Genomic DNA, 72,089 nt, shown 5'->3' on the forward strand with positions numbered 1-72,089 from the left:
TCGTCTTATAAGGTTCCAACACTTGGAGCGGTGTCTTGAGAGGTATGGGCATGACCAACATATCCATGACCACCGATGACTCGGAGTGGTGGCTTATGGCGTGGTGACTTTGACTCGAGAAGAGGTGTTAACTGTGACCAACAGGTACATTGGTCCTTCAAGTGTGGGGTGTTGCTACGATCTCACATTGATCAAATATAAGTTTGGTTGGTGGATTGTAAGTCCAATGTCTCCTCCCCTACAAGTCGTTTTTTTGGGGTAAGTTCTACACTTGTTCTTATGACATACTACCATATGATGGATTCATATCAATTGCTATCACAACTATCTGATTCACCATGAGAAGTCGATCAATTAATAATCGCATGGAAGAAATTGAAGGCACCATTTCCATTTAAATAAATTAAAATCAATTTGATTCAAAACTAGAATCAATCAAAGGAAGTCTCAAAACAAATACATAAAAGTTTGAATCAAATTTTGAAGAAATTGGACGTAATTTGAAGATGATCATGCAACAATTGGCTTAGATGTCCAAGAATAAAGAAGAACATACCATACCTTAATCAAGCTGATCTACATGTGGAAGTGATAATCTTACAAGATCAACACATGACAACCATAATCGCACAAGAACGATAATTATAATAGCATTTGAAAGAGTTGCTTTAAGTTGGTTTCAATAGGAGAATAAAAGAAGATAAATTAGGAGGTGGGAAGAACCGAACGATATGTTACTACTGCAATTTCGTTCTTCACTAGATGTGACATTGTGTAAACAAATTTTAGCTATTAAACAATAATCTTATGTCTTGGATTATAAACGGAATTCCATATCCTTAGCTACACTTTTGAATAATATTCCAAAAAAGATATTTTTAAGCTAATTCTTGAATGGTTTGAAACCTGAAATTATGATAGAAGTTTGTTTATTAGATCCTAATAACTTACAAAAAGCAATGGATATAGCATAAAAAGTGGAAAAAGGAACAAAATAAATTATGGAGGCACAATCTCGTAATCTTTCAACAATCTCAAAAGAAATGCAGATAATTCTAGTGAAGAATGGAAAAGACAATTTCAGAAACTAAGTTCAAAAGAGAATTCAAAAAGCTTACTGACAAGGAATTACAACATAAAGAAAATTGGAGATGTTCTATAAATGTGATGAGAAATACATTTCATGGCATCGTTGTAAGAAAAAAGTGTTTAATATCATACTTGTACAAGAAAACTCACAAACAAAGGCTTATTAAATTGCATAACATGGGATGAAGAAACTGAATTGTCAAATGCTATCAAGAAATATGAAATCACAAGCACATTTGTTGCAATATCATTCGACGATGGCTGAAAACAAAATCCTTTTAATAAAATTTACCATAAGGAAAAGGTTAAAGTTTAGGGGCGGGTATTGTTGCACTTAGTACTTAGTAGTATAAGGATTGGAAATAGATAGAAGTACAATAGCTATAATAAAGGAGTTCATGATGGGTATTTTGGTCAATTTCTTGATTAGGTCAGTTTAACATAGTATTAATAGGAGGTGCGTATGAAGGAGTGGGGGATCGGGGAGCGTACTTTGTGAGTATTCACTGTGGGAGAGATCTTGACCTCTCGAATGTTAAGAATATATTGTAATTGTTTATGCCATTCAACTAGTTCATAATTCAATTTTGCAATTAAACCTTAGAGCACAACAATTGCTCATTGAGATCTTGACCTCTCAAATGTCAAGAAAATTTTGTAATTTTCTTTTGATACAATTATACAATAATTAAACAATCTAGTTCTTATCATAGGTATAGTATAATTTTACCATTTTGTTCGTTCATAATTGCTACATAATATTGGTAATATTTATATTGGTATGTAGAAAGTAATATAATTTTAAGATTACATATACTTATATTGCTACATATATTTAATTTATAATTACGCTTTAGATGTTGTTAGTGTCTCACACATCAATGTCACACGGTCATATATGTCTCTCTTTATATTGGAGTTTCCTCACTTTCCAAAAGGACTCTCGTGTAGGGGTGGCAAATCGAGCCATCATGTCGTTTTTTTGTCTGACACGACACGACACAACAAGGTTTTATGTAACACGAACACGAAACGACACGATGTCATGTTTTTTTAACTAACACGAAAACGAACTGATTAAAAAACGACAAACACGACACGACACGACAAATATAACATAATAAAAAATTAGTTTATTTAATTAATATTTAATCATACATAACACGAAAAACACGACAAACACGAAAAACACGACACATAAATGCTAAATCGTGTCAATTTCGTGTCAAATTTTAAACACGAACACGACACGACACGACATCGTGTTTTTTACACTTAACACGAACACGAATTCAAATTTCAGTTTCGTCCCAATTTCGTTTCGTGTCGTGTATTTTTTTCGTTTCGTGTCAACAATTGTCACCCCTACTCTCGTGGAGAGTAACTAAGGACTCCATATATAGAGAACCATATATGACCATGTCACACTGATGTGAGATACATTAACACTCTCCTCAAAGGGAGGGGTTCAATGAGGATAGACAAAAACATGTTAAGGAATCAGGGTACAAATGACAAAACATGATGAGAATAACACATGTCAGCAAAGCAAAGCCCGACTGGTCGTTGAGGAAGGCGTTCTTGAATCTTGATATTAAGTTGGTGAACCGCCTAATGTCGGGAGAGATCAAAGATTGAGAACAATACATATGGTGGTCGGTTTGACACAAGGCTAAACTTCTCATCATAGTTATCCTCTCTCCATAAGGGGTCTTTTGAAGAGTAAACTAAGGACTCTACATACATCTTTACAAATGCATCATATACCAAATCAAACAACCCATAAGGGTTGGCTCATGTGACATTCATACTGTAGGTATTGTTTTATGAAAATATTTCACAATGTTATATATTATATTATGAAATGAGAATCTTTGTCTCTTGTAATACGAATTTTCAATAGATGAAAGTTTATTTTACTTGTGTTTATTTATTTTTTCTTTTCTATTAAGCTTAGTGTAACATATTCTCAAACCAGACATATTAAATTTATCAATTATGTTCAAAGTAAGGAATAAGTTTATTTTACTTTCATGTCTATACAGGAGGAGCGTCCACAAATATATACTGACGAAAAGAAACTGATATGAAATAAGAAACTTAATTAGTATGAACATCACTAACAAAATTTTAGACAAACAACAATTACTATCTTATTCTTCTGGAGAACCTCTTTGGGAGTAAAAGAGTTTCACTACCAACATCATTAGCAATATTTTAGACAAATTAACAATTACCTTTCAAATATATGTTAGCAACTTTTATTTTCTATCTATTTACCAAGAAAAAAAATGTAAAATAGTACACATTCTCCGTTTTAGAAGGGGGTCAAATGCAATTTTCATACATATAAAGGAGCATTTATAAAACCAGTTACAAGCAGTAGCGAGACCGTTTTAGCTCTCAGACCAGTTCTCGCCTCCATCGGCGACAACAATTCAACGGAAAATCCTCCGATTTCTCTCTCCTCCGTTGAGCCACCGTGCCACTGCCGGAGGGAGAGTTAATCTGTGATATTCTCGGGATATTAGGTATTTATGCGATAATCGAATTATTTTAAATTCGATTAGAGGACCCACCATGATCTTGAACTTTGTTCGCTGGAGTCCCAACATCACAATTCGAGGGAATTTATGAGCACGAGATCTCTTCACTCGATGCATAGGTAACCTCCAAACTCTTAAACCCTGATTTTCTTCCCCAATTATCACTTTCCAATACACTCCGACAAACCCTCGTTTCATGGTCCCTCCATGTCTCCTTCCTTATTAGGGTTCGTTGATTAGTTAAGATACTGTTTTCAGATATCATATTACTGCAAAAATATAATGGGGAGAATTGAAGTTTGAGGTTTTAGCCTTTTAGGTCGAATAAAGTAAATGTTAATTGCAGTTTTTTGTTTTCTTACTCTTTTAGTACTTTTCAATTGTTAAAGCGTTTTTTTATGGAAAAGGATATAATTTGTTTCAGCTTTTAGTTAGTGCTCTTGTTGATTGGTTGAAATTGTCGATCTGGAGTTCTGTGAATGGAGAATGGGCCATGCTCTGAAACTTGCTCTGATGCTGATTCTTCTGTCCATAGGTATGCTTTTATACTTAATCTCCTCATACTTTTATGGATTCTTCTCTGAAGAAGGATACTCATTAAACATACATAGTCTTCCTCTTCCATGAATGAAGCCATCTTCATTTTGATTCATAATTGTTCCAATGATTATCTGATTCTCCCACAGTTCATCCATCTTCCAGCTCATATGACTTCGAGCATTGCAAAAATTCAGTGAAGCAATGGGCATCTTCTTCCCTTCATTCAGACACCAAAGATGGTCATATTCTCAAGGACTTGCTCTTTTTCCTTCATGTCCCAAGAACAGGAGGCCGAACTTATTTCCATTGGTAACTTCTTTCCCTTTCTTCAAGCATTCCATTTTTCTCAAGACTATGAAGTATGAACATTACAGAATCTTTTCTGCCATTACTTTATCTCAACAGCTTCTTAAAGAAACTCTATTCTAGTGCTCTAGAATGCCCTCGATCTTACGACAAATTGCGTTTTAATCCCCAGTAAGTTTCACAATTGCTACACTTATATTTCCTTATTATAATATAATTTTTATTTGTAAATCACTAAATTGTAAACCTTTTTGTATTCTTGTGAAGCAAACCAGGTTGCAGACTATTAGTAACTCATGATGATTATAGCATGATGTCCAAACTTCCAACAGAGAAAACTTCGGTAGTAACAATTTTAAGGAACCCTATTGAGCGTGTTTTCAGTGCTTATGAATTTTCAATAGAAGTAGCTGCTAGGTTTTTAGTGCATCCAAATTTGACCTCAGTATTGAAAATGTCTTCAAGAATACGTTCCAAAAATGGTGGCATAAGCACTCTTGAGATTTGGCCATGGAAGTATCTTGTTCCTTGGATGAGAGAAGATCTATTCACACGGGTATTTATGTCTTTTTAAATAATAAAGCAGATACAGACAATAAGATATTGACTTAATTTGTTATGTAATGAACAGAGAGATGAAAGAAAGAGAAAGGGCCCACATTCTGCTTATGGGAATGATTCATATGATATGGAGGAAATTGTTATGCCATTACATGAATACATACATCACCCTGTAGCTATGGACATTGTTCACAATGGTGCTACATTCCAGGTATAAAATTTTATAAACAATTTGACATTTTTGTCCTTTTTGTTGTTGTGGACTTGTGGTTAACTCTTTTTTTTTTTTGTAAAAAGGTTGCAGGTTTGACAAATAATTCTAATATTCTTGAGGCACATGAACTTCGCCAATGTGTAATAACACATGAGATTCTTGGGAAATATGTGCTTGAAGTTGCAAAGGTAAAATGACAAAAATACCCTTCTAATCTAAAACTAGAAGTTTATCTTTTTAATGTTGTGATTTGTTGCAGAAAAGGTTGGATGATATGCTGTATGTTGGAATCACAGAGGATCATAGAGAATCTGCTACAATGTTTGCAAATGTTGTTGGTGCTCAAGTTATTTCTCAGTTAATGGCATCAACTGTAAATAATAATAATACATCAGGTAAATCTTTCTATTCTTATTTTTTTATGATAACTTTCTACCAATATGTTTATTTTTTAATAAACATTTCTAAAGTTTTTACTTGTTGTGATTCAGAACAGGGTCCTTCAGTTTCTGATTCCAGCAATGATACAACTGATGATCAGGTAATAATAAATAATTGGTAATTGTATACTATGCCTTTTTTTTTTTAATCACTTTTTTTATAAAAAATTTAAAAATAGGCTCAAAAGGTTTGTATATTTTTATAGATGACAGTGGGGAAACTTATGAAAACCTATGAAACCTGCATTTCTTCATTAAGATCATCTCAATCACAAAGGCGTATTGCTTCTTTGAAAAGAATTTCTCCAGCTAATTTCACAAAGGAGGTATGTTTAATGTTGTACATTATTACCCTTAAAGGTTAAAATGGTCTTTTTGTATTATGATTATTTTAATTTCTCACATCTACAGGCACGTAGAAATGTACCTAATACGCTTCTCAAAGAAATTATTTCTTTAAATAGTCTTGATATGGAACTCTACAAGTATGCAAAAGAGATTTTTCAAAAACAGCATCAGATTATGAAATTGCAGGATTCTGTTTCTTCTGTTACACCTGTAAGTTTCACAAATTTTATAAAATTTGAATTTGTTTTAAAAGATCTCATTTGAGATTTTGTTTTTCATGGATAAATTTCAGGAGAAGTGGCATTACATGATGTTTAGCAACATTGATTCTACATGGACAGTTGCTTATTTTCTTGGTTTCATGTTTTTGATTTTCTTGATTTGCTTTTATAAAAGTGCAAAAAGAAGGATATCGAAAGTTAAGGTGTGATTAATATTTTTAACCAAATATCGATGGGATTTTTTTTATGGGTTGATGATTTTTGTGGGATGTGTTATTATTTATTGAGATGAAGTTTGTAATTATGCACACAACTTGTTTATGATTTGAAAACAAAGGTAAGATGTTAAGTTTACACACACTACCAAGTAGAATTTAACGTCATGCATCAAGCCATCAACAATTTAACGTCAATGGGTCAACTTGATCAACTTAAAATAGTTGTCTAATCTAGACTCTACAACACCATAATTATTTCTACTTCTTTGTATATGAAATAAGTTAAATGAAAAAAAGATTTGGATTATCTACCGGATGAGTATGTATACATTCATGCTTACAATTTGATTAGGTGTATTGATGCAATTGTTATTCAAACGGCTTTTTTAATTATTTGGGTTATGTTTGTTATTACAAATCATAATTTTATTAATCCTATGTCAACTCGTTGTCTCATTTTCCTTGGTATATGTTGGCGTATGATGTTTCTTCAAAGTTATTTTGAAGAGAAAGTCTAGGATTATACATTGTTAGTGTATTCTATATTGATGCGATATAGTCCAATAATCTAATAAGTGTCTATATATGTTGGACTCCACATATATCTTACATGGTATCAGAGCCGACGCCTACTGCAACCCTAGTTTGACACATCCATTGTCTATCATCATAGGGTGAATGTTAGTGTATCTCAGAACTGTGACACTCAATGTTGGATTCTTATCTTTTTCCACAAAGGCTCCTGTGAAACATTAGTGGGAATGTTTTGTAATATGTATATAATGTTAGTAACTTATGACTTACGAGGAAGAAATGTATATTATAACTTAGATTTTTTTTTTTTTTTTTTTCTAAAACCCACTGGGTTTTACGTTACAATATAAATGGATAATTAAACTAATTTATGATCATATACTAACACAAACACCAAATCTTGTATATACGAACACCATTATTGCCTTCATGTACATGCATGTAATGCTGATAGTATATTGATTAACTTAGGAAATGAGACAGTGTTAATGGGTAGGACAACTTGAAAGATGGCCTAGGAACTCTAAATTTTTAGGGCCCATTTTTCTATATCTTCTTATTCTTATGTTAATTAGCTTTTGACTAATACATTTTAGTTATAATTCAAATCTCAAAAAAAAAAAAAAAAAACACACACACGCAATACATATTATGAATGGATAAATAAATTCAGGGCCGGTCCAAACGTATATGGGGCCCGGGGTGAAAAGAAAAAAAGGGCCCCTTAAATACAAATATAATAAAGATTCAAAAAAATATCATTTATTCTTCACAATAAACGTATTCAATTAGCAATAACAAGCAAAACAAATTATTTATTTTTTGAGCTAGTTTGAGTTTGAACCAACTTTAGGCCCTAAAAATCATTTAGGTAATATTTTTTTTATATATACACCACATAACCCGAAAATTTTGGCCCCTCTGGAGATGTGGTCCCTGGGCGGTCGCCCGGGTTGCCCACCGTATGGACCGGTCCTGAATAAATTGTAACATTCCGATGATGAGGTATTTCCAATTTTAACTATATATATGATGATTAATTTCATTTTAGCCATTGTGTATGAGAAAGGTTGCAAAATGGTCCATAATGACATTTTTGCAATTTTGGCCCGAGGTCACGTACGCTGGGCGTACATAGCGTACACGGGGCGTACGTGCGTGATCATCAAACCCTAATTTTTAGGGTTTGGACCCTTTAAATACAACATTATCTCCCCAAGGCTTATTCTTTCATCAACCTCCAACCCACTTTTACCTTCCAAAGCAAACCCTAAACCATTTAGAGCCTTTTTGAGCTTTGTGTGTGAGTTTTGGTAGCCTTGAAGGAGAAAGGAAGAAGAGAACACCTTGGAGGAGGGTGGACTCTTTAGATCCAGAATATCATCATCTTTTGGCATCATTTTGAGGTATAAAGTCTTGAACTTGGCTTACATTTCCTTAGATTTTGTTAGTCTTGATTCATAGAACATTTTGGTCCCAAGTCTTGACCTTTATGAGTATGGCATGCTCTAGCCCATATAAGTTATCCTTTCAGACATTTTGAGATGTCTAGAAGCATAAAAATGTGATCTTGGCTCTTAGTTCTTCCCCATGCAATGGATTAAAAAGTTAGGGTTTGTTGGTATTAAGCACTTCTAGCCATGCAAATGCATAAAGTTGGAAAATTTATGACTTATAATGTTATTCTGGGCATAGATTTGGTTTTGGACGAAAGTTTTGATGCATTAAGCTCTTATTGAAAAGGGTTGCGGACCAGGAGCGTACGCTGGGCGTACCAAATGGTACGCTGCGCGTACGCGGTCTGTGTCCCGACTCCTCGGTCAAACGGAGTACGCCCCATATACATCTGAGTGCCCCTCGTGTACGAGGCTGGGTCGAATCGGCTGGGTTGACTCAACTGGTTTGTTAAGTTGACCAAATTTGACCAAATGGTATTTTGGGTAACTTGATATTAATTTTAAGTTGGGCAATATTTTGAATAATAGGTGTCGGGCAGAGCCGATTTTCGGAGCAGAGATTTATTCAGCTTTTGTTTGGACTGCGAGATGAGTTTTCCTCACTGTACTCGTGGGTCGAAGACACTAATGCCGACCCACTAGATTATGTATCCTGGTTATAGGATAGTGTTATGGTTATCTGTATTTCCTGGTTCCGTGTTCATGTTTGTTTGTTACATATGTTGACATATTATGGTTGGGTTGAGACGGTCTTGCTTTGTGCTGAAGGCCAAGAGACCTGGGGCGGTCCGTATAGGTTGTAGGCCCTGCGAGGCGGTCCAGTCAGGCCGAATGCCCGTAGAGCGGTCCAAATAGGTTGTAGGCCCTGCGAGGCGGTTCGGTCAGGCTGAAGGCTCATATTTGCATGCTTTGTTTGTTATGTTATGTGATTGTACTTTGGGGGAACTCACTAAGATTTGACTTACAGTTTTAGTTTATTGTTTCAGGTACTTTAGAGGATCGTGGGAAAGCGAAGACCTGATCGTGCACATCTTCCTATTTCCATGATATTGACTTTTAGGACACTCTAATATGATTTACTTTTGAAACAATGGATTTTCTTATAAACAATTATGGATAATGGTTGTTTTTGAAAATTTTAAATTTTTATGAATTTTGGGATGTTACATAAATGTAGAGATTTTCAAGTTTGGTAAAACATTTGTTTGAGAAGGAATTCTCCCACATCATTGCTCAAACAAAAAAGAAAAGGACGAGAAGTCCGTATAAATAAAAAGTGGGAGTTGAGTACAATCCATTTGACTAGTCAATTAATTTAATTGAAATGCTTTTAAATTAAATAGTTTTTTCTTTATTTTTGTCGTTGCAAATACAAAAAAAAAAAAAACAAAAAACAAAAAAAACAAATTAGTTCAAAATTTTATAACCAGTGAGCTAAGTCTTGGTTTTTTATGCTTGCTTGACAAAAAGTCAATTTCGAGCCGGTGAGTTTTGGTTTGTTTAGGTTTGTTTCGTAAAACGAGTCGAACTTGATCCAAGCTTGGGCCTATTGGATTATTCACAAGCTGAGCACGAGTCTCATTTGAAAGGATCGAATCGAGCTTGAGCTTTTATAATTTTAAACGAGCTGAGCTCAAGCTTAGTTAGGCTCGGGATCGACAAGATTCGTTTACACCTCTAGCGGGGAGTCTGCAACATGCTATTGTAATATTTTTTTAATTAATAAAATTTACCGAAGGTTTTGCCCTCCTTCACTAATTTTTTTCATTGTTATGGGCCTTTTCAGGGTCTTGGGGAATGCCCAATTAATCCATATATACATTACAACTTAGAATACAAATCAATGGACTAAGATATAATCACAATTTTACAAGAAATTGGAGGTTAATAGATAAAATGTATGCATTGAATTTGAACCGTGTTAACCAAAATGGGTCTGGAACCGGTTAAACGGGCTTATTTAAAGGCTCGCAGCCCCTTTTCCTCCGTCTCAGCTCTGGAAGTCGACAACTTCTCCCACCTCCGACATTTCTCTTGGCGTCGGCTCCTCCCACCTCTGACCTCCGTATCGTTGCCTCGATCCAGCGCCACTGTCGTCCTACTCACTTCTGCCACTAGTTCTCTGCAGCGCTGTCGGCTTCCTCCAACATTCCTACTGTTTCCTCCACCGACGCTTTCACTGCACCATCGTCTTCCTCATGTAAGGTCGATTTTCTTCAAGCTCTGCTTTTTATGTCCTTCTTGGTTTTAAGTTGTTCATTTCGAGAACTTTGTCGATTATTCCAATTCGTTATAAACAAAATTCTTTGTTTGGTTCACGAGAAATGTTTTTTAGGGGGTTTGATCTGTTGATTTCAACGTCTATGTAGCTTCACTGTAATTGGTAATTTATGAAAAGAAAAAGTGAGCCTGATGTATTAAGGTGAGTTTTTTTTAATAAAGATTGGTTATGAATGATTCATGAAATTAGTACTGTGTGTGTATGTTTGCACAGGAACATTATTTCCATCTTTAGTTTCTTGGTTCTCTCTAGACATTGTACCTAAGAGGGCTTTTTTAACCAATTTATTAACTTGATTTTAAGTTAAGATGATCAACTTTATGAAATTAAACTATTAAACAGTATTGTGAGGTGATTGAATGAATCTGGTCCATATGTCTTCCATAAGCAATCAACAAATCATGATGTTTTGAACGATCTCTGACCAAAAAATGTTAAATATGGTCCATCTGTTTGGCATATTTTGTGCCGGGGAAAATCGAAGCCTATGGAGCAATTGTTAGTCAGTAAATCATGAGATTATTACTTTATTTGACTTTTTGTACAATATACCATCTTAGATGACATGCAGTGTTGTAAACAAAGAAAAAAAAGGTTCGACGTTTTAATAGAAAAAACAATGAAAGTTCAATGTTGTATATTGTTATATTTTGTGTATATAAAGAAAAAAAAAATATCAAAAGTTCGATGTTGTAATAGAATTCCAGTAACATTTCCCATATGAATTTTTTGTTGTGCCAAACATTGAAATTGACTCTCAATAAAAGAGACAATATAAGGGTAATATTGTCATTTTTCATCATTCACCACAATCAGTCAGAGATATAATCAAACACCATGGTTTCAATCAGATGTGGACTCAGTCAGAAATTTTAACTCAGTCAGCACCAACTCAGTCAGTACTAACTCAGTCAATAACTATCAAACTGGTTTCGGTCTCCGTAGTTTTGTGGTCTTTTATCATAATAGTCTTTAAGGAGCATAAACATTTGCACCAATTCATACATCAACAGAGACATTACTATGTTTAATATCTTGCCACTAAGAAAAGAACATCATTTTTAAGTTATGGTACCAACTTCGACCTTTAATACATCCCTAGAAATTATGGCTAAGACTTTATTGACCAATATTTCTCTTTCTTTCCACCATTTAAAATATCAAAGTTTGCAAATTATTCGACCATTACATAACAAGCGTAATCGATTGCTTATAAATTAAAAGTATGATTGAATTATTAAACGTTTTGATTGAGAAAATCATTAAACCATGAGATTATGATACTCCTAAAATTCTCGAGTGATCCCAAAGAAAAAACTAGTTTGATTACTTTGTGGCATCAGAAAAAAATGTCGCAATTTACAGCTTTGTTTACGACTCGTGTATTCGGTATCACACACACACACACAAACACACAAACACACACACACACATATATATATATATATATATATATATATATATATATATATATATATATATATATATATATATATATATATATCTTTACTATTATATAAAGCATATTAGATGTTTCTTGAAAATTAAGAGGTACAACTATTATAACATCATATACAATCTTATTAAGCTTGCAATACAAATAGATACATGCACATTTCCTTACATGGAAAACCCTAAAATCCTCTATGCATATTCAGCCTTCGTTTCTCTCATATATCCTATGTCTCCCTCCTTACTCTCTTCAATCTCCGGTGACGTCGTCGCTACCTCCACCCTCTTGATGTCGTCGTTACCTTCACCGGCGCTCCACTGCCGCCCCACTTCTACCTTAAGTCGAAAAGAGAAACCCTAAGTCTATCTCGCCGCCACCATCAATGCCACCATCACACACCGTTTATTCGAAACCCTAACCCTAAATTAGCTCCACCATTGCCACCATGCATCACATACGAACCGATTTCCCACCCCCCCCTGTCGCACACCACTATTACACCGGGAACGCACCACCACCCATTACTGTCTCTATCGCCGTCTTTAACCTCGTACTGTCTCCAACCTCGCACTACTTCTCCGGCGACGAAACCCCACACAGTCTCTACAATTCTTTTGATATGGTAACTTGGTTATCCATGTATGGGACCAAAACGAGAGCTGAAATTTGCGTTTGAATCGTTTTGGGATGGAAAGAACAATGTCGATGATTTGCAGAAAGTGGCTTCCGATCTTCGATCAGACATTTGGAAACAGATGAAGGATGTTGGCATCAAATACATCCCTAGCAACACTTTCTCTTACAACGATCAAGTTCTTGACACCACAACCATGCTTGGTGATGTTCCTTCAAGATACAACTGGAAAGGCGGTGAGATTGCATTGTTCAAGTTCTTATTTCTCTTTTCCTTCACATAATTCCATTTTGATACCATGAACTGTTGTTTATACACATCCATTATATTTTTTCCATAGCTAGAGGAAACGAATTTGTCTCTGCTATATATGAAAATGACCAAGTGGTTAGACATAAATTAGTAAGTTGCATTGTTCAAGTTCTCATTTCTTTTTTCCTTCACATAATTCCATTTTGATGCCATGAACTGTTGTTTATACACATATATTACATTATTCCTCAGTTGGGCCCTGATGTAGTGTTGTCAAATTCTTTTCACAAAGTCGTGACTGAATTCAAGGAAGCTAAATTTGTATGTGTTCTTCAGCTATTTGATTCATTGCTACCTGTGTATGTTTTATTTGAAATTGATTATTGTTTTATGCAACTTGGAGTTGATATTGATTCATTCATCATACTGTTTAAAGATGTGCAATGGAAGAAAGGCATGTCATGTTTGATTAGATGAATTTGTTGTGCTATTCTAAAGAAAGAATTTTATTTTTTATACATTTCGCTATCCAAGAGAACCATAACATGATTTCATTGTTGAATTGATGGCCCAGAAGCACATTAAGTACTGGTATGGTTATATTTTCCGGATGCTTTTAGGTTTTTACCTTAGTTAAAAACTATACATTTTTCACTATTGATCCTTATTATATTGACTTTTGTCACTTGGACTTCCTGATTTTGGTCCTCATTTCAGGGGTTGTATAAAAATATGAAACTATGAATGAAAATAACAAAGCTATCTCAGTTAACTAAACAAACACAAACACATATACTAGGTTATATATGCTCCATTACACATGAACTTCTTCTATTAACTTTTTTGTTATGTTTGATGGCAGAGACCAAAAGTTCTTACAATTGAAGACAGGCTCATTATCTTAGGATGCTTGTAATTCTTTAGACTTTGTAGTTTCTCTTTCCCATTCCCTCTCTTTTTGTATGTGTACTTATATTTATAATATCTAGAGTTACCTCTTACATTATATTTCTCTTCCTGTTATAGCTATTTGCTCCCAGGGATTTAGAAAGAAGAATTGTGGAAATTCATATGGAAATAGCAGTAACAAAAAATCAAGGTTTCCTCATAAACACCTTGGTTCTCTTCCATACATTTGAAGAGCTTCAAGTAAGGCATTTGTTAAATTTCCAACGAATACCCTTAATGAAAGTATATACAAAACTTACAAATCTATTTCTTTTTTCTTGACTTTTTTGAACAGAAAATTGCATTGCTTAAAACAAGTAATGATGACTTACAGAAGCAGATTCAAGAACATCAAGTCAACTTTTAACATTTGACTAAACAAAGTAAATAGTTTCTCATATTCTTCTTTGAAAAAATTTAGTTGGAGTACCATAGAATGTCCTAATGAGAAAAAAGTGAAAATACAATTCTTAATTGGTTACTTCTTTTCCTGATCGTATGATGTTTTTGGTTCTTTTTGACACCTAAATATTACATTTGTTTCCTGAATATAACATTTTTTTAATCACTGATGCAAATTCATTGTGTTTCACTTTAATTATGTTGTTGATTTAATCAGGGCTTTCAAGAATCAAGTTTTCAAGGTAATAACAACAAGATGTTGACTATGCACTAAATGTGCCATTTTTTATGAAGACTCAAAAGATAATAAAATATACCTTATTTTGGGATGTTACATTTATCTATCAAGACCTTGAGAAGGTTCAGATCTGAGCTTTGGAGCTCTTGTGATTAAGGGTTAAGAGCTTAACCCATTAAGTTGTCGAGTCAATTTCCCACGACGTGGTAGTCTGCTTGCCATGATGTGGTGGTTGGTGTCACCACGACTGTCTTGCCGTGAAGTTGTCACGATGTGTCCTATGGGTGGCCACAGAATGGAGGTCAGTTGGGGCTGACTTTGACCGTTAACCATTGAATTTTTGAACAGTTTGACTTTTGGTCAAACTTGGAGAGGTGTTGAGCTATAGTATGATGTTTAGCTTATGATTGGTTTTGAAGGTTCGTGTAGCTGATACTGTGGGACTTTAGGTAGTAGATTTCAGCACTTCGTTATGATGAGTCTTCTCACTGTATTACTTATGTCATAGTGGTGTACATGTTAGACTAGTTGAGTCTTATTTTATGATTGTTGTTATGTGTATTTATTGAGTTGTTGATAACTCCAGGGCTGCTCATAGTCTGTTGGGTTACTGATAACTCGTAGGGTTGCTAATAACCCATAGGGCTGCTGTGAGCCCAAAAGATTGCTGATAGTCCCAGGGTTGCTGATAACCTATAATTGTTTATATTGTGGTGTTATATGTGATATTTAGGACTACTGATAGTCCCAGGGTTGCTGATAACCCATAGTTGATTATTATTGATGGTTTTGAGCATAACAAACAATCTTATGTGTGCATGCAATCCTAAATAAATTGATTTATGTTTTCTCTAATTGAACATACAAATTGAACAACAAAGTAGAAACCCTAGTACACTAGTATATAATCAAAATACACAACTAGGGTTAAGAAAACTAATACCTCAATTGTTATGTAGTAATAATAATGAAAACCTTGTGTTGTTGAATCCTTGAGAGAAAGTGCCATAAATGTCGTGCCTCTAATGGTTCACACCCAACATGTGACAACCCGAAACTTATACCTGGTACATCTAGTCAGTTAAACTCGTTTCTGTTAACTCCTAGCACTGATTAAGGGTTCATTTAAGCGTTCTAAGCTTGAGTACAACCAAGGTCGAGATTAGGAATGAGTCAACAAGTCGTATAGTAACGAAATCATGCCATACACCCCTTTTGGAGGAGTGTGCGGCCGTACACACCCCTCATGGCCACACACCCACCCGTATATAAAGGGTAGACCTTTTTTCTTTCATTCCTTTAACACCTTGGCAACACACAACACCATTTCTCTCAAGCTTCTTCAACCGTGAACCCTCCAAAGCTTCAAAACGTGAGTAATCCATCCTTTAGCTTGTTGTGCTTGAAGAACCTCTTGATCTAAGTCTTGATTCATCATGTCCCATCATGTTCTTCATCTCTTTGAAGGAGTGCGGCCGCACATCCACATAAGGTGGCCTCACACTCCTAAAAGACCCTCTGAAGTGAGAGTTTGACTTCCATATTCGAGTTGGACATGACCCTAGCCTTGCTGCACCTTAAAGTCGGCATTTTGGACACAAACATGAAGGGTGTACGACCGCACACCCCTGTGTACGGCCGCACACACCTTTGTGTGGCAGCACACACCTTTGTGAGACCACACACACACACACACCCTAGGACCACAAATCCATTTCTAAGACCCTTAACTTGCACTACAACCAAGTATGGACCTAGAACACTTCATGGATGCAAGTATGGACCTTGGAAACACCTCAAAGACACCTTCCATCATGAGTGTACGACCACACACCCCTTGGGCCGCACACCCATGGCCGCACACACTTTTAAGGTAGCCATACACCTCCCTCATTCAATCCTTTAAGGTCCTAACACTTAGTGCAAGTAGTCCTAAGTTCTTAGAGTGGTTCTCCATCACATCTAGTAGGGAAATACCTTCATTTGACTCCTTTATGTGTCATTACATGTTAATTAGGATCAAATCGTGTTCAAGGCTTCACTTGAACATCCCGCATTCCGTATCGATCCTTCATTCAAATCGCCCGAGGTGAGTTCATACCCCTACGTTTTTCCAAGTTTTTTTTTCGTGTTTCTGGGGGGGGGGGGGGGAATTCAAGCAAAAGCATAAGGAATCTTGTGCCCAAAATATATTATTTTGTTTAAGATAATTATATTTTCAATATACTTTGAACCTGGAAAACAGTTTTACCAAATGGGTTAAGTAATCAACTCGCAGAAACAGTTTTCAAAACTAAGGCAATGAATTTATGAATCATGAAGTAAAATATATCATTTTATAAAGGATTCATGTTAATTACAAAAATGGTTTTCAACATTATTATGTGTAAATTTGTTAGTCTAGTTGGAGACACATCCTTGGTAACACTCACCACCGAAACAGAGTGTAGGACTAGCACTTATGACCAGAATCTCTTGTAGGGAGAGCGTGACTGTTGTGTATAGATCTATATGGGACTGACTATCCCGCACCTTGCTGCTATCTACAGTAGGACCGGCAGGTCTACGGGTGACAAAGTCATAAAAGCTATTGGTGCCCGATTCGCGCCATATCAAGTCAAAGTATGGCCATAAAACTCACAATGTAGATAACAGTGATTTACTTTTGTAATAATGGATCAAGTGAACTAACCTCAAAGTAATAACCGATTGATTACTGGAGGGTATTAACAATGCCTTCAGGATTTAGTTCACCACATTTTCTTTTATTTAGTTTTATTTATGTAATAAGGCTAATATACCTCACTGGGAGTAACCAGGGTTTTTAAAAAGAAAACTACGTTTACCGATATAAGTATGGTAGATACTTGTACACCTCAGTTTAGAACGGATAATCAACAATCAACTTTTAGGGAAAATATAGGATTTTCCCGGGATAACTCTGCTTTTCATAAACGGATTGTTTAACAGGTAACTAACGGATATTCATATTCATTCCACGGCTCCTTGGATTGTACATATCTTGTATGAATCTGGAAGTTATGGAAGGAATGGGTTTTCAAACACGCTTTTCATAAGAAAATATAGGATTTTCTTGAGGAACACTTTTCAAAAGGATCTAAGAACATTTTCCACCAAAACTAAATGCTTATGAACTCACCAGCTTTATGCTGATATTCTTTCAAAACTGCTTGTATTCTCAGGGAATTAGTAGACAGGTACTTCCAGGAATTTGGAGAAGTCGGAGTGTTAGAGTCACGTCTTTCCATTTTACTTTTGATATGAACAAAACTATGTATTAAGACAATGTAAACCTTTTTCATATATGTATTCAATGTTTGGTTGTGCTTACTATGCTTGCTATGATACAACTGTTGTGATACTACACATGACGTCAACCACCCCCGAACGTTTCTGCCGTTCCGGTTTGGGGGCGTGACAGATTGGTATCAGAGCTATTATTTATAGTGAACTAAGTATACCGAACCTTACATGGTATACACTATAAACACTAAGGGGCCTAAGTGCTCTAAACTAAAAGTATACTTTCAAGAATATTGGTATGTTTATAAAAAGTATACAAGTATACCTAAGTACCCGAATCAGTGTCATAAGTAGAACAAAACAAAAGTATTTGGATGTTGGACGTCGCGGTTAAACCTGGGCAGTTATGTAATCATGTCTAGGGTCAATATAGCCTGATCAACTATTTTTTCATTCGATACATGACCAACATGTGCTTGGGAGTGACTGTGGTGTTACAGCAAGCCTACCAGAAGAGTTCTAGAACCAAACATAAGGGTTAAAATACTATAGGAGTATTTTAAGGTGCTATAACGACCGAAACGGAAACTTACCCAAAAATCCATTCTTCAAGAATCAATCATGTAACTATAATACATTGGAAGTATTATTAGATTTGATGCCTATTAACTATCCCTTTACCATCACCTCGCGTAGATAGCATGGTTGGATTCCATCTTCCTGGCGACCCGTACTTTCCCAACCAAGGAGATGATGGATGGATCGAGCCAGATCCAGAAGGAAACCATGAAATTCCTTCAGACGATGACTTTGCCGAACCATTTCCTAAAGAGACTGACTCGGAACCCGAAGCCGAGAACCTACCTCAAGTGGCCCCAATACCAAATCCCAACCCCCAACTTGTACTCGAAGGCCCAACGCCTATGTGGGTCGGAAGCCTGGATAGGTGGAGTCACGAACAAGGCCAAACCCGCCCGTACGATCGGGATCGCCGCTTCTACAATGTGGACGAAGGAGGCTCCGCAGATAGAGCCCTTCCAATCATAATCCGCCGAGTGGCCTGCAATGTTGAACTAAACGTGGCGGCCATTTAGCGAACTGTGGAACTTGAGGCAGACTCGGATGCCAACACAAACCGCATTCGTAATCTCGAAGTTGCTCATGGGAGAACTACGAGAGACAATGAAGCCCAGCAGCGAGAGCTAGCTGCAACTCGAGCTGAGGTCATAGAGCTCCAAGCACGTCAGTCAGTATACGAGAGCCGCCTGCTTGACATGGAGCACCAGCTGGCTAACTTAAGGATCCGTCCAAGGAGTGCCCGTCGCCAGTAGGAAATATTCTACTCATCCTTCCTTTTGGTTTAAAGAATAGCTTTCATATTTATGTTCTAAGTAGCTCTTTTCCCTGTAGACATTCTTGTCTTGCAAGTACCGATTCACTGGTTCTTTATGTTGTCAAATTGTTCCTCTATTGGTATGTTGTAGACCTACTCCTAGGTCAAATTTTCCGAACTCTGTGTAATCTCAATACCAACAACAGTGACAACAATCATATTTCAGTTAAAGATTATCATTGTCAAAAGTATACCTTAGATCGGTAGCATGCAAACTAAGCAACTTTATCAAAGTCCTATCACTGTTTTGTCTTCAAAACATGTATCATAGGATGTACTTAGACGATCATTCCTTTTCCCCATCGATTTCATATCAGTCTCCATGAAAAGCTTCGATGTCCTAATCGGCATGGGATGGTTGAGCCCCAAATCGTGCTGATGTCCTTTGCTTCGAGAAAGCGATTCGTCTCAATCTTCCCTCTGACGAAGTCCTCACTGGTTACAGTGGTAATATATATATATATATATATATATATATATATATATGTATATATGTATATATATATATATATATATATATATATATATATATATATATATATATATATATATATTGTTCGAACCTTCATATCATCTCCTGCGCCAAAGCCCAGAAGTATTTGCGAAAGGGATGCCATGCATTCCTGGCTCATGTTGTCGATGAGACGCAAAAAGTCAAGGACCTCGAGAGTATCTCCGAAGTCTGCAACTTTCCTAATGTCTTCCCCAAAGACATTCCAGGGATTCCTCCCGAGCGTCAAGATTGAATCTCGTGTCGACTTAATCCCCGGAGCTACCCTTATAGCTAACCCTTCATATCATCGAGAGCCGGTGAAAGTGTGAGAGTTACCCAGCCCGCTCAATGAACTGAGCAACATGGAGTTCGTAAGTTATTGTATGTGAACTTTATTATGTTCAAATCTTTTCTATCCTTTCCAGGACCACATCATGGGGATGTGGGTCGAATCAATGAGAGCCAGATAGCAAAATGGGAAATCTTAATGCATAGATAAACATTTAGGATACATCCAGAGGCAACCGTTGTTGCACACAAGCTTCTTTTCTTGACATGTAGCAGATCATGCCTCCGAAGAAACGTAACCAACCCACCGGTAAGACACCAATCCTCCAGATGGACTCAGTTATGTTCCAAGCTACTATCACAGCAGCTGTAGCAGCCGCCCTAGCTGTTCTTAACACTAACAAGACAAATGTGGGTGGAAGTGTTAATGGCAATCCAAATCTTGGTGTTAACCAATCTCAACAACAAGTGCCTACTAGAAAGGACACACCTGATCTCCAACCTAACATCCTGAAACGAAAGTTTAAAAGGAAGTTGTTCAACCCAAAGACCTACTGAGAGGAAACAAATTGGGACAACTAGTACCCCAGTCAGCCGTGCTGTTCAAACACCGACCACACCCTATTTGGGAAATCTCCCGCACTGCAGCAAATGCAACTACCATCATCATGGAGTATGTCGAGTGCTGCATTGCACTAGATGCAACAGGAAGGGGCACACCTCCTGCAGTTGTAGGGCCCTAGTCAAGTTCATCACTCTAACTACCAATGTTGGGTTAAGTCCAACATGTCATCTCTGTGGTAGTGTAGGACATTTCAAAAGAGACTGTCCAACAGAGAAGAACAATGAGGAAACAGGAGGAGTCTGACCTCAGGGAATGAGGAAGCATCGAAGGACCCTGCCATGTTTTAGTACGTTTTCGAAAACCCCAGTAATTGTTCATAATTGTGATTACTTTTTCTTCTAAACTGAATCACGGCATTCCTATAAGATTTGAAGCCCTAATGAGTAAATTATGATAGCTTAGTGAATACGCTAGAGTCAGTTGTAGTTATACATGACTTGTATACACTAAGAGATTAAAGAGAGATCTAGTAAGAACCATTTCATAAAAAGTTCATAATCTCAAAGTATCAGAACCCTCGTATTAGTAGTACCCGCCAATTTCGAAGCAAAAACAGAAAAGCACCGGAAGCATCCATCCAAAGTCACCTAGACCTTAACAAAACGATTTTTCCAAACTAACTTAATGCGCGATTCTACAACGTCATCCTGCTTAGTCCGACCGAGTCTACGTTATACCGAACCCGCTTGTCCTTACAGAGATCCTTTTGTCTAAAATCCCTCGATCGCGAAACTCTCGTCACTCGTTGCGACAAACGGAATGCTAACTTCAGAAATTGTTTCTCGTCGGAACCCGAAGGTATTCATGCGAAGAGTATGAATCATAACAGCAGATGCAGCAGTGAAGATCCGTAGAAATATCTAGCGAGAGTCCGAATGCAAAATGGAGAGACTCACCTGAGTATACCTTCGAGAAGCAATCCGTTTTCACGGGGTACCTATATCCATTAACTCCGATCGGGTTAGCAAGTCTACCTCGAGAACTTAGCAACGTCCATCCCATTCTCCACGTGTTAAACCTAAAATAAGTGTCCGTCCGATAAGGCACTTGTGGTTCCCATCGACGATATCGAGCTAGACAAGAGTCTACGCTTCATTTAAACACACAAATCGAGAAGTCAAGCGAACGAAATAACATCACATCCCGATAGTGAAGGTCCGTTGGAATGCCAAGCGGGAACTTGAATTCACTTGGGAGCACGAGAATACAAGGAAACAGAAGTACCCCCATCATTTCCAAGTCCACGAGTTACATCTTTATTCTTGAATTTCAGGACGAAATTCCCTCTAACGGGGGGATGATGTCACAACCCGAAACTTCTACCTGGTACATCTAGTCAGTTAATCTATGTTAAACTCGTTTCTGTTAACTCCTAGCACTGATTAAGGGTTCAGTTAAGCGTTCTAAGCTTGAGTACAACCAAGGTCGAGATTAGGAATGAGTCAACAAGTCGTATAGTAACGAAATCAGGCCATACACCCCTTTTGGAGGAGTGTGCGGCCGCACACATGGGTGTACGGCCATACACACCCCTCATGGCCACACACCCACCCCTATATAAAGGGTAGACCCTTTTCCTTTCATTCCTTTAACACCTTGGCAGCACACAACACCATTTCTCTCAAGCTTCTTCAACCGTAAACCCTCCAAAGCTTCAAAACGTGAGTAATCCATCCTTTAGCTTGTTGTGCTTGAAGAACCTCTTGATCTAAGTCTTGATTCATCATGTCCCGTCATGTTCCTCATCTCTTTGAAGGAGTGCGGCCGCACATCCACATAAGTGTTGGGTTTTGAGCATTCTAACACTCCTATGGTGTACATGCAACCCTATAAACCTTGGATCTATGTTTTCTCTATTGTACATGCAAATATTAACTATTCCAAGGTTTCATCCTAACTAGCATATTATGAAGCACCTATACTACAAAGTTCTAGTTAGATGACATACCTTTTGATGTAGCTTGATGTCTTCAAGCTTTAAGAGCTTAGCCCCAATAGTGTGGAAGCCTCAAATGGAATCACAAATCACCAAAACACCTTGGAAGAACTTGAGAGAATATGTATGGACACTAAAATCGGCCCACTCTTATTTTCACACACTTGTGCCAATTTTGTGAGCCAAGGACCCCTTTATATATTATGGAGGATTAGGGTTACATCCATGTAAACCCTAATACCCATGACCTTTCATTTACATAGGATCCATGGGTTAAAAGCTCCATGGACCATCCATGAAAGCTTAGCCCAACCTAAATGAACTTGGCCCATTCCATATATATAAGAGTCCATATTTAATTAGTTCTTTTTGATCACTTAATTAATTCTAAATTAATTCTTGATCAATACTAATTAAATAATATGATTCCATATTAATATATTAGAACTTATAATATATTAATATAAATCATAAATATACTATTCTCAAAAGACTATCCATATAAATTGTGCCGGTGAAGTGCAACCCAAATGGACCATATCGGGTCGGGTCAAGTACATACCAAATATAGTTATGGACTTAGACATTAATCCAACAGTCTCCCACTTGGATAAGTCTAAAACTATTATTGAGTATGACTTCAAAACCTAACTGGCAATCGTAGCTCTTAAAGCCGCTTTCGAACTCTGACCTTGTCAATGACTTGTCCATTAGATAAGGGATCATATATTCCTCCATTCTAGATATCATATGGACTGAAACATGGATTATAATCATTCTCTCTATCCATTTGTTGTTTCCCGATTTTCGATTTATGATGACTGACTGATTGAACAAATCAAATCAGTTCTGGCTTGGCCAAGTACTCACATGTGTCATCGCTAAATCATCGAGGGGCCCACATATATCGCTTTTATCCCGAAGGTAAAAGGAATGGATAAACTTCGACTCATATGGCTTGTTCTACTACTTGTTGAATCATACACAAAGGCACGTTTTATAACATCGAGTTACCAATGCGTTTTCGTGCAATCAATGTATAACCAACTCATAGTAACAACTCATATCTCTAGGTTTTAAGAATATATGATATTATCGTCTCATGATCACTCGTGATAAAATCCATGAAGTGATTCAAATGAGCGTGGGTTGAATCCAATACTCAGAACTTATGAGCACTCATGAGTGTTGTAGCACCACTTTGTCCACCAACTTGGACCTCTACAAACCAACCCATGACAGTCTTGATTCATATCTACTTCCAACATATGACCTACTGTGGATGGTTTGAATAACTTAATCATTCAGGAAGAGCGACTTAGTTATTCTGGAAGTCAAAACATGCAAAGTGAAACACAAGAATAAATGAATCAAATATGGTATCAAACCCTATGAATATAAATAAACACTTTTATTTATCACCATACTGATTACTCATTATTCATTGTTTCGGTTTTATCAACTTTATACTTGAATTAAAAACACTAGTTGTCTCATGCTCCAAGCATGTACACTATGTTTTTCTTAAACAATAGCTTTGCCATACACCAAGTATGCACTCTATGTTTGTCTATGATCCTTACTTTGTGAAATAAACCAATTGAACATAATTTCAATGATTCTAATTTCACACTCCCAAATCCTTATCGAAAAATGTGAGAATTTTAAATTCCTATCATTTATCGAAATCTGTTTAGATTTTAAACTTATATGCACTGACCCTCCTGTAATGAATATGTACAAAGTCACAAAGACTTGTCAACAGTCATTATAAGGTATTCCAATGGAGATCAACTCCATGGAAACTAAGTCTCATATTCAAAGTACATTGCTTTGGACATGCTTCTTGCATTAAGTTTTCTAATCTTACACAGATAACTTCCACCTATGGAGACAACTCCATATTCTCATTTTGACTATCACTTCTGAATAAGAGATGCCTCTTTTCAGAATATGTCAATATGGTCCTTCCAAAATTAGCACTATACTTCCAACTGTCCCTGAGCAACCAATCTTTGGTAAACCTCAGATTGTCCTCGACAATTGCTTAATCATTTTAGTCATATCCAATTCTAGACCTTTTCCCTTCTTAATGCCTCTGGGCATTTGGAAAAATTTAGAAATGACAAATATTATAGCATATGCAATCGATCCTGTACCCAAAGCAAATGGTACACGATTCATGATGTCTCACATAAAGACATGATTCTAGACCAGTCTTTTGCTACAATATTTTTATTTGCCATGTTTTCAAAATTTGACTATGAAGAGGGATGCCGTAATCATAATCGAATTTTGAGAACGCAATATATAGAATTTCCTTAAGTTGAACCAATCCAACATGAAATTCATATATATATTCTTGACTAAAGATGATTAAGGTCTCAATCTAAGCCTTTAGAACTGAAATGAAGTATATCCTCTCCCTTAATTATAGCAAAACAACTTTTTCAATCCCTGCAGCCTCACAAATTGAAACTTTTGTTTTCTATAATTAACATTGCTAACTTGCAACACTAACAATAATTATCATGCTCCCACTAACATGATGATTATTAGCATAACACTTATGCTCCCACTAGCTTTGACATGTACTCAGAAATCAGATGGACTTCTAGAAATCAATACTTTATTGACTTTCTTACCAAAGTTCAGATTTCTGATACGAGATGCTTTGATAAAACTTTATCAAAATCATACACCTTTCCTTAGATAGCATGCATGTGTGTCTAAACAATTTCAGAACTATGAAAAGGGATGCCGTAATCATAGTCTCAATTGTTTAGACCTTTTGGCATCTGCTTCAAATCTACTTGGTGGAAGTGTTTCCTCACCATCATTTTCATGAATCGGAGAGAAACCTTATGACCCTTAGATTTTATGGTGTATGTGTTCTTATCCATGTGAATCGTCAAAACCATAGTCACAAGACAAGGATAATGACAAATCCAAACTCATATGGACTGAACTTATGCAATCTTAACTTCTTGCCACCTGGCAGTACAGGGCCTGCCATTGCTTCCAAGTTGTTATGCAACCAATTGAGAACTTTCAGAACTCCTATGCAAAGCCAACTTTAACTGGAATAGGCACAGATATGTCAACACGATAGGTTATAAACCTCAAGTCGTGTGCTAGTGAAGAACCTCAGGTTTTATTCTTGATTAGTTCTTGAAATTCTTTTTAGGATCTTTAAGACTCCTACTATCCTCTTGACATATAAGACTATCTTGCCAAATATTCAAGAGATAGTGCGGATTCTTTATCAAGACAAACACTTCACACAATTGGCCTTAGTTGGTCTTTGTTTTATCCAAAACATCACAACTTACCAATTTCAAATTTACAAGAGTAGGACACTTTTACTCTTACATTTGACAAGTGTTTTAAACCTTTCTTTAAGATATGTCACTCAAGTTACAATCTTGGAGTATGACTCTAAGAATTGTTTTGGAACGAAGTATGACTCATCTTCCTGATCTAACCATTTCAACAATTCATGACTCCTCTTCTTAGTCATAAGAATGCACTAAGATGACCTTTAGAGGACTAATTGTGATATGATTTCTAAATCATTAAGATGATCACCAACATGATACTAAAGTACTCTCCCATCTTTTCAGATTTGAGAAACTTTTATCTTTCTGCCTATTTTGATTCTTCCCATTCGTTCTGCCATACATTGAGACTTTTCCAATGTTTCAGAATTATACTTAAACTTGTAAGTATAACCATATTTACTAAACTTTAGTAAATCAAATAGTCTTAACGAGCTTTGTGGTGGACATGACCAGTGCGCAAGAATGTGTACTCGATCCCTTTAGTCCTTCACTTGACTCACACATCCATGTGAACAAGTAATTAGTCTTGATTTTCCAATGCTTGAAAGTTCTCATTCATCATACTATTCAACTTGCATGATTCCAAGTTTCGGTCCAATTGAAACTTGGGCGATGAGGAACTTTCCTGATTTGGTAAATTTAGACACTACCACAAATGAAAGAATCAAATCCATTTTCCAATGTTGCTGTCAGTGGAATCATATAAGCAACAATTTTCCACAAATGCCATTGTAAGGATACTTCAAATAAATAAAATTAAACAATTTTCTTTTATTTTAAAACTTTGCGGAAGAACTTATCCTTACAATCCACATGGAAAATTGTTGTTATCTATTCCTTAGCAATATATCATAACTTCTTAAGCAACTGCTCAAAATTCTGATGCGATCGAAATCCACCTTCGCGATCAGAATCAGCATATACTTCCTTTAAGATTTCTCTCTATTCTTTGATTCTTAAAACATCAACATGTGACCCAGTCACATCATGTAATGAGGATCTCAGAATAGAACTTAACAGAGTTAGATAATGGGCTCTACCTGATGTAGAGTCAAACTTATTGACTTTAACATCCTTAGGGAAATTTGGCAGCTTTGCAATCAACGCCCCTTCCTTTGGCAAAATAAACATATGGACCCTTTGGTAATGGGACTATCTCAGACTTAGCCTTTCTCTTTACCATTTGGTCAACCGGGTTGACTATGGCCAATCCCTTTCCATTGGGAAGAGAATGCTTTTTCTGGATTTCCAGTGTCACCATTGTCACTGTCCATAAAGTTTTTGGGAAGTTGATCTTTTAATCAAATTTGCTTTACTATCGTTCCAAATCATTGCTGATTCAGCAGCACCAAGCAAATAGATATGATCATTAAGGTTCATGTCATAGTCTGTTTCATAGTAGTCCCAAAGGAACTCACTATGTGACTTAGAAAGTGATTGAACATCCAACTTTCTCAAGACTTTGACACCCAACTCTCCAGGCTTGTCAATATGTGACTTCATCTCTAAGATGTGATCACACATAGACCTTGCTTGCCATTAGGGCTTGAGTGACCTTGAACTTGTGGGTTAGGGAGAATAATTGGAGGAGGTGGAGGAAGAGAAGTATGACTTACATGAGCCAAACTCGGGAAGTCATATTTATTAGGAAAGCTTGGTTTGGGAAGATCATTGTTGTCTAAACCAGACATCAAAAATGGGAGAAATTCACGTAAAGTTGATTTAAGTCCTTAATATAACACCCAATATGATATATTAAGGCTAGGACCCAACAAACTATTTTATAACTTGGAAGAGGGATGCCGTAATCCAAGCTATAAAATATTTGAAGGTAGGTGAATGACGATTCACCAATTTCCACCAAGATAAACGAAATGTATTATTAGTTTTTAATTGGTTTTGAAACTCCTAGATTCTTTTGAGATTCATTGAACTTTTCAATGGCATGTTTCAATATCGAGTGTGCCTTTCAGGTTTTGTGACTGGGATGCCGAGGATCACAAAACAAGGTGTGAAGTAACCATGCAAATATGATAAAATTAAGTTACCCTTTGCCTACCTTGTTAAGTCCATGTTAGTGTGCCGGTTAACCACACACGCTCCACTAACAGCTTAAACAAAGTGCAAAGTGTAATTTCATGGATTAGCACCTTATTCACATTTTCCTAAGTAACTAAGATTGGGAATTTATAAGTGTTTAGTTACTTAGTATTTATCATTATACTTAAAATGAAGGGAGAATTATAGTCCTTGTCCTACCTGTTCGGCTAACGACCCTCCACCGGTCAAGGAAGCGGTGAGTGAGAGTGGACACCCATTAAACTGCCATTTTATAGGCAGTAACCTTATACCCCTTTATAGACCGGCTTCGTGAATGATGCCTACTAATGGTAAGACGACTTGCTCTTATATATATAATATATTAAACTTTTAATATTATAATAATATAAGGGTGTATTTTAGACATTTAAAATACTTGGTGGTTTAATCTATTAATTAAACTAGACTTTTAATTTAATTAAACTCAAGCCATATATTTATGGATTTAATAATACTCTTTTAATTAAACGCTTTAATTAACTATTAATAAAGTCCATAAGAGTTAATTTGAACTATTCAACAAAACATCATAATTCCAATTATTAAACTCAAAATTAAAACCATTTAATTAATTGTTTAAGTTATGAACCCAAGAGTTTTAGAATTCAATTCTTTTTTTTCATAAAAAACTTTTCTCAAATTCCAAAACTTGAGGGCAAGTTTTGTAACTCTTGAAAACTTTTGGATTCCATAACTTATGGAGTTAAATACTTGTTTTATGATGAAACTTTTCATGTTCCATAACTTAAGAACAAGTTATGGAATTCTTTAAAACATTAAGACCAAGTTTTGTAACTCCATAAAAAACTTTGAATCAATTTTTTTTAAAACCCTTTTCATATCCATAACTTATGGAGGTTTCAAAAAACTCTTTAGATCAAAGTTTTAAAACTAATAAAATAATCATATCATTTTATCTTTTACTAAATTTGACCTAATTCAACTCATATAGAAAATGATTCAAATTTTACAAATAATTAGTTTTTCACAAAAACAAGTAATTATCTTAAAATTTGACAAACGTCATGTTTTTTTTTCTTTTTTTTTTCCAACTTTGAAAATAAAACATTTGCATCAATATAACATAAAACAACCAGGCTCTGATACCACTGTTGGGTTTTGAGCATTCTAACACTCCTATGGTGTACATGCAACCCTATAAACCTTGGATCTATGTTTTCTCTATTATACATGCAAATATTAACTATTCCAAGGTTTCATCCTAACTAGCATATTATGAAGTACCTATACTACAAAGTTCTAGTTAGATGACATACCTTTTGATGTAGCTTGATGTCTTTAAGCTTTAAGAGCTTAGCCCCAATAGTATGGAAGCCTCAAATGGAATCACAAATCACCAAAACACCTTGGAAGAACTTGAGAGAATATGTATGCACACTAAAATCGGTCCACTCTTATTCATGTTAATTACAAAAAGGGTTTTCAACATTATTACCTTTAAATTTGTTAGTCTAGTTGGAGACACGTCCTTGGTAAGACTCACCACCGAAACAGAGTGTAGGACTAGCACTTACGACCAGAATCTCTTGTAGGGAGAGCGTGACTGTTGTGTATAGATCTATATGGGACTGACTATCCCTCACCTTGCTGCTAGCTACAGTAGGACGGGCAGGTCTACGGGTGACAAAGTCATAAAAGATACTGGTGCCCGATTCGCGCCATATCAAGTCAAAGTATGGCCATAAAACTCACAATGTAGATAACAGTGATTTACTTTTGTAATAATGGATCAAGTGAACTAACCTCAAAGTAATAACTGATTGATTACTAGAGGGTATTAACAATGCCTTCAGGATTTAGTTCACCACGTTTTCTTTTATTTCGTTTTATTTATGTAATAAGGCTAATATACCTCACTGGGAGTAACCAGGGTTTTTAAAAGAAAACTACGTTTACCGATATAAGTATGGTAGATACTTGTACACCTCAGTTTAGAACGGATAATCAACAATCAACTTTTAGGGAAAATATAGGATTTTCCCGGGATAACTCTGCTTTTCATAAACGGATTGTTTAACAGGTAACTAACGGATATTCATATTCATTCCACGGCTCCTTGGATTGTACATATCTTGTATGAATCTGGAAGTTATGGAAGGAATAGGTTTTCAAACAAGCTTTTCATAAGAAAATATAGGATTTTATTGAGGAACACTTTTCAAAAGGATCAAAGAACATTTTCCACCAAAACTAAATGCTTATGATCTCATCAGCTTTATGCTGATATTCTTTCAAAACTGCTTGTATTCTCAGGGAATTAGTAGACAGGTACTTCCAGGAATTTGGAGAAGTCGGAGCGTTAGAGTTACGTCTTTCAATTTTACTTTTGATATGAACAAAACTATGTATTAAGACAATGTAAACCTTTTTCATATATGTATTAAATGTTTGGTTGTGTTTACTATGCTTGCTATGATACAACTGTTGTGATACTACGCATGACGTCAACCACCCCCGAACGTTTCCTCCGTTCCGGTTTGGGGGTGTGACACAACACTAGCAAAGGAAGTTGATGAAGAAGGAGGAAAGAGGATGATTTTTTCGGCCTAACCCTCTAGGGAATCAGTTGGCCGAAAATCATAGGGTTATGCCCTATTTATAGTGCAGTCTGGAAACCCTAGATAAGCCCACATCCAAGATTATCTTAAATCGGGTTTCTATCCACTTTCCTGATTATCCATTTAGGGATTATTCTAGAACCCTTAATCCCTAAGAAACCATCCATGGCTCTATGGAGGGTTCTATATTTCCTCTTGCTCAACTATTGAACAATTACAATTCAGTCTCTGTACTATTAATTAATTCTTTTAATCCCAAAATTAATTCCAATTAATTTCTGATTAAATATTAATTAAATATTACTGTTTATAATTAATATATTATTCTCATAATATATTAAAAAATCATTTATTTCAATTTACTAATCAAATAATAAATTCAACCTCTCTCTCCAAAAGTCATCCTATCCAGTTGCTAGTTTTGAGGGCAACCCAAAAGAACCGTGCTACTATCAATTCAAATATATATCAATTATATTTATAGGCTTAGACACCTAATCCAACAGTCTCCCACTTGGATAAGTCTAATAACTATAGTTGCCAGTATAACTTCTAAATTGATCAGCAATTTGCAGCTCTCAAAAGTTGATGTCGAACTCTGACCTAGTCAGTTACGTGTCCTAAGATAAGTGATCAAATATTCCTCTGTTATCCAATATATCGTATAGACATGAGACATGGATTATAATAAATCTCTCTGTCCAAAATTTGTTTCCCGATTTTTGATTTATGACGACCGAAATCAGACTTCCAATTGAACACATTACTTCATTCTAGGCTTTGCCAAACACTTTAGATGTCATCATCAAATCATCGAGGGGCCCACAGATATCACTTTTCCCGTTAGGGAAAAAGGAACGGATAGACTTCGACGTATATTCTTGCACTATTCACTCATCAAATCACGCACAACAATATGTTTTATAACTTCAAGTTACTGACGCGTTTACGTATTATTAATGAACAACCGACTTGTAAACAAAAACTCATATATCTCTGTTTCAAGAATATAATATATTATTGTCTCAGAATCACTCGTGATAAAATCCATGAAGTAATTCTCTGAGTGTAGGTTAATCCAATACTCAAAATCCTCATTTCTAAGTACTCATGAATGTTGCAGCAAACAATTTCTATGTCTAATCCTTATAGACAATCTACAATTCTATTCATGACATTCTTAATTTGCTACTTACTTCCAAAAGTACGAGCGACTGTGGATGTTTGAATAATCCAATTATTCGGGAAGTAAAACATGCAAAGTGAAACACAATAATAACCTAACTAACTATGGTCTCAAAACTATTGAATATAAATAAAACTCTTATTATTTAATCACCATATTAATTAGCCTTTATTCATTGTATATTGTTTCGAGTAATCAACAAAACACTTGATTTAAACATCAGTCATGCCATGTTATAAACATGCAAACTATGCCTCTCTATAGTCCTTCCTTTGTGAACAGATTGACTGGACACTATTCCAATGATGCTTATTTCACAGTACAAGATTCTTGTCACTACTAGAATACGTTAGAGTTCAACCTTACATGCAATGATATTTTGTAATGTCGAGGCTTCAAAGTCAAAGAGACTTAGCCAACGATATCACAAAATGTTCCGTTGAACTTTGTTACTTAAAACAATTTGAAGGTAACGAAGTCTCAAATTCAAGGTACACTCCTTGACACCTTCCTTGAATTAAAGTTTTCAACTCACATGCATATTTTATCATAAACTTCCACAATAGAAATATTTCCATATTCCCATATGACTATCAATTCTGAACAATGTTCACCTCCACTCAGAATTATGTCAATATGGTTCGTCCAAATTAATACTATACTTTCAACTGTCCACAAGCAACCAATCTTCAGTAAACCTGAGAGTGTTCTTGACAGTTGTTTAACAACTTTAGTCACACCAAGTTCTACTCCTTTTTCCTTCTCGATATGCAAGGCATATGGAAAAATCAGAACAAGTGAATATATAGCATATGTAAATGATCCTATATGTGAAGCATATGGGAATCGACACATAATTTCATACATAAATACCTAATATTTGATCAGTCTCTTGCTATAATATATTCCATATATCGAATTTCCTATGTTGAATCATTTCAACATGATATTCATATATGTCCAAGACTAAGTTCTTTTTAACCTTCAATCTAAATTTTTAGATTTGAAATGAAGTATGAATGCCCTCTCCCTTAAATCCTTTTATAGTGAAACAATTCCCAAACTTTGCAATTTGAAAATTTGAAATCTTTGTTTCCTATAATTAGTATTTCCAACTTGCAACACTTAGCATAACAACTATGCTCCCACTAGCATAACAATTATGCTCCCACTAGCTTTGACATGTATTCAGAAATCAACTGGACTTCCAGAAATCAATACTTTTTGACTTTCTTACTAAAGTGCAGATTTCTGATACGTGATGCTTCGATGAGTCTTCATCTAGACTTCTCAAGCTTATACACCTTCATTAGATAGCATATATGTGTGTGTTTAAACCCTTTCAGAACTTATAACTATAAGTCTTGAACGTTCAAACTATTTGTTTCCATTTATCACAATTCGAACTATGAAAAGGGATGTCGTAATCATACTGCAAATTTGAGAATGCAATCATCACAACCACTAACCATAATAATATTTATCAAATCTTTAAAATCTACTAGCGAAAGTATTTCCTCATAATCATTTTCATGAATCATAGCGAAATCTTTTGCCACCTAGATTTTATGGTGTATTTGTTCCCATCCATGTGAATTTATCATTTCCAACCTACAGTCATAAGACAAGGTTTATGACAAAACCAAATTCAAATTTAGCTTTCATGGACTGGACTTTGTTTGTTCCTAATTTCTTATCCTTTGGTACACAAGGGCCTACCAGTGCTTCCATGTTGTTTAAGCAACTCACTTCCATTGACCAATGTACTATCACTGACCAATGTGCTCTGCCTTTTTCAGTCAAATGAGAACCATAGAACTCATAAGCAATGCCAACTCAATTGGAAGGTACACAGAAACAAGAATGTGTCAAATTAACACGATAGGTTATCAACCTCAGGTCATGTGCTAGTGATAACTAAAAGGGTTATTCTTGATTGACTCCTGAAACTCTTCAAGATCAAAAAGACTCCCACTGACTTCTTGACATATAAGTTTTTCTCTCAAGAAACAATCCTTGATGAGCAAAAACACATATTCAAAAGTCAGTATGGATTCTTGACTAGAAAACACTTCATGGGTCGGTCTTAGTTCATCCTTTGTTTTTAACCAAAACATCATAACTTCCAATTCAAATGTTCTAGAGTAAGAAAACATTATTACTCCACATTTCATGAGGTGTTATAAACCTACTTAGTAAGCTTCAAGATACGATGTGTAGTAATTAGAGTATGTCTTTAAAACTTGATTGGAAACAAAGTATGACTCATCTCTCGATTGAGCCATTTCAACAATATCCGAATCCTCTTCTTAGTCATACAATTGCACTAAGATGTTCTTTGAGGATCAATTGTGATATAGTTCAACAATTATTAAGATGATCATAAAACATGATACTAAAGTACTCTCCTTTCCTTTTAGATTGGAAAAACTTTTATCTTTTCCTGCCTAATAGATTCTTCATATTCGTTCTACTACTCTTTGAACATTTCAAAGTATCAGAATTTTGCTTAATCTTATAAACACAATCATATTTACTGAAAGCATCAGTAAATCATGACGAATACATATATCATCCTTTGTGGCGGATTTGAATAGTCCACATCAATGTGTACCAGATCCATTAGTCCTCCACTTTGAGTCACATAAACATGTGAACAATGAACTAGTCATAATCTTCCAACAATCAAGATTCTCATACATCACGTAATTCAAATGGCATGACTCCAAGTTTCTATCCAATTGAAACTTGGGTGATGAGAATTCCTTTTCACTTGGTTAATTCTGACAATACCACAAGTGATACATTAAGAATCAAATCCCAATTAACATTGATAATAACATAAATGTAACCACCAATTTTCATAAATGTCATTGCAAGGAAATATAAAGTAAACTAGATAACTTAAAAATTCACTTTTATTAATAATAAACGAAAAATTAGAACTTCTCCTTACAATGCAAAATTGAAAACTATGTTTCTAAACATCTCCTAAGGAATCTATTAAGTTATCAAAACTCCTAAGAGTAGCTTCCAAAATCTGATCATCGAACCATGAAATCGAAATCCATCTCTCACGATCAGATTCATCTCACTCTTCTTAAGCTTCCTTCTTTCTCTTAGATCCTGCAAAACATCAAAATGTGATCATCACATCATGTATTAAGAATCTATGAATAGGAACTTATTAAAAAATGGAGTTAGATAATGGATGTACCTGAAGTGGAGTCATACGACTTGACTTTACCATCTCTAAGATCTTTCAGGTAGTCTGGGCAGCTTCGCAACTAATTCCCCTCCAATTGGCAATAGAAACATGTGGACCTTTTAAGATTAGCACATGGAACTATCTTAGAACTAGCCTTTCTCTTAGCCATATGATCAAATGGTTTGACCTTGGCCGATCCCTTTCTATTAGGATGAGAAACCTTTTCTGGACTACCATGGTGTCCATCGTCAATGTCCATGGAAATTTTGGAGACAGCTCCTTCAAACACTTTTGCTTGACTTGTGTTCTTAAGAATTTCTACTTCAACAATAATCAACATGTGTGTCAGATCAATTAGGGTCACGTTGTGGTTACTCATATAGTAGTCTTTAATGAACTGACTATATGAATCAGGAAGTGAAAGTAGAACCAAGTCAATGGCTAGCTCCCCTGGGAAAACGACACCCAACATATCCAATCTGTCAATGTATGATTTCATTTCCAGAACATGCGCACACACATACTTTCCATCTTGATGTTTACATGCCAACAGGGCTTGAGTAATTCCGTATTTTTTAACTTAAAAAAACATGACTTAGGGAGAGTCACTGGAGGAGGAGGTGGAAGAGTTGAAGAAGCATGATTTCCATTTCCACCATTGCCTGAAGAAGGGAGCATTCTTTCTCCTTGATGAACATGTGGAAGATCATCTTCAGAAGAACGAGGAAGACCATTGTTGTCTGGACTTGACATCTATAATAGGAGAAAAGAGAATTCAAGTTAGGTTAATCCTTAATTATTAACCCATAAATTTAAATTAAGGCTAGGATCCATATTTTCGATTCGAACTTTGAAGAGGATTGCGTAATCAAATTCGAATCTATTTTAGGTAGGTAAAGCATTTACCAATTTCAATCTCATGAATCTCCTAGATCTTTTTAAGATTCATTGAATCTAATCAATGACATGTTTAATCCCGATTATGCTCTCACTTTTGTGATTGTGATGCCGAGGATCACAAATGAGATGTGAATAACCATGTAAATTAGCTTGGCACTCTCGATGTCATTTATCATCTCCTTTTAGTGTGTCTGTTAACCACACACACTCCACTAACAGCTTATAAAGTGTAATGTGCAATTTCATGGATTAGCATACAAATTCACATTTTCCTTAAGTAACTAAGAGTGAGATTTAAAATAGTTTAGTTACTTTATATCATTATACTTTTAATGAGATTATGTCCTATCAAACCCGTTCGGCTAACAACCCTCCACCAATCAAGGGAGCGATGGGTAAGAGTGGATACCCAATGGTGGTCATTTTATGGCCACTTATTTAAACTCCCCTTATAGTATGGCTTTGTGAATGAGGCATAGTAGCGGTTCGACTGACTTTTCTTATATATATATATATATATATATATATATATATATATATATATATATATATATATATATATATAAACTATTAATTATATACATAGTATAAGGTGTATTTTAAAATATTTTAAAATTCAAGGGTTTAATCTTTTAATAAATTAAATTTTAATTTAATTAAATCTAAACCATTTATGAATCTTTTAATTAATCAATTAATTAAATTAATAATAAGATCCATAAGGATGTATTTTAAAATTTTCAAAATACCAAATATTATTTGACATTAACTATTTAACTCAATTAATATCTAGATTTATTTATACACTTAAAATAATCATATCAATCAACAAAATTAATTAATTAAGCCAAATATTTATCTCCTAACTTCTAGGCATTTAATTTATCATCATAGGTACACCAAAATCGGATTTGGAGGATAAGTATAGCAAGTAATTATCATGTAAAAGCAGATTAGGCAGAAAATTTCGGATCTAACAGCTCAACACGTTGTGGTAGACGAACACCACGCCGTGTTGAGGCTCAACACGCTGTGTTAGAAGAACACCACGACGTGTTTGACGAACAGAATGACGATTCTATTTCTTCTTCCTTGTTTAAGTTCAACCATTGTATCAACTCAATAGAAAACTAAACCTAACCTCTGATACCACTGATGGGTTTTGAGAATAACAAACAATTCTATGTGTTAATGCCACCCTAAATAAATTGATCTATGTTTTCTCTAATTGAACATACAAATTGAACAACAAAGTAGAAACCCTAATACACTAGTACATAATCAAAATACACAATCAGGGTCAAGAAAAATCATACCTCAATTGTTATGTAGTAATAACAATGAAAACCTTGTGTTGTTGAAGCCTTGAGAGCAAGCGCCCCAAATGTCGCGCCTCTAATGGTTCACACCCAACACTAGCAAAGGAAGTTGATGAAGAATGAGGAGAGAGGATGAAATTTTCGGCCTAACTCTCTAGGGAATCAGTTGGCCGAAATCATAGGGTTATGCCCTATTTATAGTGCAGTCAGGAAACCCTAGATAAGCCCACATCCAAGATTATCTTAAATCGGGTAATTATCCACTTTACTGATTATCCATTTAGGGAATTATCCGCTTCCCTGATTATCCATTCAGGGATTATTCTGGAACACTTAAGCCCTAAGAAACCGTCCATGGATCTATGGAGGGTTCTAGATTGTCTATTGCTCAATTATTGAACAATTACAATTCAGTCCCTGTGCTATTAATTATTTCCTTTAATCCCAAAATTGTTGGATTAGATGTCTAAGCCCATAACTATTATTGGTATGTACTCGACCCGAGAGTAGCATGGTCCATTTGGGTTGCATAACATCAGGACAATTTGTCAGGATGGACTTTGAGAAGAGGTTATATATGATTTATTAGTATATTATAAGTTCTAATATATTAATATGAAATCATATGATTTAATTAGTATTGATCAAGAATTAGTTTGGAATTAATTTAGTGATCAAAAGAGACTAATTAAATATATGGGGACTAATTATGGTAATTGGTTATATTTATATGTGTTGGGCTTATGATCCATATTGGACTAAGTTTATGTATGGATACATAGAGAGTTGGGCCACATGAACCATGGATCATAAAACCCATGGGTATGGATTTGGGTTATACCCATGACTCTTGGAATCCTACATATAAATATAAGCTCCATAACCTAAAAACGCCACTTGGAAATACTTCTAGTTCTTGGAGTTCATGGAGGTGTTTTTGGTGCATGGAAATTCTCTCTCAAGAGTCACCTTTGTCCTAGGTGAGTTGTGATTCCATTTGAGGTGCAACACTTGGGGCACTAAGCTCTTAAAGGCCAAAGTCTTTCTAGCAACATCAAAAACATCAAGAGGTATGTCTAAAACTTGTCTTATTATACATATGTTATTTGTATGCTAGTTATAGGCTTAAAGATTTGGAAACCATATGCATGTATGATTAGAGAAAACATAGATCCAAAGCTTTTAGGGTTGTATGTGCACCATAGGATGTTGTAGTATACTAAAACCCAACAGTGGTATCAGAGCCATGAGTTGTTTTCTATTATATTTGATGCTTGGTTATTTTTCAAAGCTAAAAAAATCATTTTTTTGGACTCTGCCTGATCACCACGAGGTGGTAAAAATTACCACGAGGTGGTGACGGGTCTGGCAGATTTTTGGTTTTCTTGGCTTAATTTGGATTTGGATAATTACTATAAAATGTAATAGACTAATTTCTTGTAAATAGTTGATATAAATTATCTTGTTTTTATGAGTTTAATCTAGATCATGGAAAATTTATTTGATTATTGTGTTAATTGGAATATTTGATCTTAATGGTTTTTATGAACTCCATAACTTGTCCTCAAGTTATGGAAAATGAAGAGTTTTTCTTTTAAAAGTTCATTAAGATTCATTGGTTATGAAAAAATGAAAGGTCTAATTTTAATGTTATCATAAAATAGTTTTATGTCTTCCATAACTTGTCCTCAAGTTATGGAACTTGAAAAGTCTTCCATAAAAACCATATTAAACTCATAAGTTATGGAAACCAAGAGTTTTTGAATTGTTCAAAACTTGCCCTCAAGTTTTGGAATTTGTAAAGTCCCCCCCCCCCCATGTGTACTTTAATTCCAACCCCTAGAATTTTAAAAGTTAAAATTCAAACCTTATGGACTTTATTAAATTAATTAAAGTGTTTAATTAAAAGAGATTAATAATTCCATAATGACATGGTTTAGTTTAATTAAATTAAGAGTATAGTTTAATTAATAGATTAAACCATCAAGTATTTTAAATGTTTAAAATACACCCTTATACTATTATAATATTAAAAGTTAATACTTATATATATATATATATATATATATATATATATATATGTATAAGAATAAGTCAGTCTTACAATAGTAGGCCTCATTCACGAAGCGGATCTATAAGGGGATATAAGGTTACTGCCTATAAAATGGCAGTTTAATGGGTGTCCATTCTCACCCACCGCTTCCTTGACTGGTGGAGGGTCGTTAGCCGAACGGGTAGGACAGGACATTAATTCTCCCTTCATTAAAACTATAATGATAAATATAAAGTAACTAAACTTTATTAAATTCCTAATCTTAGTTACTTTAGGAAGATGTGAATTTGGTGCTAACCCATGAAATTGCACTTTGCACCTTGTTAAGTCGTTAGTGGAGCGTGTGTGGTTAACCGACACACTAATCTGGGACTGAAAATGTGTGGCAAAGGGTAGCTTGATGTTAGTCGTAGATCAATGGAGCGTGTGTGGTTAACCGACACATTGATTAGGTGGTTGTAACATTAAGTGTACCAAGTTAATTTGCATGATTATTCACTCCTTGTTTGTGATCCTCGGCATCCCAGTCACAAACTTGAAGGGCACAATCGAGATTTAAACATGCCATTGAATAGTTCAATGAATCTCAAAAGATCTAGGAGTTTCAATTCATTTAAAACCTAATGTTAAATTTCGTTTTTCATGGTGGAAATTGGTAAATCGTCATTTACCTACCTTCAAATATTTTGTAGCTTGGATTACGACATCCCTCTTCCAAGTTATAAAATATTGTGTTGGGCCCTAGCCTTAATATTTCATATTTGGTGTTATATTAAGGACTTAAATCAACTAAACTTGAATTTCTCCCTCATAGATGTCTAGTTATGACAACTATGATCTTCCTTATCCTTTTGGATAAAGCTATCCTAGTGAAGATGATATCCCAAATGGCGATCAAGGTGAAAGATTAATCCCTTTGTTTTGCATTAATGGGACTGGAAATCATACTTCACCTCCTCCACATCCTCCAATTATTCTCCCTAACCCACAAGTTCTTGAATAGTTCAAGGTCACTCAATCCCTATTGGCAAGCAGTGTAAATATGTACTCACATCTTGGAGATGAAGTCTCATATTGACAAGCTGGGAGAGTTGGGTGTCGAAGTCTCTAGGAAGTTGGCTGTTGACTGGGTTCTTCAGTCACTTCCTAAGTCATATAGCGGGTTCTTTGAAGGGCTACTATGTGACAGACCACGACATGACCCTTATCGATCTTACCTATTTGCTTGTTGCTGCTGAATCAAAAATGATTTGGAGCACTGGTAAAGCAAATTTGATTGGAAGATCTACTTCCCAAACTTACATGGACATTGACAATGGAAACATTAAAAGTTCAGAAAAGTCTTCTCTTCCCAATGGAAAGGGATCGGCCATAGTCAACCCGGTTGACCAAATGGTAAAGAGAAAGGATAAGTCTGAGATAGTCACATGTACCATTACTAAAGAGTCCATATGTTTCTATTGCCAAAAGAAGGGGTATTGGTTGCGAAGCTGCCTTATTTACCTGAAAGTTCACTAGGATGGTAAAAGTCAAAAAATTTGACTATGCTTCAGGTAAAGACCACTATCTAACTCTATTAAGTTCCTATTTGGAGATTCTTATTGCATGATGTGACTAGGTCGCATATTGATGTTTTGTAGAATCGAAAAAGGAGAGGAAGCTTAGAAAAAGAGTATGTTGAATCTGATCGCGAAGATGGATTTCGATCGCATGATTCGAAGATCAGAATTTTGAGTTGTTGCTTAAGAGTTATGATAGATTTCTTAGGAATAGATAACAACATAATTTTCATATGTGTTTGCATTATAAGGATAATTTTTCCGTAATTTTTTAAATAAAATAAAAATTTTGATTTTATTTATTTTAAATATCCTTACAATGGCATTTGTGAAAATTGTTGTTTACATGTTTCCATTGATAGCAATATTGGAAAATAGATATGATTCTTTCGTTTGTGGTAGTGTCATAATTTACCAAATAAGGAAAGATTCTCATCAACCAAGTTTCAGTTGGATAGAAACTTGGGATCATGCAACTTGTATTTTATGATGAATGAGAATTTTCATCTTTGGGAAATTAAGACTAATTCCTTGTTCGCATGTATATGTGAGTCAAATGAAGGACTAGGAGATTGGGTACACTTGGTTGTGCGCTGATCAGGTCCACCACAAAGAACGATAAGGCTATTCGTCATGATTTACTAAAGTTTAGTAAATATGGTTGTGCTTACAGGTTTAAGTATAATTCTGAAATATTGGAAAAGTTTCAATGAATGGCAGGACGAATGAGAAGAATCAAATTAGGCAGAAAGATAAAAGTTTCTCCAATCTGAAAAGATGGGAGAGTACTTCAGTATCATGTTTTATGATCATCTTAATGATTAGGAAAAACCATATCACAATTGATCCTCTAAGGACATCTTAGTGCATTTGTTTGACTAAGAAGAGGAATCGTGAATTGTTGAAGTGGTTAAATCGAAACATGAATCATATTTCGTTCCAAAATTAAGTCTTAGAGTAACACTCCAAGATCGATCCTTGAGTGACATAATGTTGAGAAGATTTAAAACACTTATCAAATGTAGAGTAAAATGTTTTCTACTCTTGTACATTTGAAATTGGTGAGTTGTGATGTTTTGGATAAAACAAAGACCAACTAAGGCCAATTGTGTGAAGTGTTTGTCTTGATAAGAATCCGCACTAACTCTTGAATATATTTGCTTTGTCAAGGAATGGTTCTTGACAAGAGAATATTATATGTCAAGAGGTCAGTGGGAGTCTTAAAGATCTTGAAAAGTTTCAAGAACTAATCAAGGGTATTGTTTATCACTAGCACATGACTTGAGGTATATAGCCTATCGTGTTGACATATTCTTCTTTCTGTGTCCATTCCAGTTAAAGTTGACTATGCATGTGAGTTCTATGAGTTCTCAGTTGTTTGCATAACTACTTGGAATCAATGGTAGGCCCTTATGGTTCCAGGTGGCAAGAAGTTGAGATTAAACAAGTTCAGTCCATATGAGTTTGGATTTGTCACTAACCTCCTCTTGTGGTTATGTTTTTGACAAATTTACATGGATAGGAACACATACACCATAAAATCTAAGTGTCATAAGGTTTCTCTTCGATTCATGAAAATGATGGTGAGGAAACGCTTTCACTAAGTAGATTTTAAGCAGATAGAAATTGTGATATTTGCATTCTCAAATTCAATTATGATTACGACATCCCTTTTCATAATTCGAATTGTGAGCAATGGCAAAGGTCTAAACATTTGAGACTATGATTACAACATTGATGCGTGCAAATAGCTACACCTAATTTTATATTTATAACCTAACTAACTTAACTAACTAAATTGCACCTCGGCAGTGTACCTAGTCAAATTATAGAATAGTTGGGTAAGTTGGGTATCGATCTCAGGGAACGGTTTTGAATAATTAACTTATCTACTATTAAATTAACCTAATTTTTCTAGCAAGGATGGGGGTTTTATCTAATTTTTCAGGTTTAGATGAACTTAATTCTTTAACACAAATTCAGTCAAATAACAAAACACTTCTGTTAGTTCGAATCTACTTTCCCTCAATGGTTTATAATTTAGCTATGACAAGTACTGTTGGTTACTAATTAAGATAGTATTAGCAATTTAGTTCTAAATCTACTAATATTAATTAATTCATGTAAATCAAAGTATGTTCACACTTAAGTTAACACATAATCAATTATTTTATGAATTGGAGCTATGTAAGTTTGATTAACAAAACACAATTACGGTCATAATATGAGTTCTCTAGCACATTCTAATTCAATACTTAACTGCTTAATTAAGAATGGTGATCCTAGCTCTAATAATTTAATGTTCACTAAATTACCAGGTATTCTAATTCATGCAGATTAATAATCACTAACTACACAGAACAAGAATTAAAAGCAATTAAATACTAAATCGAACATGCTAGGTAAAATCAATCAACACAAGTCATAACCAACAAGTACATCAAATCTAAAATATTAAATCCATGAGTTCCAACTTCATCTAGCTAACAGAAGCAGCTAGATTTAGCTGGACATCCTAGCAAACGAGTTAACAAAAATCATATTCAAAAACATATTTAAAGTATACCAAAACTAGAATCCAATTATGAACTTTTCTTCTCCTTTGGTGTTGAAATCCTATTCCAGAACTTTTCTTCTTCTCCAAATTGTCTCCAGGAGCCCTCCAAGCAGCCAAAAGTCCCCCAAGTCGTAATGGACAAGGAAATATATAGTTTTCTATTTTTCAAAGTTCACGTCGTGAGCTGATAAGCCTCACGTTGTGAGTACGAGATAAATGTGTTCAACAAGGACTCTTTCATCCGGTGCATATCTTCTAGAATACTCCAGTCATGTCGTGAGTCTTCAATTACTCTCGTCGTGAGTACGTGTTTTGCTGAGTTTTTATTCTTCTTTCCTTCAAGCCTCCAAAGTTCCATGTTTTGTCAACTTTAGTCCCTCTCTTCGAAAATGCTTCTATTTGACTGTAAAATATAATTTAAGCTTATAAGTACCATTATTCTATGCAAATAACCAAATTATTAATAAAAATGTCAATAAATATTGCCTAAAAATATGTATAAATATGGCAATATCAAAATACCCCACACTTGTACTTTGCTTGCCCTCAAGCAAATTTAACTATTTTTTAATTCAAACCTTTATCACCAACATCACATAGGACGATCCAACTCAAACCTAGCCATTATGTCAAGACCTCAACGCATGCATTTGTGTCTAAAATTTTCGTAAAGACCCCCTCAATTCTAAATACTCACAATCCTCATAAACACGCGCCCACTTCTTTTGAACAATGCTCATTTTATGCATCCCTCCGAATCCATCCGCAGAAAACTCTCTAACCTCAAGGTATTTTTGTAAAGCTACCCAATCATACATAATCTAGAGAATTACAACTTTTAGATACCACACTATGGAGCTCTTGAATTCTTCACTTTCTTTGATATTTGATCTTCAATTTCTTTGAATTCACCAACTTTTTGTGTGATTTTTGGTATCTTCAACTTTTATTCCTCAGAATTTTTGATCTTTGATCTTCAAACTTTATACTTTGACTGCTCCAAAAATTCTTCAACTTTTCTTGTAATTTCTCTCTTTTTTTTATTATTATATGTACTCACTTTTTTCTTTTTCTTTTTTCACTCAAAACCCTACATGCTTAAGCAGGGGCGCTTAACTTCAACCCTTATTGGTTAAGATATTAATTTTCCTGGATACATTTCAAGTACAGGCTGCTAAACATGTTGCATCCCTCAAACTAAGCGATGTTGTGTTTTTGTCCCATGATTTCACTAGAATAAAGGAGGCCACAAATGCACTATAACGTGTATTGGCTCAACTAAACATTTGAGCTCCCATCGGATCATCCCACACAACACTAGCAACTTAAGTTTAAATTATCATTATTACTAGATCTAATTATTAGATTATTATTTCAAACCTAATTTTTTAAATTTAAATTTCCTAAATTTACTTATATTTTCTACCAATTTACTTTTTACTTTTTCGACCCCTACCCCACACTTATTACATACAATGCCCTCATTGTATGCATAGAATAAATTAAAAACAATAAAAGGGAGAAAAAGGAACAGACTCCCCTGGGATAGTAGTGGCGAGATCGAACTCCAGACGTGCGGATAAAATATGCATCTCGAATATGGACTTCTTCTAAATAGGAACTTGGATCTTGATCTTGTTAGATATGAAAAGCACCAATAACGAATCGAAACTTCAATCTCCAATAAAGGTGGTGCAAATCTCCAAAACGTGAAGAATAATGTGGGAAAGCTTACGCCATATAGTGGAGGAAACGAGCCAGAATAATCTTCAAAATAACTCCAAAGAGAATGGTGGTGAAGTGCGTAGAAAAGGTGAATGAAAATGCTACATTTTTTGGATAATTTTCGACTCACGACGTGAGTCATAGTGTTCACGACGTGAGGTCGCTAAATATGAATTCTGAATTCCTTCGTAACCCAACTCACGACGTGAGGAATAAGGACTCACGACGTGAAAACTGGGCAAACAAAAACTGAAACAGGCCATCATTCTTGTAAATAAATGTACTACAACCAATGTCTTAATGAATTAAGACCCTTCTAAATGTAGTATTTGACGACTCTTATAACTCTACCCTTTCTCTCGACTCACCCCACACTTATTTCCAATTGTGGGTCTCGATTCTCGACACTAGACTCTAAACGACGGTTGCCTAGACGTATACGCTCTCATCTCGAATTTCCTTCCCGCGACTCCCTTAGCAAATCTGAAAATTAACAACCAAAAGGAAAATAAAAGTAACATAATATCTTAACAAGAGTTTAACAAAACAAACAAGTTCAAAAACCACACAAACCAAATTAAACTAAAAACTAACTAATGAAAATAAAAACGATCAATCATCTTCTTCATCGTCATGAGCCCCACTCGTCCCCGTACCATCTCTTCCTTGACTTTGATACTCACTCCACCTAGGGCAAATTGGGTAATGATACACCAAATGAGGAGGTTGCTCAACATGCAAGTGTTGCACCAAAATTTCCATCGTCCCACCAATCCAATTCACACTCAACGATAATTGATCAAAATATCCCGACATGTCTCCCCCAAAGTTGGGTCCTCCCATGGGCGCATTCTGGTGCACCGGTTGTTCTCTCTCACCTCTTCGTCTCACATTTCTCCTTCCTCTTGTCCTCGGTTGGGGTGCGGGTTGGTCATCTTCTTCGGGTTGTTGTTCATCATCCTCTTCACCATCGGAATTTACAATCCCCCAATGAGTCCCATGGTTCCTAACAACCCGCATCGTCTCCATATATCCCATAGTGAACTCGTTCCCCTCCATACAAGTCAAAGAGAGGGTGATGTCGGGAACGATCAAACCATAAGACCGGGCCAAACGTGTGATAAAGTGGCCTCCACAAATAGGGCTCCCGGGGCGGGAACTCGCAGCATAATCCGCCAAGTAGCGGGCCAGAAAATAAGGAATGTTGCAACACACTCCTGGCTGTAAGATGCACCATAAAAAGAACAAGTTTTGCTTGGTAACCTTGTTCCCATGTCGCCTATGGTTGATAGAAAAGGTGATGAACCGATGTATAAGGTGGTGAATGGGTGATTTGATGCTGCTTTCCGGTGACACCCTAGAATTGAACACTCCGGATGCAATGTTGCTCCAGAACTCGAGCCCCGATGTCCCTTTCTCATATCCTCGGGCAGCCTCACTCAAAAACATCACAAATTCTGGAGTCATGGCTTCTTGGGTCTCATATAACCCCATTCTCCAAGAAAACTCAACCAAGCTGCATTCACGGTATTCTCCCCCGAGACAAAAAACCAAAGCTTGCTGGAAAGTAGGATCTTGGACATTCTCATGGAATGCCACAATCGAAAAGAATTCCACACAAAGCTCCTTGTACACCTTTTCTTGAATACCAAACAAATTATGCCACCCTTTGCATGTAAAAGAAAATCCATTTCCCACAAATAACTTTGTGAGAAACGGGGATAGCCGATCAAAAATCCCAACCTCCCTCAATCTTGCCCAATTAATTGTGGGTGCAACAACAATTTCCCGATTGTACAACCATCCTAGCCGGTTGTTGTATCGTGTCAAAATATCTCGAGACCCAGTTGTCGGAAAAATGTAGAACATGTGCAAAATAGCCACCCCGGTTGGAACCTCGCGTCTTGGACCCATTTCTTAAATCATTGATTACGTAAGCAAAAAGAGAATAGAAGTTGGATTTGGCCGAAATCGGGAAGATGGGGGGACCAGAAGACAGCTTCACTTCATGGAGAGTAAACAAAGTGGCTAGGTCAAATTGAATCTGTTTCTTTATTTGTGGTCCCATGTCATTTCAAAATTCACGTCGTGAATTCCTAAGATTCACGTCGTGAATTAATGTGGGCTGAGAAATTGGGCCATTCAGTTTAATAGTAAATGGGCTGGAGCATGTATTGGCCTAACAAACAGATGTCCGTAAGTTTTCCTTAACTCACGTCGTGAATCCTATAGGATTCACGTCGTGAATACTATCTGGCACATAATTTATTAAGAAATCTCATATTTTATTAACCGTAATTCTTAGACTATTACCACTTAATTTTAGGGACCCCACACTAAGTGTTCTATTATGCATAAAATGTTGTAGATGATATGATCGATTTTTCTAAAAAAAAATAAAAATGCAAAAACTAAAAATAAAAAGAAAAGAAAATCCAAACCAGACTCGGGTTGCCTCCCGAGAAGCGCTTCTTTTGTATGGAGTCGTGAGCCGGACTCCGTGCCTCCTACGTCGAGCTGTCAGAGGAGTCCATCACCACCTGGATTTTCTGCTCTTACCATCGCCTCTTGTACGCTTGAACACATCGAATATACGTCTTCTTTGAGTTCTCTTTTTTAGCTTTTTTCTCGTCTTCATCAAGCTTCCTTTTGATCCCTTTAGTCTCCAATTTTTCTTCGTTCTTCAGCTCCATAGGAATCTTTTCTTCCTTCACCATTCGACTTGTCTCCTTGGAAGTTACCTCGTCTTCATCATCTTCACTCGATATTTCATCGCTTTCCTTACTTACCCAAGAAGTTGGATTTGTGTAGGCAATGACTTCAACTAAAAACGGGATGGATGCTCTCGGTTTCGTTTGTTTAACTTGTTGAATTGTTTTGATTTCTTCCTCCATGAGCTTCTCTAATTCTTCAAGTTCATTATCTTCACCCATATTGAACACTTCACCTTGAACATTTCCTCCTTGAAATCCATCTTGTACTCCAAAAGCTTCCTCATCATCACCAACCCTCAAAGTAAGCTTGGATTCACGAACATCGACTAAAGCTCTAGCAGTATTTAGTAAGGGGCGACCAATAATGATTGGGACATTTACATCCTCCTTTATTTCCATAACCACAAAGTCAACTGGGAAAACAAATTTCCTAATTTTAACAAAGATGTCTTCTATAATCCCCCTTGGGTGCGTCACTGAACGATTGCCATGTGGATGGTCATCTTTGTAGACTTCATTTTCTGAATATTCAGCTTTTGATAGAATGAATACGACATCAAATTTATGCTAGCCCCAAAATCGGCTAAAGAATAAGTCTTCAAATTGTTTCCAAACTCACATGGAAGAGTGAGGCGTCCAGGATCTCCCATCTTCTTAGGTATTTCTCTCAATACAACTCTTGAACTTTGCTCACTAAGAATGACCTTAGAATTCTTCTTCAACTGCTGACGAGTGTCTATAAGGTCTTGAAGGAACTTATCATACTCTGGAATTTTAGATAGTGACTCAATAAAAGGAGTATTAATAGGAATACCCTTCACTTGCTTGATAACCTCCAGATGTTCCCTTTCCAGTGGACTTAGATTAGCTCGAGACGGGAATGGTAAAGGCGGATTATAAGCCGGAACAGTTACAAAAAGGTTTTGTTCAGACTGAGCCCACACCGTGAGCATAACGGGCTCACGTCGTGAGTCTGGTGCTTCAGCATCATCTTTGCTTTCAAGCTTCGAATTCTTTAGCTTTGGTCCGGATGGCTTTGGCTCCACCTCTAGTGCTTCTAAGAACTCAGAGATGGCCTCTTCTCCAGTATCAATCATCATTACTTGGGAATGTGTCTTCTTTTCGGGAAATTGGGGGGGGGGGGATAATCTATCATTCACCAACGTAGTAAGTTGACCAAGTTGAGCTTCAAGGTTGTGGATGGAGGCTTGCTGATTCCTCAATGATGTTTGCTGGTCAATCATCATTGCTTGATGATTTTTCATCATAATTTGATGCTCATTTATCATTATGCTTTGATCCTTCAATGCTGCATCTGTATCATCATGTCTTTTCTCTGAAGCTTCCATGAAACAACCTAACATGGTCTCCAGATCAGCTTTCTTCTCAGCTGGTGGTTGCTCCTTTTGGTAGAAACCCCGGCCAGTCTGTCTGTATTTTTCCTCCTTCTGCTTCTTGTACTCATCGTATGGCAGCCACTCCCTCTTTGGTTTTCTCCAATCTTCATCATACTTGTCCCCACTCGAGTAGCATACTTGAGTTTTCTTGTTCCCATACTCATCCAAATGGCAATCTCTAGTCAAGTGTGGACCATTGCATTTCTCACAACCAACTCTAGTCGCATGAATTGATTGGTCCATTTGGGTCAACCTCCTGTCCATATTATTGAGCATTGCCATCATAGCAGCCATCTCTTCAGAATGTGCACCTCCACTGCCTTTTATTCCATCGTGTCTTGGGTTGTGGTACTCACGAGAATGCTTTGCGAACTCTTCAATCAACACCTTGATCTGATTAGGATTCTTCTTACTGAGAGGACCTTGTGAATCAAGGAGTTTCCTAGTCATGACATTGACCCCATCATAAAAAATAGACATTTCTTGTTGAATATTAAGGTCATGTTGAGGACAATTCCTTAACAATCCTTTGTAACGCTCCCATGCCTCGTATAATGACTCCCCCGGTTGTTGCTCAAAGTTGGCTATTGCCTTCTTGAGTTTAGCTATCTTAGATGGTGGGCAAAATTGGTCCAGAAACTGCTCATGCATTTGAGCCCAAGTATTAATTGTACCAGGTGGAAGTGCTTTCAACCAGTCTTTTGCGGCTCCCTTGAAAGTAATTGGTAGCATCCTTAGCAAGACAATATCTCTATTAACATTTGGGATATTGAAATAGTCTGCAATGTCATTGACCTCATCTAGATGTTTGAAAGCATCCTGATGATCCTTTCCATAAAATGGGATATCCTTTAGTGCAGTAAGGATGTGTCCCTTCAACTCGAATGTGGCAGTGGCAGGAATCGCGAGTTGCACTAATCCCGGACCAACATCTTCTCGAATACGCTTCTTGTAGGATCCCATCGACATTTCTTCAATGTTCGCCATCTCGTTTCTTGGCTCTTCTTCGGGTTCGCTCGTATATAGTCTAAACTCGGTGTCGGATTCGTATTCAGATTCGTTTGGGTTAGGTATTGGATCTAGGATTTCAACCTTGCTCTTGTCCTTTGAAGATGAACTCGACTCTCCCGTTTTCTTTCCTGACTTCTTTGAGAATACTGACTTGAGTTCTTGTAAAGGTGTGTTCTTTGGTGTTTGATCTTCTTTCACGTTCTTATCCTTCTTGTTATGAAGGGCCGACTCTGGATCTTCAAGTGGTGGCACCAAAGGTGTGTTAGAGCCTCTGGTCATGAACTCCTGCAAAATAAACCAAATAAAAACGTAAAACGGAACAAAAACTAAATAAAAACTTCCTACAGACTGGCCACCACGACGTGGTAAAGGTTACCACCTCGTGTTGTCGCAGAAAAGCTAATAGAAAAGAAAAACAAAAAAAAAACGAGAAAAACACTGAATTCACGTCGTGAGCTAAACGTTCACTTCGTGAATCTAGTACTGAAAAAAAAATCTAAGCTGAAAAAGTAACTTTTTGCAGGTTTAACCCCACAAAAAGGATCGATCAACCTAAAGCAAATAAATCAATGATCAAATAAGTCGTTCCCCGACAACGGCGCCAAAAACTTGATGCGTGCAAATAGCTACACCGAATTTTTATAACCTAACTAACTTAACTAACTAAATTTCACCTAGGCAATGTACCTAGTCAAATTATAGAATAGTTGGGTAAGTTGGGTATCGATCTCAGGGAACGGTTTTGACTAATTAACCTATCTACTATTAAATTAACCTAATTTTTCTAGCAAGGATGGGGGTTTTATCTAATTTTTCAAGTTTAGATTAACTTAATTCTTTAACACAAATTCAATCAAATAACAAAACACTTCTGTTAGTTCGAATCTACTTTCCCTCAATGGTTTATAATTTAGCTATGACAAGTACTGTTGGTTACTAATTAAGATAGTATTAGCAATTTAGTTCTAAATCTACTAATATTAATTAATTCATGTAAATCAAAGTATGTTCACACTTAAGTTAACACATAATCAATTATTTTATGAATTGGAGCTATGTAAGATTGATTAACAAAACACAATTACGGTCATAATATGAGTTCTCTAGCACATTCTAATTCAATACTTAACTGCTTAATTAAGAATGGTGATCCTAGCTCTAATAATTTAATGTTCACTAAATTACCAGGTATTTTAATTCATGCAGATTAATAATCACTAACTACACAGAACAAGAATTAAAAGCAATTAAATACTAAATCAAACATGCTAGGTAAAATCAATCAACACAAGTCATAACCAACAAGTACATCAAATCTAAAATATTAAATCCATGAGTTCCAACTTCATCTAGCTAACAGAAGCAGCTAGATTTAGCTGGACATCCTAGCAAACGTGTTAACAAAAATCATGCTATAATATTTCTATGTGTTATGAATTTTCCAAATGCCTAGGGCATTAAGAGGGAAAAAGGACCAGAACTGTATATGACTAAAATGATTAAGCAATTGTCGAGGACAATCTGAGGCTTACCAAAGATTGGTTGCTCATGGACAGTTGGAAGTATAGTGTTAATTTTGGAAGGACCATATTGACATATTCTGAAAAGAGACAACTCTTGTTTAGAAGTGATAGTCAAAATGGGAATATGGAAATGTTTCCATAAGTGGAAGTTATTCTTTAAATCTGTGTAAGATTAGAAAACTTAATGCAAGAAAGATGTTCAAAGGAATGTACTTTGAATGTGAGACTTTGTTTATATGGAATTGCTCTCCATTGGAATACTTTGTAATGTCTGTTGCCAAGTCTTTGTGACTTTTGTACATAGTCATTACAAGAGGATCATTGCATATAAGTTTAGAATCTAACAAATTGGCAAAGAATCTTGTATTCTTACATTTGTCATAAGGATTTGGAATTGTGAAATGAGCATCATTGAAATGTTTTCAATTGATCTATTCCACAAAGAAAGGACCATAGGTAAACATAGTGTGCATGCTTGTAGCATGGGACAACTATTGTTTTAGTTCAAGTATTAAGTTGATTATTTGAAACATTATACAATGAATAATGAGTAATCAATATGGCTCAAAAGTTTTGGGGCCATATAGGATTAGTATTATTTTTGTGTTTCATTTTACATGTTTTGACTTCCCGAATAACCAGGTTATTCAAACCGTCCACAATCGATCATACTTTGGAAGTAGGTATTGAGGCAAGACTGTCATGAATGGGTCTGTAGTATGTCTAGATGTTTTAGACATAGCTGCAGTATTCATGAGTGCTCCTAGAATAAGATTCGAGTATTGGATTAAACCCACGCTCATTTGAATCACTTCATGGATTTTATCACGAGTGATCATGAGATGATAATATCTTATATTGTTCAAACGGAGACGTGTGAGTTGTAGTTGCGAGTCGGTTGCACATTAACATATGTAAACGCACCAGTAACTTGGATGTTATAAAACATATCGTTGTGTGTAATTTGATGAGTGAGTACAAGCGAGCATTTGGGTCGAAGTTTATCCGTTCCTTTTACCCCATGTGGATAAAAGCGATATCTGTGGGCCCCTCGATGATTTAGTGATGACAACCCTAAGTGCTCGGTCGGGCCTGGACTAATTTGATTTGTTCAATTAGTCGGTCTTCATAAATCAGGAATCGGGAAACAACAGATGGACATAGAGAATGATTTTAATCCATGTCTTAGTCCATATGATATCTATAATGGAGGAATATATGATCCTTTATCTAATGGAAATGTCATTGACTAGGTCAGAGTTCGACAACGACTTTTAAGAGCTACGATTGCTAGTCGGGATTTTGGAGTCGTATTTGCAATAATAGTTTTAGACTTATCCAAGTGGGAGACTGTTGGATTAGATGTCTAATCCCATAATTATTATTGGTATGTACTCGACCCGAGAGTAGCATTGTCCATTTGGGTTGCATAACATCAGGACAATTTGTTAGGATGGACTTTTGAGAAGAGGTTATATATGATTTATTAATATATTATAAGTTCTAATATATTAATATGAAATCATATGATTTAATTAGTATTGATCAAGAATTAGTTTGGAATTAATTTAGTGATCAAAAGAGACTAATTAAATCTATGGGGACTAATTATGGTAATTGGTTATATTTATATGTGTTGGGCTTATGATCCATATTGGACTAAGTTTATGTATGGATACATAAAGAGTTGGGCCACATGAACCATGGATCATAAAACCCATGGGTATAGATTTGGGTTATACCCATGACTCTTGGAATCCTACATATAAATATAAGCTCCATAACCTAAAAACGCCACTTGGAAATACTTCTAGTTCTTGGAGTTCATGGAGGTGTTTTGGTGCATGGAAATTCTCTCTCAAGAGTCACCTTTGTCCTAGGTGAGTTGTGATTCCATTTGAGGTGCAACACTTGGGGCACTAAGTTCTTAAAGGCCAAAGTCTTTCTAGCGACATCAACAACATCAAGAGGTATGTCTAAAACTTGTCTTATTATATATATATATATATATATATATATATATATATATATATATATATATATGTGTGTGTGTGTGTGTGTGTGTGTGTTATTTGTATGCTAGTTGTAGGCTTAAAGCTTTGGAAACCATATGCATGTATGATTAGAGAAAACATAGATCCAAAGCTTTTGGGGTTGTATGTGCACCATAGGATGTTGTACTATACTAAAAGCCAACAAAAATTAATTTCTGATTAAATATTAATTAAATATTACTATTTCTAATTAATATATAACTCTCATAATATATTAACAAATCATTTATTTCAAATTATTAATCAAATAATAAATTCAACATCTCTCTCCAAAAACCATCCTGTCCAGTTGCTAGTTTTTTTTTTAGAACGGCAGAGTTAGATTATGTTAGTGGTTCGAGTCGTGCAGTGACATCCAAGCGGGCAATATGCCTTTCTCGAACATTCACCCATGGGGAGTTACCCCATTACCCTTTTTCCCCGCTTCACTTATGGAAAAGCCTCCAAGAAGTCTCGAACTCGAGACCTCCCAAAGGAAAACCACCCAGGCAGCCCTGGTGGCAAACTGATCTAGACCAGTTGCTAGTTTTAAGGGCAACACAAAATGATTGTGCTACTACAAATTCAAATATATATCAATTATAGTTATGAGCTTAGACACCTAATCCAACAACTATATTGTGTTGTATGCGATATTTTGGGGAACTCACTAAGTTTTGTGCTTACAGTTGTGGATTACATGTTTTACAAGTACTAAACAGATTGCAAAGGCATGACTGTACACACACATCAATAATGTTTATGATTCGATATTCCATATTGTCTCATTATAACTCTGATTTTGAAATATAGTTTATTAACAATTAGATTGACTTGGATATAACTTTATAAAAATGTGTGTTTATTCTATTTTTAAAATGAAAACTTTATTCTGGAATTTGGGACGTTACAAAATCATTCATTATGATATTCATAACGATAATATGAAAAAAATATGACAATATTAAAATACCTTGCAAATAATTATTTTGTTAAAATGCCAATAAAATAATGATTTTATGATAATAAACCAGTACTTATTACTATATTATAGTGAATCAATAAATTGTAATGTCATAAAATAACAACCAATAAATTTACAATTTGTTTTTAGGTCATTTAACTATTAACTGTATTTAATAGGTTGCTAATTTTTTTTACTATGTTTACATTATATCATTAGAGTGCATTTCTATCGGGTAATTTCGTAACATGAGTGCATTTCAATTAGGTAATTCAATACCAGATTACCTTGTTGAAATATATTCCATTAGTGTAATGAAACCCGATAATAACATATTAAATATAATTAAAATATAAATAACCTAAAAAACAAATTATTTACTGTTAATTATTACTTCTATAACACTATCCCATAAGTAAATATTAAATAACATATCTCACAAAAAGTTCATAAATTATGTAATACTAGAAAGGTTAACCCCGCTACACGGGGGCCATAAGCTTTCAATGTTGTTTCTGAATTGATAAATATGACAGACATAGAAAGTGCAAAGATGAAAAGTCCGGACTTTGCCCCAGACAAAAAATGTAAAAGTTTTGACTGCAAGGACCAGAAGTGTGAAAATGGCTAAAGAATTAAAGGGGTATGAATTAACAACTTTTTAGAAAAGTGATCAAAGTTGTCAAACCGTTAAAGTTTTGTGGCCAAACTTTAAATATTAAAAGGTTCCAAAAAAATTTAAAAATAATGATTGCAAGGACCAAAAGTGTGAAAATGGGTAAAGAATAATGACCAAAGTTGCCAAAAAACATCAAAATTTAGTATTCCTAACTTCCAATAATAATACAGGGACCAATTCTGCCAAAAAAATGGGAAGTTGAATGGAACACAAACAAAAGGACATGAATAAATTAATTAAAGAAGTACATGGACCGGATATGTAAATCAAGGAACCAAACCTGGACAAAGTATCCCAACTTTACTATTCATTTTTTCACAACTTTAATATATATATATATATATATATATATATATATATATATATATATATATATATATATATATAATATCAAATCAATTTAGTATATATATATATATATATATATATATATATATAATATCAAATCAATTTATGTTTTTAATTTTCTTTAAGGAAAAATAAATACGTCAGTGAAGAAAGATGGGTCCTTTTTGTGTTTTCGCACACTGTAGACATGGTAATCAGTAATTACTATTTTGACTTGGAGGAAATTCCATGTTTGCCCCTGTTCGGAAATCATACAAGACATGAAAGCGAAGGCCATATGTAGTTTGTCTGTGAATGACAAATCACATGGGACCCGACCCATGAATTTGGGAGTCTAGCATGTGGTGGTGGAGCCCCATATTCAGTATAACACAACCCAAAAAAGATTAATACGATCATTTTGTTTGAATATTTATGTATAAATCTTCAATATAAAATCCTAAAATAAACTATTTGCGTATTCACCCTCTCAAAAAGTCATGATTCATATGGAAATTTCACCACAGTTAAAGCTTCTCTCTATGCAATAATAGCACAATATTCTTGCAACTAACCATAAAAATGTTTTTATTTAAATGTATCTTGTAGAGGACAAAGTGTTCTTTTAAGAATTGGATCCAAATCCATATTTTTTATTGTTTATTGAATATGTTAATGTAAAAAATAAAATGCAATATGTCAAGGTGGATGATTTTGATCATGATATTTTTAGTGTTATAAAATGAAGGGCTCCAAATAGCAACATTCTTACTTAGTTACATAATAGTTAGGTACAACAAAAATACACTACACGTAACGAAATTAAATTTCAAATTCGTGTTCGTGTTCAAAATTCGATACGAAATTGATACAATGTATTAAGATGTGTTCATCGTGTTTTTTGTGTTTGTCTAATTAATTATTAATTAAATAAGCTAAAGGTTTGTTTTTTTTTTGTGTTTATTGTGTTAGTTTTTATCGTGTTTTAATTTGGTCGTTTTTGTGTCAGTAAATATAACACGGTGTTGTGTCATGTTCCATTCATACAAATAAATTTTTGCATCGTGTCGTGTCAGCTAAAAACACAACATGACTGCCCGATTTGCAACCCCTATTCATAGTTATTAGTTTGGTCAAATTTCACAAAAATAGTTATATTTTGGTTTTCTTTTGCGGATTACAATCGTAATAATTTATTTTATTATTATTATTATTATTATTTTGTTTTTGAACCATTAAGAGTTTGTTATCTTTCCCAAACAATTGTCACATATATAAAATTTTAATTCTATAAAAATTATTATAGTTTGAAATTTATTCGGTTTAACAACTCAAAAAATTATTTAACCGCTAAAATTTTGATTTCTTAAAAAAGAACTTTAAGTGATAGCTCCTTTTTTTCTTAATGATTACATATAAAAAAATGATTGTTAAAAAAAAACTAAACTACAATAAGGTTTATAGATACGGGAGGATCTAATATAAAGTCCAAAATAGCTCTTAAATTTTTCTATCAAATATAAATTTATATAAATCTTTTGATAATTCGAAAATAATAGTTTTAGTGATAGATTTGTTAAAGTGACGATGAAGTTGAATATACGTTAGTATGCCACCCTTAAAAATTTTGCACAACCTTTTTCCCCCTGTTTATAAAATTTTACATATTAGCCTAACTAAGTTGTAATGACACATAACCAACATAACCAAGTTGCAATTTAAACGAATATAGGTGATATGTGACATGGACAATCATCAGTTAGCGGTAGTCATTTGCATGATATGGCTTTGAAGAAACAACGAGTGTTTAACCAATATATTTTTTATTTTAAAGTTTATTAAACTTTTTTTTTTAACTTTGACGACTCCACTACCATCATCAATTTTTCCTCCCACAAAACAACCCTTCATACAGAAACACAAATAAAAGAATCACACGGTACAACATGGTAATTTTAAATGATTATATATGTTGGAGTCTCATTTTCTCCGTAATGGTTTTTTTGAAGAAATAATTTTGGACTCCACATATATTTACACTAAATGTGAAAACCTTGAACAAAAATCAAATCCAAAAAACTAAAAAAACTATTGAAAGCATGATGATTTAGTCAAAAATCTTGTTTTGGAATTAAGGATATTTTTTGTTGCTTATTTTAGAGTTCTATATGGGCTTATGAAAATAGTGTGTGGGGTCGTGTAGTAAATGTAGCATACATTTCTTTGATTGTGTAACCAAAAGATTTAAATAATATGTAAAATGACAAGTCGGTTAAAGATAACCCATTTTCTTTTCAAACACAACCTCAAAAGTGCATTTCTAGTAGCGTAATAGCCATTTAACTTCTTCATAATGTCCTTTCCGTGGATTAGGTATAAATATGTTGACAACTTCCACAACATGAGCAATGTCTCATACATACTATAAAATACATCAAGTTGTATATTGTCGACGCATAAGGCATTTTTGGACCTTATGAATAGGGTTTATAAGTCACACATCGAAAAATTCATCATAGCATTCATTGATGATATAAGTCACACTTAGTATCTAGAATTTACATTTAAAAAATTTAGCATGAAGCTTATCCGTTTTCATGGTTTCAAGGGCAAGTCTCAAATGTCCTTGCTAAGTTGCTAGATCTTTAGATTTTGTCCTTTTTCCTCATGTCTTGATGGGTTTGAGTGGTGAGATCTCATAAAGTTTGCAACTTTATGAATCTCCAGGCCATTTGGAGTAATTGGTGTTTTGGATCTGAATTAGAAATGAGTTTTGGTGTCATGCATGAAATTTTGATCATTAATTCTCATTTTGACCTAATAGAAGTTCAAGACATGCATTCGACATGCTTGTCTGAAAAGCATGGATTTTTATGTTAGTAGTGGTGCCAGAAAACCGTTTTGCAATGGTTGGATAAGAGGCCTTCAAGATTAAGTTCTTATTGATTGAGCCATGTTTTGTTTTTGATCTTTTTGGACCTAGGAGTTGAGATCTTTATCTCTTAGGGAGTCTTAAGGGATAAAGTTGGAAACTTTATCCATTTAGACCATAAAATGGACCAGATCTGAGCTTTGGAGCCCTTAGAATCGAAGAAAACGATTTAACTCATTAAAATTGTTAGGAATACAGTGTCCACGACGTAGCCTTAGGTAGCCACGACGTGGCGACTGGGCTAGAGCTCGTCTATTTTATCGTTTCGTTGCCACGACGTGGCAAAGGATGGCCATGACGTGGCGACCAGCTGGAGGTTGGATTTTGACTTTTGACTGTTGACTTTGACCAGGTTTAACTTTAGGTCATTTGAGGTATTTTGAGTAGTAGATTGAGGCTTGGTACCTGTGTGTTGAACATGTGACCTATAGAGTCAGTGGTTGGAGCAGTGATCAATTCAGCTATCGTTCAGATTGTGAAGTGAGTATTGCTCCTGTACTTATGGGTCGAAGGCACCAATGTAGGCCCACTAGGTTATGTATCCTTATATATAGTATGATACTATGCTGGTTGTATGTTAGACTGGTAGATATGTATGATTACTTGTATTCACTGGTGATATGTTATACTGGTAGATCTGTATGATTACCTGTACTTGTTGGCTAGTGGTTATCGTTGCATATGTTGAGATGTATTGGTTTGTTGGGTTGAGGTGGTCCTGCTTTACGCTGAAGGCCAAGATACCCATGTGGTCCAGTTGATACTGTATGCCCAAGGGAGCGGTCCAGCTTATGTTGTAGGCTCGGGAGCGGTCTAGCTGGTAGCTGAAGGCTCGGTGGCTGTCCAGCCTAGTGTTGTAGGCCTAGTTGTGTATATTGTATTATGTTGTTGTGTGTGGTACTGTGGGGGAACTCACTAAGCTTTAGCTTACAGTTTGATTTTATGGTTTCAGGTATGTCAGAGGATAAGGGCAAGGAGAAGGCGTAATTGTACACATCATCCTGGATATTTATTTGACTTATGATTTTGGGATACTATAATTTATACTTATGGTTTTGGAACTATGTTGTGTGTGAATTATGGATTTTGTGATGGTTTTAAAAATGAAAATTTTGTCATGATTTTTGGGATGTTACAAGTTGGTATCAAATCCCTGGTTTGAGAGAATTAGATGAACACTTGTGTGATTCCAGACTCAAACTAAGGATCTGTAAAATATTTTTCAAAATTAACTCTAAAAAGAACGAATGAGAGGATACGATGTGTACAATCAGTCGGAGCCAAGGAAAGTATTCCCCAAGATACCCACACTTGGTACAGTGGCGGACGCATACTGTTTTAGTAGGGGTGTCTCTCGTACTTCAAGCGGGTGCACCTAATAGAAAAAACCAAAAAAAAAAAAAAATTTACACTGCGTGCCGGAAATTGAGCAGTGGTCTGGGACCCCAAATGCCCCACTAAGTTCTGCCACTGACTTGGTATGTGTATTGGTGATATGTTAGAAATGAATGCTAGAAGTTAGAATAAGGATCTGCTCATGGTTGCTTGCTAGAATGCCTGCTTAGGAGAGATGCCTTTTATACATGATCTGTGAACTGGTAGATATGTCTGATAGTGAATAGGCTGGGGATCTTTAGGAGTTGTATGTGAGCATTGCTTGATCTTTATGATACCTTATTTCCTATAGAGTTATAATGCTCGAACATTGCTTGCTTTGTGCTTTGTATGACTCATATTGATGTTAGTTAACTATTAAATGAATACATTAAGTTACGTGCTGCAAAGGTTAAACAATCTTAGAGTGAAGGATTTGGTCCTATTGCGCAGCTCTTGTTTGAGTCCATCCATTGTAGGGTAGAGTCTTTTAGTCTAAGATCATTTAAGTTTTGTTGCATGTGACTGTATTCAATAAGTAGTTAGCTGGCATTAATAGGGTCGTTCAGCAGCTGATGGTAGGGTGAGGTGGGGATCCTAGGAGAGCTTAGGAAGTGCTTTAGTACGAATGGTGTGTTGCTTTGTAGGTTTTAGGAGTATCACTATGAGGATATGACTTAGAAGATTCAAGATGATTCTTGAGGAAAGTATGGATAGGTGTGGAAGATAGTATTGGGCCCGTACTAATGGAAGCACATGATCCGTACTCAAATCTAGGAAAGTCACGAGGATTCTAAGAAGCTAGTAGAAGATTTATGTGTGGTTTTTCTGTATTGTGGGGAAAGTGTGATGGATTAATGATGACAGTTTGGTCTTGTTTAATAGGATGTCAATGTATCGGCGGGAAGCAGAGTCCTCCGAGGTTTATACAGACGACACAAGGTTACGTGATTGGATTAACAATGAGGTTTCACAAATATTACCGGAAGAATTGTCTGGTATCGTTGGTCGAATCACTGAAAGGTTGATTGACAAGTTCACGGAGCGGACTACAGCCTTGTGGACAGTGGAAGAGACTGCTGAGGCGACTACGGGAAGAGATCTTGATGTGGGAACACGACACGGAAAGAGAAAGAAGGCTCATGATTCAACATTTTTAGCGATGGGCGAAGAGTTCGAGGTTGCTAACTTGGGTACTGGAAGTCAAGGGTACTTTGATATATGCGGAAAGTGTGGTGGAACCCATGGGTTTGATTGCCACAAGTTCAAATGCTACAAGTGTTGACAGAAAAGGCATGTCGTTCGCGACTGCAAGAAGGGTCGGACATGTTTTCACTGTCACCAGCCGGGTCATCTCAAACCTGATTGTCCTGCTTGGGTAGCGGAGGTAGTCCAAGCCCCAACACCCATCGCCCGACAGGAGGTCAAGGATGGATCGTAAGAAATCACAAGTATGCATTTTTATCTTTAGTTTTATCTAGAATGGATATGTACTTTATAAGTTTGGTGCCAACAAATGATAGTCATCAGTATAGTTAGCATGTTAGAACTATTATGTTAGCATCTGTAGGTTTCATGGGTCAGGGATTTAGCCTTCTGGGTGCTTCGTAAATCATAGGGTAAGGGGATCGTTCGTGAAGGGTTGGAAGTTGTAATGTTGGGAAAGATTCTGACGTCTCCATCTAAGGTTCAAGATTTCTTTGCGATTTCTGGTTATTATTCAAGAATTATCATATGTCATTTTGCATACCGAGAGTTTAGAAAGTATCTGGATGAACCAGTTTTAGGCTTCGACATGGAAGACATCGGCCAATGAGGGAGCAAGCCCCGAGTGGGGGAGGACTGAGTGTTTCGTTTGAAGGATCAACAGCCAGATTGATTTTGATGGTTCCAACACAGTGGGTAGGAGGAAGTTGCAGTGTAAGTTCATTGGATTTTTGGTGTTGATATTGGTGAGATCTTTTATGGTGGAGAGGATTGATGGATTGATCAGAAGTGGGTGCAAGGTGAGTTGCTGTCAGATTCCTGCTTTCAGGGTTGTACACGTAGTCCTTGCGCTAGAAGCTTCTAGACAAGATCTCGATGTAGCCGGTTGTCCCTTCTAGATCAACGAAATAGCGTTAAGAGAAGCGTGTGTCGCTCAGGTTGTATATCAGTTGAAGGATTTGTTAGCTTGTTGAACCGATCACTCTTATTAGTAAAGGTAGAGATATTATGGATTTATCAACCTACTTCAGGGTGTGATGGATGCACTTCTGTACAGGTTTTGTTCAGTGGTTGAGATGTTTGAAAATTTTCGAGTAGTATCAGTTGACAGTGCTATGTGTGCATCAATCTTTCTTCAAGTGTGGAGCAATGGATATTTTGACCCATCATTAGAGTGTCGGAGCAACATTGACCAGTTTCTAGAAGGACTTCGGATCTATGTGGAATCCAATTTCGGCGGGTCGCGCCAGTAAGGTTGGAAAAGAGTCAATCTGATCTCGGTTCTGATAACATTCAGCTTAATTATGGAGTTTCCTTCAAACAATAAGTTTGGTTCAATCAATTGAGAATTTGTAGGATCTGTTCGATTATTTAAATTGGAAAATTACTTTGAGAAGGTTTTAAGGCTGGAGTATTTATTTATATGGATGGTGATCACAATCTATAAATCTTAGGGTCTGGACACGATGGATGGTGGACGTATAGTAGACTTCTTTAAGTCGTTAAGAATTGTGGCTAATTCAGAGTGGGTGAGAACTGCTTAGGAGTATCAGAAATAATTTCAAGTGCGGATTAACTTGGAGTTCGTATCTAAGGGCAAGATGATAGTTAGTTTTTGGTTGTAATCAGGGAATCAGGGATTAAGGATTTGGGTTATCTCATTCGGGGACGTGAAGCAGAGGTAGGGACATGTTTGGGATCCATGGCTAGGTTCAGGATGAGGGTTGTGTTAGGACCTCTCTGCCTGTTCTTGTTTGATGAAGGCTCTAGGGTTCGAAGCACAACCCGAACGCCTAGGGTTCAGCGGGTCAGGGGTTCGACTCATATTGATCTTTGATTAGTTATTCTTGTAGATGGTTGGGAATACCATGGGTTGGGCCCATGGCAGTTGTGGAAGTGTTGTAAGACTGCGGGTTAGCCGTAGCGTTCACTAGGTTGGTAGACGGGTGTTGAAGTGTGGTAAGTCTACGACTTGGCCCGTAACATTCTATAGGATGAGTTAGGTCGTACCAGGAATGGTTGTGAGATTGTGGAAGGACTACGTATTGTAGCATGGTATGGCTCCTGTGGTTTTGGTAAGTGTTAAGCAGGACGTTGATTGAATTCATGTAGGTCGGTGGGATAATGGTCGTATGTCTATAGGCCCACCGGACACTAGTCGTGAATCTTTATGGCCGATATTGGGTGATGGAAAGAACGGTGAGAAATCGTGAGCTTCTTATCCCAATGGTTGGATGGTGTCACGATGTGTCATGGACCCTCGTGGATTTCGCTTATGTGTTGGGTTAGTAGTTATGTCATGGAGATCCGCATGGTGTAATTCGTTTGGTCTTTGGCATAATTGGGTATTTTGAGCATTATAAGAATATTGTTGGTGGCTCAGTAGCCTATGGGTATGGTTCGGTTTTTGGTGGGATTTTGACTTGTTGGAAAAGTCATCGTTGTTTATCAGCAGTTCCTCGTGGATCCTTAGTGGAGTCAGGTTGAAGGCTCATACATGCATGTAGTTATCTGTTCTGTTGCAAGATTGGTTTCAAGTGAGTTGAGTTTCCAGTGATAGAGTTAGTTGTAGGAACCTTGGATGAATTGTTAGTTAAATTGTACCCCTGAGTGCATGGGAGTATGTATGTTGCCCAAGATTTTTTTTGAATTGACCACTGATACGCTCGTGGAAACGGTGGGATTGTGATGACTTGGAATGAAGACAATTGTGTACCTAAGAACTTTTAGGCGGTTTCAAATGGATGATCATCAGCTATTATGTTTGACCCTGGAAATTGTGGGTTGATGGATTCCTGATTCGGTGAGTGTATAAGTCAGTTCAGTCGCAGTTTGAAGATTTACCCAGTTTGAGTGGTTTTCACTGGAAGTTGGGTCCCCGATTTATCGGATTGTTTTGAGTTGTGGATAGGGTAGGAAAAGTGGCCTACCTATTGGATCTTCCTCAGGAGCTTAGTCAGATTCACAACACCTTCCTTGTTTCTCAACTTCGGAAATGTGTGGTGGATGATTCAGTGGTGGTACCTTTGGATGACATTCTGCTGGATGAGCGTTTGAACTATGTGGAGAGACTAGTGGCTATTCCAGATAGGAAGGGTTCCGAGTGGACCTGGGAGCCCGAGTCAAATATGCGTGAGCATTATCCAGATTTATTTCAGCTAAGGATTTTGAGGACGAAATCTAGTTCAAGTGGGGGAGAGTTGTAACACCCGTTCCAAATATTAGTTAATTTTTAAATATTAAACTTTTATTTTGGGTGGCCACGATGTGGTGGAGCTTCACCATGGCGTGGAAGTATTTATTTGGGCCGGCATGCCACGGATTTAAATAATCGTCCACGGCATGGCCATAGGTGCCACGACGTGGTAGGTGTTTTTGAAGAAAAAACCTAATCTTTGGGCTTTGGGACCTATTTAAAGAACATTAGGGCTAGGGTTTCGTGATCACTCAGCCTCCATCAGCCTCTCAGTATCAAAAACCCTAAACCTAGACTCCATTGCAATTGTGAGCTCATTTGTGGTGTTTTTAATGATCTTTGAAGGAGAAGGAAGCCCTTGGTGTGGTATTTTACCTTGCAAGCATCATCTACATCAGCAAGCACATCTTTTGTACCTTGGTGAGTGTCCAAGACCCAACCTTTTCCTTGCTATGTTGCTAGATCTTTAGATTGTGTCTCTTTTTGGACCTAGGAGTTGAGATCTTTATCTCTTGGGGAGTCTTAAGGGATAAAGTTAAAAAACTTTATCCATTTAGACCATAGAATGGACTAGATTTGAGATTTGGAGCCCTTAGAATCGAAGAAAATGACTTAACCCATTAAGCTGTTAGGAATCCAGTGCCCACGACATGGCCTTAGGTAGCCATGACGTGGAGACTATGCTAGAGCTCGTCTGTTTTGTCGTTTCGCTACCACGGCGTGGCGACCAACTCGAGGTTGACTTTTGATCGTTGACTTTGACCAAGTTTGACGTTAGGTCATTTGAGGTATTTTGAGCTGTAGATTGAGGCCTTGTCCCTGTGTGTTGAATATGTGACCCGTAAAGCTAGTGGTTGGAGCAGTGATCAGTTCAACTATCGTTCAAATTGTGAAGTGAGTCTTCCTCACTGTACTCGTGCGTTGAAAGCATCAATGTCGGCCCACTAGGTTATGTATCTTGGTATATAGGATGATGTTATGTTGGTTGTATGTTAGATTGGTAGATCTGTGTGATTACCCATATTCATTGGTGATATGTTAGACTGGTAGATCTATATGATTACCTGTACTTGATGGCTATTGGTTATCAGTGCATATGTCGACATGTTATTGTTTTGTTGGGTTGAGGTGGTCCTATTTTGTGTTGAACGCCAAGATATATGGGCGGTCTAATTGAGACTGTAGGCCTAAGGGAACGGTCCAGCTTATGTTGTAGGCTCGAGAGCGGTCCAACTTGGTAGCTGAACGCTCGGTGGCAGTTAGAGTTGGCAATGGGTCGACCTGGGTTGGGTTCGGGTTCAACCCATTTATTAATTAGGTTGAAGTTTTCAACCCAACCCAAATGTGTTTACTTAAATAGGTTGATATTTCCAACCCAACCCAACCTTTTAGATAAATGGGTTGTCACCCGGTATAACTGTTTATGTAGTTCCCGACCTAACCTACTACATAAATTGGTTAAACTTTGGTTAACCCATTTAAAATAAAAAAAATAACTCAAGATTATATCACTTAAATTCGTTCCAAACGTAAATAAAGTTTCAAAGTATGACAAAAGCACAATCCTAATTCAAAAATACATATACATTGTTCAAATAACATTAAAAAGGTTTAATTTTGAATTGATTTTGGAGAGTGACCAGTATTTTTAGTGCTATGAAAAAGAATGACAATTACGATTGAATTTTTTTAACATAAATAATAGTACAACATTATAATTTATAAATTCATACTTTCATTTGTACATGATAAAATTCAAATAATTATTAATTTAAATATATATTAAAGTTAAATGGGTTGGCGGGTTGAAAACAGGTTGATAATTTTTATCCAACCCAACCTATTTAATTAAATAGGTTAAACAGGTTGACCCATTTAACTTAAATGGGTTGCAAATCTCAACCCAACCCGCTAATTTTGGGTTTGGTTCAGGTTGGGTCGATTTTTGCCAGCTCTAGTGGCAATCCAGCCTAGTGTTGTAGGCCTAGTTGATGTGTGTGGTACTTTATGTTGATGTGTGTGGTACTTTAGGAGAACTCATTAAGCTTTGGCTTACAGTTTGATTTTATGGTTTCAGGTATATCAGAGGATAGGGGCAAGGCTAAGGCGTGATTGTGCACATCATCCTAGATATTTATTTGACTTATGATTTTAGGATACTCTAATTTATATTTATGGTTTTGGAACTATATTTTGTGTGAATTATGGATTTTGTGATGGTTTTAAAATGTAAATTTTATCATGATTTTTGGGATGTTACAACAACGCTTAGCAGCACCAGCATGTAGCACTCACCTACAACACAGAGCAATCTGGCCCAAGACTTGTTGGGTTTGAACTGGACTGACCCAAGGCCTAACCTAATTGTCCCCGACCTAACCCTATAAATGTAATACTTTTTCCTCAGTGAGAAGGAGCCTAATTCAAAGACTTGAGCCCCAATATACACATACGACTCCCACCAAGACGGTTCTCTCCAACGAGGAATGTAACACCCAGTTTCAGGATGTTTGTAATTTTGGGATATCGGGTCGTAATTTGATTGAGTATAGGTATCGGGCTTCAAGGGAATTAAGTTTAGACCCTTTTGGATGTTGATAATTTTGGTTAAGTGACTTAAGCCTTTGATTTATGATTTGGAGCAAAGGGTAAAATGGGAAAAGTAACATTTTAGACTTGGAACGAGGAAGTTATGATCATTTGAAGCTGAAGCTGAAAATATGTGGCTTTAACCAAAAGCGCGGGGCGCTTCTTATTGAATGTGGGGCGCTTCCGGCCAACCTAATTATGGGATTTTAGGGTTTGTTGAATATTTAAGCACACTTATAGCCTAGGGTTGGATCATTTAGAGCCTCTATCACTTTTAAACAAACCCTAGAGAAATCCTAACTCTCTCTCTCTCTCTCGCTCTCTCTCTCTCTCTCTCTCTCTCTCTCTCTCTTATTTTGGAGCTTGAAATCTCTTTTGGAAGCTTATTGTTCATGTTTTGGTTTGAAGCTTGAAGATCAAGTTGTTTGCAAAGTGTTTGGGTGAAGAGCTCAAGTGTAGATCTAGTAAAGCTACCTCATTTCTGGGCCATTATGATTAAAAAGCTTCAATCTTGACTTCTAGTTTGGTAGATCTAGTTTATGGTCCATTTTATGTTTTTGGTCCCATTTTGGTAGTAATCTTAGAGTTAATATGACGCCAGCTCCTTCTAAGCACAAATGATTGTCATTTGGACTTTTTTTGGTTGTAAAGTTGCAATCTTGATCTTGTCTTTGGATCTATGCATGTTTTATGAAGTATTTATGTCATTTTGGACTTGGTAATCTTGATCTAGTGAGTTTTGGTTGATATTAATGGATAAAGATTGAAGCTTTGCTCGTTCAGACCTCGTGAGAGTTCAAATCTAGAAGATGGGTAATTGAATTAACATATTAGGTCATTTTACTCTTTGTGTAACACCCGTTTTGCAGGATGGATCAATGGTGACATGAAGGATTCAAAGGTTTAGTTTTCGAAGAAAAATGTTTGCCACGACGTGGTGTATGGGTACCCACAATGTGGCATGGATTATTATGATCGCGCTTTTTTGGTGAGAACTACGGCATGGCAAGTAGTGTGCCATGACGTGGTGGTTGTGGTAGCCCAAACCCATGATGTTTTAGGGTTTCTTCCATATTTAAAGCCTCTAACTTCAAGGTTATGGCATCCTCTTCAGCCTCCAACCTTCTTAAATGAAACCCTAGCCTTCCTTTCACCACTTTGAGCCTTCCATATCCTCTTTCATCCATTTGTGAGCTTTTGGTGTTGTTTTTTTGCCTTGGAGAAAAAGAAGGTGTTCTTGGTGCATAGATCCAGCAAGCAAATTCTCTCACCACCTTGGAGCACATATTTTGGACCATTGTAAGTCCTCAAGTTCCAACCTTTATGTGTCATGCTTCTATATCTAGGATTTTATGCTTTGTTCTTCATGTTTGGGTTTGTTTGAGTATTTGGATTCCACAAAGTTGGCAACTTTATGGATATTTGGGGTCCCTTTGAGGTTTGGTGTGTTAGATCTGAAGTTTGGTTGAGTTTTGGTTCTATGCATGAGATTTTGACCTTATTTTCACAATTTTTGACCTAACCAAGTTCAAGACATGCATTGGACATGCATGTCTATAAATCAAGGGTTTTTTTGAAGCTTATGGACATTTGGAAGTACTATGGAAGAGATGAGTGTGTGGCTTAATGGATTAAGGGTTAATCTATTAAGTGGTTTTTGGACAGTTCCCACGACGTGGCAACCTGCTTACCACATCATCGTGAGTGGATTCTTCACGATTGTTTTATCAAGAGATTGTCACGTCCTGGCAGGTACATGCCCACGACGTAGTGATTAGTTGCGTTGACTTTTGGTTGTTGAATTTGACCATTAACTGTTGGCTTTTTTACCAGTTTGACTTTTGGTCAAACTTGGAGAGGTGTCGAGCTTTAGTCTGAGGGTTAGCTTATGATTGGTTTTGGAGGTTCGTGTACCCGAGTTTGTGGGACTTAGAGTAGTAAATTTCAGCTCTTCGTGCAGATGAGTCTTTTCACTATATTATCTATGTCATAGTGGTGTGCATGCTAGACCAACTGAGTCTTATTTGTTCATTGTTGTTATATGTGTATCTGAATTGTTGGTAACTGTAGGACTGCTGATAGTCTGATGGGTCATTGATAACCCACGGGGTTGTTGATAACCCATAGGGTTGATAACCCATATGGCTGTTGTGACACCATAAGACTATTGATAGTCCCAGGGCTATTGATAGCCCATAGTTGTTTATATTGTTGTGTTGTATGTGATATTTAGGTGTTGATAGTCCTCAGGACTATTGATAGTCCTAGGGTTGCTAATAACCCATAGTTGAATATTATGTTGTGTTGGATGTGATATTTTGGGGAACTCACGAAGCTTTGTGCTTACAGTTGTTGATTAGATGTTTTTCAGGTACTTAACAAATTACGAAGGCGGGACTGTACATGCACATCAACAATGTTTATGATTTGAGATTTTATATTTTCTCCTTTAAAACTCTGATTTTGAAATATGGTCTATAAACAATTGGTTTGACTGGAATGTAACTTTATAAAAATGGATGTTTATTCTATTTCAAAAATGAAAAAAATTATTATGTAATTTGGGATGTTACAAGTTGGTATCAGAGTCCTGGTTTGAGGGATTTGGATGAACACTCGTGTGATTCCAAACTCAAACTAAGGATCTGAGGATTTTCACAAGTTTTTTTATAGAATAATTTTAAAAAGACAAAATTGCAAAAATGGTCCCTATGGTATGCATTTTTTTCGGGTTTTAGTCCAAACCTCGACTTTTTTGGGTTGGTGGTCCTTTTGAGCTACTTTGCATGCAGTTTTGGTCCCTGTCCAAACTAAAAAGACTATTATACCCTTAATGAATTTATTTTTCATTTTTCTTTCACTTTTTAATATTATTATTATTATTAAATATAAAAGTGGGCCCACACACACACACTCTATCTCTCTCTCTCTCCTGTGACCCCACCTCTTTCCCCCATAAACCATTTTCCCCAACTCTCACCCAGTTCTTGAATTCTTGTTCACATAGTAATCAATTCACAAGTTTGCACTTTAACACACACACAAACATTCAATGTTCTGGGTTTGCTCTTCAAGAAGAACATATGAAATTGATTGAGAAGTTGAAGACATATTAGGGGAAAAAACGATTTTGAATCTGTCAAGATTTAACCACGTCGATCTCTCAAGATCCAATCTCGGTAAGCCCTAATGCAATATGAAATCAATTTCGAATCTGAAATTGATTTTATGATCCTCTATTTCTTATTTGATTTTGAACGAGAAGATGGGACAGAGATGGAAATTCGATGCCTCTTTCTTCTTTCTTTGTGAAATTGATAAGCAGGTCTCAAGTTGTCGGTATGAGATGATGATAGGGGCTGATTTCCTTGGGATTCGAGATGATGAGGAATAGACCTGTTTTTTTTCTCTCTGTGTACACTTTGACACGAAAAAGAAGAAGAACAAATGTTGTTAATCAATTGAGAGCTACACCCAGTTCTTGATTTTCAAGGTTTAGAAGCATAGAAGATTTGTTGCTTAGAATTCTACAAAAGTTGTACTCTGTGTATTAAAGATGTAGAGGTGAAGAAGACAAGCATGAATCTGGGGGATACGGGGTGGTTGAAAGAGAGAGAGAGACCCAAATTAATTAATTATTTTCTTTTTTCATTTAAATTAAATAGAAAAAAAATATATATATATATATCAGAAGGGTATTATAGTCATTTCAATTTTACGAGGGACTAAATCTACGTACAAACATGGCCAAAAGGACCACCAATCAAAAAAAGTCGTAGTTTGGACTAAAACCCCAAAAAAATACATACCACAGGGACCATTTTTGCAGTTTTGTATTTTAAAAATGAGAAATAAATTATGATGTGTACAGTCAGCTGGAGCTCAAGTAAGTGATTCCCAAAATATTCATACATGTTGGATATGATATTGATTTTATAAGTATGAATTGTATGGTTGAAGTAGCCAAAGGATATGATTATGGTTGCATGCTAGAGTGCTTGCTTAGAAGAGATGTCTTTTTTGTGTGTGATATGTGAACTATTAGAGATGCATGATAGTGTGTACGCTAAGGATCTTCAAGAATTGCATGTTAGGATTGTCTGATCTTTATGATGCCTTATTGCCTAGTGGTTTTTATACTTGAATGTTGCTTGCTTTGTGATATGTGAAAACTATATTGATGTTCGTTAACTATTAAGCGAATACGTTAAGTTGCATGCCACAGAGATTAAATAGGTTTAGAATGTTTGATTTGGCCCTATTACGCAGCTCTTGCTTGAGTCCAACCGTTGTACAACAGGATCTTTCGGTCGAAGGAATGTTTAATATTTTTGTATGTAATTGTATTCTTAAGATAGTTAATTGACATTGGTAGAAGTTTCCTTTGCGACTGAGAGAGGGTGATGTAGGGTTCCTAGTGGATTAGGAACAGTGTTATAACATGCTTATATAGGATGTGGAATCGTATGAGAGTGTAGGAAGTGCCTTAGTATGTTGTTTAGTGAAAGGATCTATGAGAATGGTAATAGGGAGGTGATTTAGAGGATCTAGGATGATTCTTGAGGAAAGTACGGATAGGTGTGGAAGGTAGTATTGGGCCCGTACTACTGGAAGCATAGGATCCCTACTTGAATCGACGAAAATCACGGGGATTCTAAGGAACTGGTTGAGGGTAGATAGTATGGTTTGCCACTATGATTCATGGCAGTATGTACCCATCTTTATCGGCCTTTTGGTTATGGTTGTTCAAGATAAGGATGAGTCTGGTAAAAAAAGTTTAGGGGGGGGGGGGTTAGTGGTGGTGGCAGTTTGGGTCTGAATGTTGCCGACCTGTGTGAGTTAGTTGATTCAAAGGTCTCGAGGGCCTTGCTCAAGTAGTGCCAGTTTGAGTCGCGAGACTCAAGAAGGAAGCGATTGTGATCATCGGCTCCAGGAA

General features: G+C 36.0%; 1 protein-coding gene and 1 non-coding gene across 5 annotated transcripts; both read left to right on the plus strand.

Moving 5' to 3' along the window:
* Positions 1-3,473: 3,473 nt before the first annotated feature.
* LOC145157302 (protein-tyrosine sulfotransferase-like) lies at positions 3,474-6,619 on the plus strand. 4 transcript variants are annotated; one of them, XM_079076361.1, is made up of 12 exons: positions 3,474-3,754; positions 4,060-4,170; positions 4,322-4,484; positions 4,581-4,652; positions 4,749-5,037; positions 5,113-5,253; positions 5,340-5,444; positions 5,516-5,651; positions 5,748-5,797; positions 5,903-6,022; positions 6,108-6,254; positions 6,337-6,619. In XM_079076361.1, exons 2-12 carry the CDS (start codon positions 4,122-4,124, stop codon positions 6,472-6,474), a joined length of 1,410 nt encoding a protein of 469 aa, XP_078932487.1. In that variant the 5' UTR covers positions 3,474-3,754; positions 4,060-4,121; the 3' UTR covers positions 6,475-6,619. The 4 variants fall into 4 exon arrangements, with proteins under 4 accessions (XP_078932487.1, XP_078932502.1, XP_078932491.1 ...); XM_079076376.1 differs by having other exon boundaries at positions 4,067-4,170; XM_079076365.1 differs by lacking the exon at positions 3,474-3,754 and adding an exon at positions 3,777-3,964.
* A 43,196-nt stretch (positions 6,620-49,815) lies between these two features.
* Positions 49,816-49,922, plus strand: LOC145151609 (small nucleolar RNA R71). Its single transcript, XR_013732174.1, has one exon. It is a non-coding gene; the product is annotated as a small nucleolar RNA R71 (small nucleolar RNA).
* Positions 49,923-72,089: the final 22,167 nt, after the last annotated feature.

This window comes from Lactuca virosa, chromosome 1 (genome assembly GCF_052849685.1).
Source record: "Lactuca virosa cultivar CGN04683 chromosome 1, Lactuca_virosa_CGN04683_v6, whole genome shotgun sequence".
Taxonomy (NCBI): domain Eukaryota; kingdom Viridiplantae; phylum Streptophyta; class Magnoliopsida; order Asterales; family Asteraceae; genus Lactuca; species Lactuca virosa.

Excerpts from the sequence above, each read along its gene's own strand:
- LOC145157302 (XM_079076361.1), top strand. The coding sequence starts at position 4,122 with ATGGGCCATGCTCTGAAACTTGCTCTGATGCTGATTCTTCTGTCCATA. Across the intron at positions 4,485-4,580 it reads GGCCGAACTTATTTCCATTG|CTTCTTAAAGAAACTCTATT; the intron begins GTAACTTCTTTC and ends TTATCTCAACAG. Across the intron at positions 5,038-5,112 it reads GAGAAGATCTATTCACACGG|AGAGATGAAAGAAAGAGAAA; the intron begins GTATTTATGTCT and ends TGTAATGAACAG.